Genomic DNA, 58,696 nt, shown 5'->3' with positions numbered 1-58,696 from the left:
TTTTAGATAAATTTTCAACAGCAAACTATCAAGAATTGTCCAAATAGTAAGTATTTTTTTCTTTTAATATTCTTTTTGTCTTCTTTATATTTGAATTTTATCTAAACTCTCTCTATGTATGTGTGTATGTATATGTTCCTTCATAAACATCATCACAAATATTTACATGGCCTCATAATAGCAATTTATATTCAAGAAAATAATAGAATAAAAATAATATATGAACAATAATTCCTCATTTTATTCTCAACCGCTAATTTATTAATTCTGTCATGTGTGGGAAGAATGTTGAAAATTGTTACCCTTTGTCCTTTAATCTATAAGATCATAGAGCTAGAAAAACCTCAGAAGTCATCAGACTCAGTCCTCTTAAATGTTTAGGTGAGAAAACTGAAGAACCAGAGAGGTTAAACAACTTTCCTAAGGTCGAACAGGTATTCAGTGACAAAGCCAAGATGTGAATGAAGGTCCCTTGATGCCAAATACGGCATTCTTTCCAGTATAACATGTTGCTTCCAATGATGAAGAATTTAAAAACCTTCAGAAATAATTGATTGAACACAACTGATCATTCCTCTCCTTTCCTTAGAAAGTCACGTAATGTGGACTGAGAATAAGAGAAGCTGGCCTTAAGTTTTCTCTCTGTCACTTAGCAGCCATATGATGCAGGACAAGTCACTTCCCCTCTGTAGACCTGTTCCTTAATGGTTGAAATGAGGATAATAGACAAAATAATCTCAATGTTCTGTTTCAGTTCTAAATTCTAGAATCCCTTGGCCAAATTTATAAAATGCAAATAAACTGGAAGCTAACAATTCCCATATCATTAGGAAGAAAGAGAAAGACAATTTCTGTGAGGACTTAGAAAAAGAAGCCCTCTGAAGTCATAATGAAGAATGTTATAAAACAACCTAGTGAAAAACCAATCATAAAAAATTTCATTAGAATCAGCTGGGAACTTGTCTTTCTATCAGAAGAATAATAATGGATAAAATTTTTAAAGTGGTTATTGATATCATTAACCTTAAATAGCTACTGTCCAAAATATAGAAGTGAATCACTCAACATTAACACGGTAAGTACATATCTCTATCATTTCCCCAATGATCACAAGAGCTACTTAATTATTATTTATTGAATGGAAATTGAACACTGGGGATATCATGAAAGAAAATGAAGGTAATGACAGGGAGGAATAGCCACAGAGTCTTACAGATTTCTTTGATCTTGATATTTTTTTCTGATATTTTCTAAAGTATCATAGAAGAGAGTGTTTCCAACGCAATGATAAATGAGAGGGAAAAGAATCCAACATTCAAAATAATTATCGAAGCTATAAAAGAGTCCCATAAAGTACAGTATAAACACGGCTAAGAGAATAAGAAAAAGAAGAAATGGAAGCAGTGAAGGTCCAAGAAACAGAGAGTCAGTTGATTTCATCAGAATAGGTGAGCATTCAGAATAAGGATATGATAAGTAACGATCTTTACAATTTCAGTCCTATAGATAACTAATTCAATTCCATCCTATCTTTTACTCTTATATCCCTCAAGCCTTTGCCCTACATTCCTACTTGCCTGCTGATGAGCAGGGCTAGTTAAAGTCATGAAACTGAGCTACTGATAAAACCCAGAATATGACTATCCCGGTGTGTGACCAAGGTAGACAGAACATGGGATTTAAGATGATTGAGGAACTAGTAAGTTAAGGTACATGAGGAATAGCTGTATATATGTATGTAGTGAATCATGATTACCAAAGTACTAATATCTCTGATAAAGTAGAAAGTATCATTTAATGACCTTGAAGCCCTTAAACATAAAGAATTTTCAGCTTAAATAGAGTGTGTATGATATTGATAGCTGGGTTTAGTAGGCTTCATAAAGATACATATAACATAAAGAAGGGAAAGGAATAAACTTGGATATGATATTTACTATGCGGCAGGCACTGTGCTAAGTGCTTTTTATCAGTATTTTCTCCTGTGATATGCACAACACCCTGTGAGGCAGATAATATTACTGTCACCATTTTATAATTGAGGACACTGAGGTTAATGAGTCAAACAGCAAGTAAAGATCTATGGTGAGAGAGTGAGAAAAAGGAATGTTGAGGAACTTACTCTAGGGAAAGAAATAAGCATCAGTTTCTGAAGTTGAAAGTGTAGAATAAAGGAATGCTTAGGTATATGTGCCAGAGATTGGTTGGCAGAGGGAAGGAGGGTCTTAGAAATGTTCCATTGTTATTTCCATATTATCACCATCATTAGAACATGAGCTCCTTGAGGGCAAGACCTATGTTTTTTGTTTGATTGTTTTTTTGGATTTTTTTGTTTGTATTTACTTTGTATGTGTGTGTGTGTGTGTGTGTGTGTGTGTGTGTGTGTGTGTGTGTGTGAGTGAGAGAGAGAGAGGAAGAGAGAGAGACAGAGACAGACAGAAACAGTGACAGACAGAGACAGACAGAGAGAGAGAGAGAGAGAGAGAGAGAGAGAGACAGAGTGAGAGACAGAAAGACAGAGAGAGCAGACAGATAGATTGATGATAAATCAATAAATAAACTGATTAATACCAGAATTACAGGCTGAAGAAGGAGTTTATTACAGTAGAAACAGCCCTAGATTTGGATATAAAACAAATATTTGCACTGAGATCCAATCCTTACTGTCTTGGTGACTTCAGACAAATACCTTGACCTCTCTGCTAAGTTTCCTCATTTTAAAAAGGAAAGTGAATCAGTAAGGCCCTTTCCAACTTTAAATTCTGTTATCTAACATCCCATATTGGCAAACATTTTAAGTCCTTTTATATAGCATTTAAAGAGAAACTCTTAAGAATATTTCCTTCCGTATTGCCTATCTTTCCTCAAATAGAAATGAACCTGTGGGTTCCTCACATAAATTATTGGAAAAATAAACTCCATTAATACAAATTCAGATTATGTGCATGTCACTATAGATGAAGATTACTGTACTCAAATTGATTTCCTTTTTGAAAAAAAAATAAAAAGCAAGTAAAATGGGAAAAGTGATAACAGTATTTGGACATCAAGAGGGTTGTTCCTTATATAAGCTTCTGGATATCCTGCCAAGATTCCAAGAAATAGTCTCAATTTTGCTTCCTACATAGCTTCCCTAGGCTTCCTAGAGCTTAGCCAGATCTTAGCTTTTGGTTTAGTTAGCTCTCTTTTTCAATCATTCCTGAAAATATAGGATAAGTGATGATAAGAGGAGATTAAAAGTGTGAATGACAGGAAAGTGTGTCCTTAACCTCATGGTTACAGTCTAGTAGATGTATATGGCCATACAAAACTGTAAAATTCATGATGATACATAGTAAGAGCATCAAAGATGAACAAAGGACAGTTAGGTTGGAAGCTGAGAAGTTAATTACTACCTAGAGAACTATTATTATCCTCATATTAGAGATAAGAAAAGAGGTAGCCTCAAATTAGACATTGTGGAATGGGTGGGGTGGAGGAGGGGGAGGGGAATAGGATATTTCATACCTAAGGAAGAAGGAATGTGAGCAAAGTGCAAAGTTTGAGGCATATGTTGAAGGATAGGCTAAGCTGCTTTACCTGGCTGGAGAGTACCATGTAAAAAAGATGATATAAAATAAGCCTAAAAAAGTAGGTTAGTGGACAGTTACTGATGACCATAAATGACAGGTTAAGGAGAAAAAGGAAGGCATCTGGTATTTGAAAGAAATATACCTCGTATTTTATTTGGGTACGTATCTTCCCAATTATGTTAAGCTCCTTAAAATCATCAACCATGTCTTACTTATCTTTGAAACCCCCTTCATATCTACTATAGTAATGTAATGGTGACTTTAAAAGTTTTAATGATTGAATGAATTGATTCTAATACTTCTTTGCCCCTCCATTTCAATATAGCTGATATATAAGGTTTCTGTACTTTCTGTTTTAGTTCTGATTCTTTTTGTTTTTATTGCAGATCTACTAAAGAAGAAAGAAAACAAACATGAAAAATCATACACAGATGACAGAGTTCATCCTCCTGGGATTGTCAGATGACCCAGACCTTCAAATGGTCATTTTCTCCTTTCTCTTTTTGGCCTACATCCTAAGCATTGCTGGGAATGTGACTATCATCATCCTTACCCTGATGGATTCCCACCTTAAGACCCCAATATATTTCTTCCTCCAGAATTTCTCCTTCTTAGAAATTTCATTTACAACTACCAGTGTTCCCAGATTCTTGGGCACCATTATTACTGAGGACAAGATCATTTCCTATAATGGCTGTATGACTCAGTTGTTCTTCTTCATTCTCTTGGGAGTGACTGAATATTACCTTCTAGCAGCCATGGCCTATGACCGCTATGTCGCTATTTGCAAACCCCTACATTACATAACCATCATGAGCCACAGAGTCTGCACATTGCTTGTGTTCTGCTCTTGGATGATTTCATTCATAATCATTTTCCCACTACTCATGCTGATGCAGCATCTTGACTATTGTGCTGTTAATATCATTGACCATTTCACCTGTGACTATTTTCCCCTCTTACAGCTGTCTTGTACAGATACACAATTCTTAGAGATAATGGGCATTTCCTGGGCTGTGGTGACTCTTATGTTTACACTGGCATTAATAATTCTCTCCTACACGTATATCATCCAGACAATTTTACGGATCCCCTCTGTCAGTCAGAGGAAAAAGGCTTTTTCACTTGCTCTTCTCACATGATTGTCATCTCCATTTCTTATGGCAGCTGTATCTTTGTGTACATCAAGCCCTCAGCAAAGGACAGAGTCTCTTTGAGCAAGGGAGTTGCTGTACTTACTACATCAGTAGTCCCCATGTTGAATCCCTTCATTTATAGCCTAAGGAATCAGCAAGTGAAACAAGCCTTTATTAATATGATACAGAAGATTGTATTTTCTTCAAAAAAAGGAAAAGATTTGTCGAACTAAATAAAAAGTTTCTATGAGAAGTACAGATTTCTGACAGTCTGCCCAAGGTTTTTCAGCTCCCTCTAATCTCTGTATACTTTTATTGCTGATGTCAATACTACAAAATATTTTTTAATTTACCGATCAAATTCATCCATCAAATTTTCTTCTATTTACTTTGCATACAATTACATGCACGTGTGTTGTCTAGCTCAGCATAAGCTCCTTGAGGATAGGGACTGTTTAATTTTCTGTCTTTATTTCCCCCAGATCATAGTATAGTGCCTCATGCAAAGTGGGTAGATTGCAAATTCTTTTTTTAAAAACAGATGTATTTTGTAAATTATTATTGGTTGATTGATTTTAGAATTTGATATTCCTTCTAGTAATCTATATCAGAACACATCTTTACCTAAAGAAATTATCTTTTAGTTGAAGTGTGCTCTCCCAAAAAGGAATCATAAATTTATACCTGACTCACTGCTGATAAAACTCTTCACTATGGAGGCCTTAATCAAATTCTTTCCAGTTTGATATGACCTCGAATCATAGTACACAAGATCTTCCAGAACCTAAGTTACACTAGTATAGCTTTTTAAATGTCAATGTCACCTTCCTATACAGATAAGGTTTTACAGTTGCTTGCTTAGTGGAAGGCTGCTTTTCTTACACAAATGCTCAAATGAATTTGTAATCCCATCAATGGGGGAATTTAAGTCAATGCTGCAGTTTGCAATCCATCCAGGCTTGCCCATATCGGGGGATTCTTGCCCATATTCTCCCAAAAGATTTTTAGAAGGGCTTCATGCAACATTCTGGAGTTCTTCCTAGCTTTCTCATGAAATCACCAAGGCATGATTGAAGCACATCTGACATCCCTTGATTTTGTCACAGAAGTAGTCCATCTTTTCTTCCTATCATTAAATTTCTCAATGACATCCTTTACTCTTCAATATCTTTAGAGCCCTGCTTGGTTATGTCTTGCAGCTTGCTTATATCAACCTTGTACCATTTTTCTCCTTTGTATGACTTTCATATAACAATATTCCATACAGAATCACTCAATACCTTTCCTCTTATCTAGTCCATGAGTCTCTTAGGTGACAGAAGACTCAGACCCTACCCAGCTTTCTCTGCAATAACCTTTCCAGGCTATGAGTTTTTTTTTTTTTACAATCTGCCACCAACTATTGTACCCATGACTTCTATTGTATTCTATTGTACTAAACAGAGCATGTGGATATTTAAAGCAACTTGTAGAGAAAACTGTCTGCAGTCCCTATTATATTCTTTCTTTTCATTCAAAATCTCCTCTTTGGAATATCACTGTTTCTGTCAATGGTACCACCGTTTATTGATTTATTCTCATTAATTCGAAATCTTTGACTTCTTTCTCCCTATTGTCTTTCATATGTAATGATATACTAAGAACTGGCCATTTTGTGTTTCTAGTATTTCTCTTGATAATTCCTTCCTTTTACTTCCCACTCTAGTACATAATTTCTTCTTTCTCTAATAATTACTCTTTATATTGTCAGACGAATCTTTCTGATGCATGTGTCTTTGTCAATATTTTGCTTAAAAATCTTCAGAATTGTTTCCCATTGCCTTGCAGCTTCTTGTCCTTCAAAGTGTGATATGGTAAAGTCATAAGAGGAAAAGGAAAATATCATCTAGTGCATAAGTGTAAAAGAAAGAATCAAGGAGTAGTAGTGAATGGGGATTCCCTGGTAACCAGTAGTGACACATCTATTTGTCAATTTAAAAATAAGAATAGAGAAGTTTACTAACTTCAAGGTCATGGCATGTATCCAAGACATCACAGAGAATCTATGAAAACTTATGAAAGCAGATGGCTTTTGACTCTAATGAAAATAATTAATTAAACTGCAAAAGACGTAGTGCTAAAATTATGAAGATCTAGGCCAAAAAAAAAAAAACACCTGAAAGTAAAGGGACACAAGCAGAATTTTCCTCTCTGCTGTCCATTGAAGGCAAGGAAGGCAGAAAAGGAAAATTTACCCAGAAAGAGAATATTTCACCATGAACATAGTATCTGTAAGTGCTATTTTGTTTTCTAGAGTACATTTTAAAATATAGAATGACTTATTCCTGTCCAGGGATAGATACACCTACCATAAGTTGGAAAGAAATTAATTGCCAAGCTGGAAAGACTTAAATGAATTGATGGAAAATTAATTGAGGAGAAACAGAAGGAAAGTGTACACAGAAATGCTATATGAAGATCAACTGAGGAAGACTTAGCTATTCTCAGCAATAAAATAAGCCAACACAATGTCAAAGAACTTATTTTTCACCTCCAGAGAAAGAACTAATAGAGTTTGACTGCAGGTAAAATTCTTAAAAAATAAATAATAAAAATTGTTTTTGCATGTAATGAGGAAAAATATAATATTAGAAAGTAATTGCACACAGATAAAGTGAGATCTCAATAACGGAAAAAAAAAACATTAGTTGATCAAGGTTAGGCCCAGCTAATATAATAAAAATGACATTACATAAATGAATTTACTTATTTAGTGCCATACCAATCAACCTACCAAAAATTATTTTATAGGGCTAGAAAAAATAAAAACAAAATTTATCTGGAAAAATAAAAGGTCTAGAATATCAAGGGAATTAATGAAATGCTAGGGAAGGTGGCTTAGCCATACCAGTAACAAAACTACTTGATACTGGCTAAAAATAGAGTGGTACACAAAACACAGTAGTCAATGACTATTTTAATCTTCTGTTTGATCAATCCAGCTTCTGGAATAAGATCGCACTATTTGACAAAAACTTCTGGGATAACTGGAAAACAGTGTGGCAGAACCTGGGCATAGACAAATATCTTAAGTTGTGGACCAAAATGAAGTCAAAATGAGTTCACGATTTAGATATAAAGGCTGCTACTATAAGGAATTTGGGAGAGCAAGGAAAATTTACCTGTCAGATTTATGGAGAAGGGAAGAATTTATGACCAAACAAGAGGTAGAGAGCATTATGAAATACAAAATGGATAATTTTGATTACCTTAACCTGAAAAGGTTTTGTACAAACAAAGCCAATGCAACCAAGATTAGTAGGGAAGCAGAAAATTGGGGGAAAAAAATTACAACCAGTGTCTCTGATAAACCTGTAATTTCTCAAATATACAGAGAACTGAGTCAAATTTATAAGAATTCAAGTTATTCCCCAATTGATAAATGGTCAAAGGATATGAACAGGTGGTTTTCATAGGAAGAAATTAAAGATACGTATAGCCATATGAAAAAAATGCTCTAAGTCACTATTGACTAGAGAAATGCAAATCAAAACAACTCTTAGGTACCATATCTCACCTGTCAGATTGGCTAACATGACAAAACAGGAAAATTATAAGTACTGGAGAAGATATGGGAAAATTGAAACACATTATAATGCATTGTTGGTGGAGCTGTGAACAGATTCAACCATTCTGGAGAGCAATTCTGAACTATGCCCAAAAGGCTATGTCCATACCTTTTTACTCAGTAATGCCATGTCCAAGGCTGTATCCCAAAGAGATCAGACAAATGCAAAAAGGACACACATGTGCAAAAATATTTATAGCAGCACTTTTTATGGTGGTAAAGAATTGGAGAGTGAGAGGATGCCCATGAATCGGGGAATGGTTGAACAAGTTGTGGTATATGAATGTAATGGAGTGTTATTGTGCTATAAGAAATGATAAGCAGATGGACTTCATAATAAACTGGAAAGGCTTATATGAACTGAGGCTGACTGAGGGGAGCAGAACCAGGAGAACATTGTGCACAATTATAGACACATTGTATTTATGGTGACTAACTTTGATAGACTTGGCTCCTTTCAGCAATACAAGGTTCTAAGACAACTTCAACAGACTTATGTTGGAAAAAAACAACTATCCACATTCAGACAAAGAAATAGAGTATGAATGCAGATTGAAGCAAACTATTTGGTCTCTCTCTCTTTGTGCATCTGTGTGTGTGTTTGTGTGTGTGTGTTTTGTTTTGTTTCTCCTTTCTCATGGTTCATTCCATTGGTTATAATTCTTCTTTACAACATGACTAATGTGAGAATTTGTCTAATATAAAATTATATGTAAAGCCTATATTGGATTGCGCACTATTTGGTGGGGTAGGAGGGAGGAGAGGGAGAGGAAGAAAAATTAGAAATCAAAAGCTTGTGGGATTTAATATGGTAAACTAAAAATAAATAAATTAATTAAAAAAGAAAGTAATAGCTAGAGTTTGGCAAATGTAATTAAAAGAATTTTTAACAAAAAAAGGAGTGCCAGTCCATACCTGTGAAACTAGATAAAACATGTGGTAGGTATAATGAAAGAATAACAGGCAACCTAACTATGTTCACAGGAGACAAAATTCAAGAAAGGAACCATTTGTAAATTCCCTTGATCTCAAATGTCTATACCAAAAATGTCCAAAATTTCGACAACAAAGAAGAGTAACTAGAGATCTTAATATGAGGAGGAAAACTTGGCCTCATATTGAAATTGCCACTGACATTTGGTAGGATAAAACCCATGAGTGGAATATTTCTCCAGAGGGATACATCTGAATCAAATAATAGAGGGCAGATAAAATGGAGAAGATACAGAGGGTAGAATTGTGACACACTCATGTGAAGAAATTCATGAACCAGAAGAGACTTAGGAAAATACTTTAGGCCACCTAGAAACAAAGAGGAAAGAGAAGAAGAGTTTGGGGAAAATATCAGAAGTTTTGAATAAGGAGTCATGATGTACTAATGATAAGGTATTTTAATTATCTTGATATCAGATGGGATATTTTTTTCATGTCTCTATAAAAAGCAGTGCAGCTAATGCTTATCCTTTCCTTCATAAAGCAGAGAAACCAAGGGGAAATTCTAGTCTGAACTGCTTCTCACTAATGAGGAGGAACTTGTTGCTGCAGTAAAAATTACAGGATCTCTAGGTGCAATTAATCATTTCTTCCTTGTATTTTTAAAAACCTGCAATGTGTTTGTGGTGATAATGTGATTAAAGGTCTTTCCTGCCGATTCAATAGGCCTCAAGTGTGGCCAGGTAAGAGACTTCTGATTAGAGGCAGGCCTATACCTTTGTGAAGCCAATCAGTGATCAAAGATATTTCCCACACCCTTTTGCTAAGTAGATGCTTAACCTCAGGCCCACATCCTTTTGCCGATTGGGCATGAAGCCCTTGGGCCCTAAAAAGAGTATATACACCCAGAAGGTAGCCATTGAGAACTGAGAATTCAGAATCCAGCCCAAGGAGAAGTAAGAACTACAAGAAGACAGAGTTGCAGAAAGCATGTGGAGCAGAGAGTGGAAACGAGGGAGCTGTAGAGACCAGAGAACTGATGAGGGAAAGAACACAAGAAAGCAGACAGTTAGGATTCATGCGTGTTTAAAAGGAGGCCCCAGCAGGGGAAAAGGTTACAGGATGACTTGGTTCCTTGCTATAATACTGTATTTATAATTTCCTTGTTGCTACATTGAGGTGGGTTTACTAGTTTTGGAATATAATTACTGCTACATTGAATTGGACTTCTCAGTCTTGGGATTTGATCTTCTGGCATCTAAATAAATGTTACATTCCTCTGCCTTCTACCTAGAGAGTTTTTCATACTTTGCAATTCTGAACCTTACAGGCATGTTCACAGTCATTGTCAAGGTCATGAATCTTGCCTTACTGATACAGTCTTATTTCTGAGCAATATTTCATAGACCAAGGAAAACAGGAGAGGTATCAAGTGTAACCAATGTGAAGAATTTGGATGATACCAAAAGGTATTGAGACCTTGTGTTGGCAATCAAAATGGGCTCTTAGCATTCAGTTCAACCAGGTGCCCTTGAAGTGTTTAGCCTTTGTTTCCTTGATTAGATTGGGAGTCCTTGGTGACCTCCTTGCCTCAGGGGAGAGCCTAGTTTACATGGGTTTGAGTGGCACATTTGGGACATCAGAGGCTTTTAGACCACGTGGATTTAAGTCACCTCTTTGTGACAATTTCAGGTCACGTGCGTGAGTTGCCTGTGTGACTCACTCTTGACCCTTAAAAAGATATAAAACCAGGGGTTGGCCTCCTCTTCCTTGGAGCTCATTCCCTCAGCAGTGGTGGTGTGTGTGACTCTGGGTCAGCCCTTGTTGTTAGCTCCTGGGCTGAACTTAGATGTTGGTAAATGTGAATTGTTTTGGGCCTGTCTGTTGGTGTTTATAATTTGTTTGTATTTGCTCTGAAGTTCAGGGTACTGGCTTTTTCACCTGAACTAAGTGAATGATATTTGAATCCTGAATTAAAGTAAGCTTGTTAACCCCTTAACATTGCTGTCCTTAGTAAAGCTTATCAAAAGAACCTGGGCTTTGGCAGCATTCTTGTTGTTGGGCTTGTGTTGGTCTTTTACCCCCACAGCAGCTGCTAGCCAGAATGTTGAAACAGACCTAGAATAGGGAAAAGGAAGAGCTCATGGAAAATAGCCTCTATTTTCTAAATAAATTATGAAGGAAAGAAATAACAACAATTTTTTATTGAGTTCTATTCCAACCCACATGAATCATCTCACTAAGATCATAATACCGCATTTTCAAATGCACTAAAAAAAAGTGAATATATTTTGCAACAGAGATAATTTCAAACACCAGGTTTCATGTTAGACATCAGTGTGGGCTTTTTAATCTACAGACTAATTTGAAGACAGCTCTCACCAATGGCCACTGATTCATGGCCAATTGACTAATATAGAACTCACATCTAAATTTGCAAGGCCGCAAAGATGATAGAAGAGAAGGAGCAGATAAACCAACCTCTTCCCCAAAAAATTCCCATCCAAATAACTTTTAAATAATATATCAAATAGCATTCTGGAGCTACATAGCAAACAAAAAATTAGAATGGACATTTTTTCCAGTCCAAGAAAAATTAGGAGGTTGGAAGGAGAAGTCTGTAACATTGAGGTGGGGTCAGGCCAAGAAGACAACATAATGGCAACACCAGCAGTGGCCTTGGAGGCTACGTTTTCCACAGCAGCAGCAGCAGTTCTGGGAGCTCTCACCTTGCAGACAGTTTAAGGGGATTGGAGAACTGATCAGAAAAAGTCTGCAGGGGATTATTGTTCTGCCACTAGTTGCAGGAGATGGCACTGTTTAGCCACTCCATTGCCTATTATTCAGTTCTGAGTCACAGTTCCAAGGCAGAGAGATAAAGCAGGGCCACAGTTCCAGGTTGTAGTTCTGGGGCCAAGAGGAATGTAACTGTTTTCAGATGCAAAGGAGTAGTGCCCTTACGTAGGTAAGGACCAGAGCACAGTTGTGTTTCTTGAATTTTCTGATGCATTTATGTTTAGATATTCCTTTTATCCCATTGAAATCAATGGGGGACAAAACAAATCAACTTTGCAAATTCCCTGAAAGAAAAAACTCTTAACTTGAGCACCAAATACACTAGCGACATGAGGGACGACATATGAGTGACATGCAAATGACGAATGACATGTGAGTGACATGCAAATTACATGAGTGGTGTGAAAAGTACATGTGAGTGACATGACAAATTAAACGTGAGTGATATGTGAAATGCCATGTGATGTGAGTGATAAGCAAGTGACATGCGAGTGCCACAGGATTTACATGAACATGATATGTGAATGACATGTGAGTGACATATGGGACACCATGCAAATGACACTGTGAGGTGACATAGGAATAACATATGAATTACATGGGAGTTACGTGTGAGTGGCATGGGAATGACATGGAAGTGGCATGCGAATGACATGTGAGTGATGTGCAAAATGACACATATGTGACATGCATAGTGGCAAGTGAGTGACACGTGAAATATCATTTTGACATGTGAGTGACATGTGAGTGACACATGGAGAATGGCATGTGAGAGACATGTGAAATAATATGTGAGTGACATGTGAAAATGGCATGTAACATATAAGTGACATGTGAGTGGAAAGGAATGGCATAAGTGTAACATGTGAGTGTCGTGGGGATGACACTGGAATAACATGGAAATGACATGTGACTGACATGGGATAATGGAGGACAAAACAAAATGCCTTTGTAATTTCCTGAAAGAAAAAAAAATTCTTACCTTCGCCACCAAATGCAGAAAGCTATATGAGTGAAGCATGAGCAACATGGGAGTGACATGGGTGTGAAATGGGAATTGCATATGACTTGGGAATGACAAACGAGTGATATTGGAATAATATATGAGTGACATGTGAATGACATATGAATGATGTCAATGAAATGCAAATGGAATGTGAAATGACATGTGAGTGACATGTAAATATCACTTAAGTAGCTTTTTAGTAACCTGGGAATGTCATGTGAGTTACATGTGAATGACATAAGAGTGACATGGGAATGTATATGAGTGACATATCTTCAGACATACTTTTTATCCCATTGAAGTCGATGGGAGACAAAACAAATCAACTTTGCAAAGTCCCTGAATGAAAAAACTCAACTTCACCACCAGATGCAGAAAGCTATACAAGTGACATATGAGTAACACACCAGTGACATGGGGACAACATATGTGTGACATGGAAAAGACATGTGTGACATGGAAATAACACATGTGTGACATGGGAATCACATGTGACTCTCATGCTAGTGACATGACAAGTGCCATGTAAGTGCCACGGAAATTGCATGTGAGTGACATGGGAATTGCATGTGAGTGACATGCTAATGACATGGCAAATGGCCTGAGTGACACGTGAAGTGTCCTGTGATGTGAGTGACATGCTGGTGACATAAGGGTGACATGTGAGTTACATGAAGAATGCCATGTGAAATGATATGTGATTGATATTATGAAGTGTTGTGTAGGTGACATTGTGAAGTGACATGTATGATGTGTGTAACATGTGAGTTGCATGTAAGTGACACATTAGTTACATATTAGTGGCATATGGGTGACATTGGAATAACATGAGAATGACATATGACTGGCATGGGACAATGGAGGACAAAACAAATCAACTTTGCAAATTCCCTGAAAGAAAAACTGTTAACTTCACCACCAAATGCAGAAAGCTATATGAGTGAAACATGAGTGACATATGAATGCCATGGGAATGACACGTGAGTGACATGGGAATGTCATATGATGTGGGAATGACAAACGTGTGATGTTGGAATGACATGACATGTGAGTGATGTGTGAATGACATGTCAGTGAAATGTGAGTGAGGTGTGTGATGACATATGAGTGACATGTGAAATGACATGAGTGGTGTGCGACTACATATGAGTGACATATTATCTTCAGATATACTTTTTATACCATTGAAGTCAATGGGGGACAAAACAAATCAAGTTTACAAATTCCATGAAAGAGAAAACTCTTAACTTCACCACCAAATGCAGGAAGCACCATATACTGTACACTTAGCAATGCATTCCATTCAAGTAAACCAAGCAAGTAAAGAGCAAATCCCATATCTAAGATTGTGCCTTTCCCCCAGGATAATATGGAAGGTTTAACTCAATGAAACTCAACAGTAATAAAGATTTGCTTGAAACTTCTCTGGACACAGCTTTATTCACCTATTTTATCTTCATCTAATGTATTACATTTTGTTTCCTGAGCTTTCGCTTATATTTCTCTTCAGATATACTTATCTCATTGAAGTCAATGGGGGATAAAACAAATTAACTTTGCAAATTCCTTGAAAGAGAAAACTCTTAACTTCACCACCAAATGCAGAAAGCTCCATATGTTCTACATGTAGCAATGAATTCCATCCAAGTAAACCAAGCAAGTAAAGAGCATATCCCATATCTAACATTGTGCATTATCCCATAGGATAATATAGAAGGTTTAATTCAATCAACAGTAATCATGACTAGCTTGAAGCTGCTGTGGATGCAGCTTTATTGGAATTAAGGTCTTTTGTGTTTGACACCAAAGAGCAGTTTTTGCAGGCAATGAATATTATGGGAAGTGGGAAATGGGATTCTTGTGAATTTATGGCATTCCTGGTGATAAGGACCAACAGGCATTGCCCTGAAAGCTATGTAGCTCCAGAGAATTCTGGACAAAGATGTTATCCCATAAGATTAGATAATTAAACAGTTGGGTAGTTTGGGTAATAATTACAGATTCCCATTTGCCCACCTCCCTTATCTTTCCTTAGGTATTTAGCTTGCCAAGAATTGCTTTTGGTCTCTTTGGGCACTGTCCCCTAAGCGTCTATTTCAAACTAGTGCTAAGGTGGATTCGGTTTTATATTCCTTAGTGCCTTCTTCATCTGCCTCTCCATGAGACCTTAGCCATGTTCAGTGAATTAATTCTCCTGAGCATGTATCAGTCATAGTAGAAAAGGCATCTTCTGTATTTCTAGAAAGGTTGAATCAGCATTGAGAGTTCTGAAGACCCTTAAGTTTTCTATAGAGTTGAATGAAAAATTTCTCAGATCTAAAATCAGTAGAATGTCTCCAAATCTAAAAGACAAGGCCATATTTGAATGGCTAGGTAGAAAATGGTTCCAGACGTGCCCCATTGGCTGACAACGAACAAGAGTCTCAGAGAGTGTCTGAGGAAGCACGCACTGTTGTGAGAGGTAGTGGGCAATCCTGGCTATATGGTCTGCATGAACTCATTACTTCTCAGTTTTTAGGCAAATTATGTAGGATATTTTGGCTAAATTTTCAGCAGTAACCAATCAAAGATTTTCCAAATAGTAAGTATTTTTATTTTTAATATCTTTTTTAATCTTCTTTACGTTGGTATCATAGCAAAACTCTCTCTGTGTGTATGTGTGTGTTCCTTAAACACGGTCTAATTCTGTGATCCTATGGACTAAAGGAAAAAGAATAACAATTTAAAACACTATTCCCACATATGACAGAAATAATAAATGAGCATTTGAAGTTATAATGACAAATTAGAGATCGTATTTTATTTTTATTCTGTTATTTTCATGAATATAATCACTTTCGTGAGGACATGTCAATATGTGTTTAAGTGAGAAAGCTGAAGAACAAGAGAGGTTAAGTGACTTTCCTAAGGTCCTAGGTCAGTGACAAAGCCAAGATTTGGATAAAAGTCCCTTGACCCCAAATACAGTATTCTTCCCACTGTAATGTATTGCTTACAATTATGAAGAATTAAAAACCTTTAGAAAAAGCTTATTAAACATGATTAGATCATTCCTCTCCTTTCCTTCAAAAGTGAGATTGTATAGAATGAGAATGAGAGCCTGCCCTTAAGTTCTGTTTCTGCCACTTAAGAGCCATATGATGCAGGACAGGTCACTTCACTTCTCTAGAACTGTTTCTTAGTGGTTCAAATGAGGATAATGGATAAAATGATCTCAGAGTTCTGTTTCAGTTCTAAATTCTAGAATCCCTTGATTGAATTCATAAAATGGAAATGAACTGGAAGCTAACATTTCCCATATTGATAGGAAGGAAGAGAAAGGCAATTTTTTGAGGACTTAGGAAAAGAAGCTCCCTGAAGTAATAATGAAAAATGTTATAAAACAATCTAGTAAAAACCAGTCATATAAATTTTCATTAGAATTTCTGGGGAGCTTGTCTTTCTAACAGATGAATAATGATGGGTAAAAATTTTAAAGTGGTCATTGCCATCATTAACCTGAAATAGCTACTGTCCAAAATACAGAAGTAAATCACTGTCCTCAATGTTGACACAGTAAGTATACATCTCTACAAGGTGAAGGTACACGTAGAACCTACATTGGATTACATGCCATCTTGGAGGGGGGAGGAAAGGGAGGGAGAGGAAATTTGGAACTCTAAAAATTCTGGAACTGAGTGTTGTAAACTAAAAATAAAAAAAATAAATTCATAATTTAAAAAAGTATATATCTCTATCATTCCCTCAATGATTATAATGGGCATTTAATTATTATTTATTGAATGAAAATTGAACACTGGTGATATCATAAAAGAAAAGGAAGGCCATAACTGGGAGGAGTAGCCACAGAGTCTTACAGATTTCTTTGGTATCCATTTTTTCTGATATTTTCTAAAGAAACATCACAGAAGTGAGTCTTGTTTGCACTATGATAAATGAGACAGAAGGGAATCTAATATTCAAAATAATTGAAAGATTCCTATAAATAATAGTATGAAGCATGACTAAGAGAATAAGAAAAAAAATGAAATGCAACCAGAGAAGGTCCAAAAACAGAGGAAGTTGGTTGATTTCATCAGGATAGGTGACCATTCAGAACAATGCCATGAAAAGTAACTTTCATTATAATCTCAGTCCTATACATAACTAATTCAATTCCATCCTGTTTTTACTCTCATATTCCTTCATCCTTTGCCCTACATTTCTACATGCCTCCTAATGAGCAAGGCTAGTGAAAGTCATAAATCTGAGATACTGATAAGACCCAGGCTATGACTATCACCGTGTGTGAACAAGGTAGAAGAGAAGAGTAGATCATGGGATTTAAGAAGATTGGGAAAGGAGCAAATTAAGGTATTTGAGGAATACCTGTACATATTTATGTAGTTTTAAATCATTACCAAAGTACTAGTATCTCTAATAAAGTAGAACATATCATTCAATAAAACTTGAAGCCCTTAAACATGAGGATCATTCAGGCTTAAATAGAGCATGTATGATATTTCTGGCCAGGTTTGTAGGCTTGATAAAGATACACACACAAGATAAAGAAGGGAAAGGAATAAACTAGCATATAATGTTCACTATGTGTCAGGCACTGTGCTAAGCAATTTTTACAAGTATTTTCTCATTTGGGTCTCATAGCAGTCCTGCAAGGTAGATAATACCATAGTCATCATTTTACAGTTGAGGAAACTGAGGTTAAGCATCTTCCATAGGGTCACACAGCAAAATGATGAGAGAGTAAGAAAAAAGAAAGTAGAGGCACCTACTCTAGGGAAAGAAATAAGCATCAGTTCCTGAAGTTGAAAGTGTAGAATAAGGGAATCCTTAGCTATGAGTGCCAGAGATTGGTTGGCAGTGGGAAGGAGGGTGTTCAAAATGTTCCGGTGTTTTTTTGAATGTTAGTTTCTTGAGAGCAAGACCTGTGTTTTTAATTTTTTTTTTACTTTCTTTATATCCTTAGCACTAAGCATAGAGCCTGGCACAGAGTAATCACTTAAAAATGCCTATTGATAAATCATTGATAGGAATCAAGTGTGTGTGTTTGTGTCTGTGTGTCTGTGTGTGTGTGTGAGAGAGAGACAGACAGACAGACAGACAAAGACAGAGAGTCAGACAGAGACAGAGAGAAACAGAAACAGAGGGACAGGAAGAGACAGACAGATTGATGATAGATCGATAGACAAACTGAGTGATACCAGAAGTATTGGCTACAAAAGGGGTAGGTCACAGTAGAAACAACCTTCGATTTTGATGTAAAACAGCTGTTTGTACGAAGATATGCTCATTATCCTGGTGACTCTGAACAAATCCCTTCACCTCTCTGCTCAGTTTCCTCATTCTAAAAAAGAAAGTGAATCAGGTGGTCTGTAAGGCCCTTTCCAACTTTAAGTTCTATAATCTAACATCCCATACTGGCAAACATTTTCATTCCTTTTATATAGCATTTAAATAGAAATGATCAGGAATTTTCCTTCCTTAGCACCTATCCTCCCTCAAATAGAAATGAAGTTGTGGTTTTTCAATATAAATTATTGGAAAAATAAACTCCATTAATAGAAATTCAGATTATAGTGAATTTTACTGGAGTGCATGTTATTATAGATAAAGATTCCTGTACACCAATAGTTTTGTAATTTTTATAAAAAAGCAAGTAACATTGGAAAAGTGATGACAGAATTTGGACATGAAGAAGGCTGTTCCTAAGATAAGCTTCGGAAATTCTGTCAAGATTCCAACAAATAGTCTCAAATTTGCTTGATACATAGCTTCCTTAGTCTTCCTACAGCTTAGCCACATTTTAGGTTTTGGCTTACTTACCTCTCTTTTTTCATCATGACATGGTTACAGTCTAGTAGATATATATGGCACATACACAAGTTTAAAATTCATGATGATGTATGATAAGAGCATCAAAGAGGGACAATGTAATTTTAGGTTGGACGTAGAGAAGTTTATTACTTACTAGAGGAGTATTATGATCTCCATATTAGTGATAGGCAAACTTAAGCTGACTTAAATTGGGCATCATGAAATGGGTTGGGATGGAGGAATGAGAGGGGAATATGACATTTCATACATAAGGAAGAAGGAATGTGAGCAAAGTGCAAAGTCTGAGACATATGCTGACGGATAGGCTAAGTTGGTCTATGCTGGCTGGAAGGTAGTATGTTTAAAAGATGATATAAAATAAGCCTTAAAAAGTAGATTGGTGGACAATTACAGATGACCATAAATGATAGGTTAAGCAGAAAAAGAAAATTCTTAGTTTAATTGGAGGCATATGATACTTAACTACAATCCACCTCATATTTTATTTGGGTACATATCTTTCCAATAATGTTAAGTTCCTTAAAATCCTCAACCATGTCTTATTTATCTTTGTTACTCTCCATTATACATATTATAGTAATATAACAGCAACTTTCAGAATGTTTGAATGATTGAATGAATTAATTCTAACACCTCAGCCCTGCTCCATTTCAGGTATAGCACATATGTAAGTTTTCTCTTCCTTTTTTAGTTTTCTTTCCTTTTATTTTTATTGGAGATCTACTAAAGAAGAGAAAAAATAAACATGAAAAATCACACACAGGTGAGAGAGTTCATCCTCCTGGGATTGTCAGATGACCCAGACATTCAAATGGTCATGTTCTTTCTTCTCTTACTGGCCTACATCCTCAGCATTGCTGGGAATATGACTATCATAATCCTCACTCTGATGGATTCTAACCTCCAGACCCCAATGTATTTCTTCCTCCGGAATTTCTCCTTCTTAGAAATTTCATTTACAACTGCCAGTGTTCCCAGATTCTTGGGTACCATTATTACTGAGGACAAGATCATTTCCTATAATGGCTGTATGGCTCAGTTTTTTTTCGTCATTCTCTTGGGAGTAACTGAATTTTACCTTCTAGCAGCCATGGCCTATGACCGTTATGTCGCCATCTGTAAACCCCTACATTACACAACCATCATGAGCCACAGAGTCTGCACATTGCTTGTGTTCTGCTCTTGGATGATTTCATTCATGGTGATCTTCATAATAATCATTCTGATGCAACAGCTTGACTACTGTGCTGATAATATCATTGACCATTTCATCTGTGACTATTCTCCCCTCTTACAGCTATCCTGTACAGATACACAATTCTTAGAAACAATGGGCTTTTCCTGGGCTGTGGTGACTCTTATGTTTACACTGGCATTAGTAATTCTCTCCTACACATATATTATCCAAACAATTCTGCAGATCCCCTCTGTCAGTCAGAGGAAAAAGGCCTTTTCCACCTGCTCTTCCCACATGATTGTCATCTCCATTTCTTATGGCAGCTGCATCTTCATGTACATCAAACCTTCAGCAAAGGACAGAGTCTCTTTGAGCAAGGGAGTTGCTTTACTTAATACATCAGTAGCCCCCATGTTGAATCCCTTCATTTATAGCCTAAGGAATCATCAAATGAAACAAGCCTTCATGGACATGATACGGAAGATTGTATTGTCTTCAAAGAAAGGAAAAGATTTGTTGAACTGAATAAAAAGGTGCCATGAGAAGTACAGATTTATGACAGTCTATGGAAGGTTTTCTGAGCTACATCATATTTCTGGATCTTTTTTCTTTCTGATATGTCAATACTTCAAACCATTTTTAATTTGCAGATCAAATGCATGTCTAAAATTCATTCATAATTCATTCTCTTGTACTTAATTTGCATATACTTATATATGTACGTATTGTCTTTTTCAACAGAATATAAGTTACTTGAACATAGGGATTATTTAATTTCCTGTCTTTATATTCCCTGCATATAGCACAGTACCTCCATACAAATTGGATAGATTATGGATTCTTTTAAAAAACATACACAAATTCTTATTGGTTGATTAATTTTAGAAGTGGACATTCCCTCCAATAATCTATATCACAATAGGTCTATGCCTAAAGAAATGATCTTTCCATTCCTGTATCTTCTCCTAAAAATGAATCATTACTTTATACCTTACTATTGATAAACCTCACCATTATGAAGGCCTTAATCAAAGCCTTTCTGGTTTGATAGGACCTAGAATCATAGAACATAAGATCTGCCAGAATATATGTTGTACTTGCATAGCACTTAAGATGTCAATGTCACCTCTACATGTAGATAAGGCTTTACAGTTGCTTACTTACTGAAAGATTGTTTTTCTTCCTCAAATGTTCAAGTGAATTTGTAATCTCGTCAATTTTGGAGTTTATGCCAATGCTGCAGTTTGCAATCCATCCATGTCTGCCCATATTGGGGGATTCTTGTCCATATTCTCCCAAAATATTTTTAGAGGGGGTTCACCCAACATGCTGGAGTTCTTCCTAGCTTTCTCATGAAATCACCAAGGCATGATTAGAGCACATTCACCACCCATCTGACATCCCTTGCTTTTGCCACAGAAGTAGTCTATCTTTTCTTCCTATCACAAAATTTCTTAATGGAATCTTTACTCATATATGATTAGAGTCCCTGGCTTGTTTATATCTTGCAGCTTGCTTACATCTACCATGCACCATTTTTCTCCTTTGTGTGACTTCCATATAGCAATATTCCATACAGCATCACCCAACAATATGTTTCCTTCCATCCTGTCCATTATTTACTTAGGTGGTAGAAGACTCAGACCCTAACCAACTCTCTGCAACACCACTTAGAAGATTTGAGCTTCTTTCCCCATCTTCCACCAACTATCGTCCTTATGGCTTTTGTTCTATTCTGCTGTAGTGATTATGTTGACATTTAAAACAAATGTGGGTATTTAGAAAAAAACTCTCTGTAGTCTTTCTTCCTATTCTTTTATCCCCATTCCCCTCAATCTGAGCCCATTCATTTCCTAGCCCAATTCTGGCCACCCCTTCTACTCTGTCCTCTGCAATTCCATTCCACCTGTTGCATACTCTTTCATTCAGCAATTTTTTTCCTCTCATACACTTCCACACTAACTTTCATTTAGCCAGGCTCCCCTTTGACTACACTGAATCCTTGATAATCCTCTCTAGCACTGGTTTACCTTCATTCCCCCTACTCTTTCATGCTGGTCCTAGAGGAGGAGGCAGAAAACTCCTTGCTCTTCATTTGCTTCCTTCAGTACACTTTTTAAAAAGTCTGCTCAGTTAAATTTTCTACCTAATCAAAATTATGATAACTGTTGCATACTAGCACCTAGGTCATTCTTCTTCTTTTATGAAGAAGTTTAATTGTTGGCTCACCATCTTCTTCTCCTGCCCAACTCCTTTTAATAGAGAACTTTGCTATCCATATAGATTCTCCCTTAAGCTCCCTAAATTGCCTTTGTCTGAATCTCCTTAAGCTCCATGACCTACTCCTTCACTCCTCCTCAGACACACTTAGGGATAATCATGCACTAGATTTTGCCATTGGTACACTATTTCCTTAATTAAAAACCTAACATTCCCCTACCTGACCATAACCCTCTATCCATAAACTCCTGTTTCACATTTCCTTCTGCTTCATCCCTGCTAAACACATCCATCTTCCTCATCATGAACTTAATCCAACTACCATTCAGTATTTCTCAGGCCCTTATCCCCATTTTGATTTCCCTTTATTTCCTCTAACATGTTAACCTGGAGTAGCCTTTTCCACTCTCCACTGTTCTCTGTTCTTGAATCCCCTGACCCTTTGTTCTTTTCTGTCAAACCTGAGCCCATCATAAGCCTCTTCTTCTCCTCATGAGCTGCTGAATGAAATTGACAGGAAATCTCACAAGTGTACTAACTGGATACATTACAAAATCATATTACTCAATCTGAAATTGGCCTTTACTCTAGCAATTCGGTAAATGTTTTTATTCCTCCTCAAATGATTCCCCTATCTCACTCCCCAGAGAAGCTACCACAAAACTTCTATTTCCTTTCTGTTCTTCCTCAAATGCCTCATATCTCCTCCTCCTCCATCTCTCATCTGAAGATCTTGATTCTCTTACTGGAAAAAGATGCAGCTGCTCAATGTGACCTTCTTCCATTTTTCTCTTCATCTCAAAATCTCTTTCAAGCATCTCACACTCTGTTCTTTTCATCATTGTGTTTGATGAAGAATTGGCCCTGCTCCTTGCCACAGGCTTCTACCAAGTTTTCCTCAAGATCATATCTGCAATCTTCCTCTCATTAAGAATCTGTTATCCTTATTAATTGGTTCCTTTTCTACTACACTAAAGCATAACAAGTCTCTTCCATCCTTAAAAACCATCACTAGACCCTACCATTCTCTTAAGCTCTCATTCCATATGTTTCTTCCTTTTTCATTCTACCTTACTACATGGAGAAGTTGAACAGAAAAGCATTAACCTCATGACAACCACAGAAGAGGGTAGATACAGAGTCAAAGATCTACTCTGTTACTATTATCAACTCTAAATCTCAGTCTAGGTTAATCTCTATGCCAGCCATATTAATTTAATTCCAAATATCCAGTAGGGAGCTTTCCCTGGAGCCAAGAAGACTTGGGTTCAAGTTCCTCCTTGGACATATATTGGCTGGGTGACCCCAGATATGTCACCTTACCACTAGAACTTGCTGATTCTCTTTCTTAGAGAGAATTTCCTCACCTTGGAATTTCCTGTAACAGTGAAATCACAGGTTTCGTCAAATCTGATCCCTATCCCTATTAGAGCTAACTTACTAAAATGTATACTACACCATTGATTTTTTTTTTGTTAAGAAATTCTTTTTGTTACCTTTGTCACTAAACATTGTCTCCTTGTAATTTCACTATTTCTGTCTATGGTACCATAACTCATCGATCTATTCTCACTAATTTGAAATCTTTGACTGTTTTCTTCCCATTGCTTTTCATATCTAACCAAATACTAAGAACAGGCCATTTTACTTTTCTAATATGTCTCTTAGTCATTCCTTCTTTTTCTTCCCGTTGCTACCTCCCTTGTAAAAGCCATAACTATCACCATCCGCATGATGATATTAACTCTTAAAAGAAATTATATCCCATATTTTCTTCTTTCTCTAATAATCACTTTTTATGTTGTCAGACTAATCTTCCTGATGCACGTGTCTTTGTCAATACTTTACTTAAAAGTCACCGGTATTGTTCGCCATTGCCTTGCTGCTTCTTGTCTTTCAAAGGATAATATAGTGAAGTAATAGGAGGAAAAGGAAAATATCATGTAGTAAATAAGTATAAGAGAAAGAATCAAAGAGTGGGGGGGAATAAGGATTCTCTGTTTAAGAGTACTGACACACCTATTTGTCAATTTGAAAACAAGAATAGAGAGGTCTGTTTTCTTCCCTGGTCATGTATCCAAGGCATCACAGAGAATCTACCAAAACTTAAGAAAGCAGATGACTACTACCCACTTTTATGAATGAACATTAATTAAACTAAAAATAGTGCTAAAATTAGAAACATTTAGAGAAAAAACACTGAAGACCAAAGGAAAACAAGTAGAATTTTCTTCTCTGCTGTCCACTGAAGGCAAAAAATGTAGAAAAGGAAAATTTACCCAGGAAGAGAATATATGGCTATGAACATAGTATCTGTAAATGGGATTTGGATTCCTAAACATTTTTTTAAATGTAGGGATGATTTATTCCTGACCAGGGATAGAACACCCCTACCTATAAGTGACAAGAAAGTAATTGCCAGCCTGGAAAGATTTAGAAGAACTGATGAAAAATGAAGTGAGCAGAACCAGGAGGATAGTGTACATAGCAGTACTGTATGATGATCAAATGAGAAAGACTTTGCTACTCTCAGCAATACAATGATCCAAGACAATACCAAAGGACTAATAACAAAAAATGCTATTCACCTCCAAAGAAAGAACTAATGGAGATGGAATGTAGATTGAAACATATTTTTGTTTTACTTTCTTTTTTTCTCTTTTTTAGGTCTGTGTTCTCTTTTGCCACATGGCCAACGTGGAAATATGTTTTGCATGCCTACATGAGAATAACCTATATCAAGCTGCTTGCCTTCTCAATAAGAGAGGAGAAAAGGGTGGTATTTGGAATTCAAAATGTTTAAAAATGAATATTAAAATTGTTTTACATGTAATTGGAAAAAAATCTTAGAAAAAAGTAATTCTGAGTCTTGCAAATGAAATGAAAAGAGTTTTAAATAAAAAAGAGGAGAGAGAAAGAAAACTGCTTATCCATACTTTCCATGCTAGATAACATATACAGAACACACAATGAAGCAGTAACGGGTAACCTAGCACTAAGTTCAGAGAAGACATAATTCAAAAAAAAAGAATCAGTTTTAAAAACCCTTTGATCTCAACTGTCTATCAACAAAATGCCCAAAGTTTGGGCAACAGAGAAGAGTAAATTGAGGTCTACTATGAAGAGGCAGATTTGGCCTCATATTGAAATTATCACTGACACTTGGTAGGATAAAATTCATGACTGGAATATTTCTCCAGAGGGACATAACTTAATCTAAATATAGAGGATAGATAAAATGGAGAGGGGAGAGAGAGTAGGATTGTGGTACACTCATTTGAAGAAATCCAGAGGAGACTTAGGAACATACTATAGGCCACCTAGACAGAAAGAGGAAAGAGAAGAAGAGTTTGGGGAAAATATCAGGAGCTTGGAATAAGGAGTCATGATGTACCAATAAGGAGGCATATTAATTATCTTAATATCAGCTGGAATAGTCTTTCCATCTCTGTAAAAAGAAGTATACCTAATTCTACTCTCTTCCTTCATAAGACAGAATAACCAACAAGGTGAAATTCTGTTCTGAATTTGTTCTCACTAATATCGAGGAACTAGTTGCTGGGATAGAAACTATGTGATCCTTAGGAGGAAAGGATTATTCCTTCCTTGTATTTTTAAAAACCTGGGAAATGTGATTGCTCAGCAATGTTTGATAGATCATAGAAAACAGGAGAGGTATTCAAGAGTAGAACAAATGAGAAGATTTTGGATGACACCAAAGGGTTTTGAGATTTAGAATTGGGAGAAGAAAGAACTCATGACAAATAGCCTCTCTTTTCTAGATAAACTGTGAGTTAAAGAAGGAAAAAAAAAACTTTCATTGAGTTCTGTTCCATCCTGTGTGAATTACCTTACTAAGATCAAAATGCCACATCATCAACTCCACCAGAAAAAGTGAAAATATTTTGAACCAGAGATAATTTCAAATACCAAGTACCACATTAGACATAAGTGTGGGCTCTTGAATCTACAGACTAAGTTCAAGACAACTCTCGTCACTGGCCACTGATTCTTGGCCAATTGGCTAACATAGAACTCACATCAAAATTTACTTGGCCTCAAAGATGACAGAAGAGAGGGGCCATAGGAGTTAACCTCTCCCAAAATTCCCCTACAAACAACTTTAAAATAGCACATCATATATAATTCTGGAGTAACATGGAAAACCAAAGGTCAGGATGCGAGATTTTTCTAGTGCAAGAAAATGTAGAAAGTTTGAAGCAGTCTGTGATACTGAGGTGGAATCAGGCCAGAAAGACAGCATGGTGGCAATAAAAGCAGTGGGCTTGGAGGCTATGGTTTCCACAGCAGCAGCAGCAGTTCTGAGAACTCTCATTTTGTAGAACGGGTAAGGGGATTGGATAACTGATCAGAAAAAAGATTACAGGGGATTATTGTGCTGGCACTAGGTGCAGGACATAGCACTGTTTAGCAACTCCACTGCCTAGTATCCAGTTCTAAGTCACAGTTCCAAGGCAGAGAAATAGAGCAGGATCACACTTCCTGGTTGCAGTTTTGTGTTCTAATGCTTTCAGCTACAAGGGAGTAGTGACCTTACCTAGGTAAGAACCAGAGCACAGGCTAGGAAAGCAATGACCATACCTCTCTTCTGATCACGTTGCCTTAGAAGCCCCCGGAACTAACTGTGAAAGCAGCAGGGCAAAAAGCCTGAAGCTTGGGACAGTGATAACCCACCCTCAATCTTAGCTAACCCCAATTCTAACATATAGTACAAAGTCAAGAAACAGGCAGGAAAAATGAGCAAACAGCAACAACAAAAAAGAACCTGTTCACCAAAAGGTACTATGGTGACAGAGAAGCTCAAGACACAAATTCAGAAGAAAACAACAATGTGAAAACATCCACTAATCCCAAAGAAAAATGTAGATTAGACACAGGCCCAACAAGAATTCCTGGAAGAGATAAAGATTGAGATAAAAGGGGGACAAAATTATTTTAAAAATCAAAATGTGTCTCGGAGGAAAAAAATGGAAAAGAAATAAGAACAATACAAAAATTATGAAAAGAGAATTACCAGCTTGGTTTTAAAAGGCACAAAAAGAGAAGAAAATGATGCCTTAAAAAACAGAATTGGCCAAAATGATAAAGAAGGTATAAAACTTCACTTAAGAAAAGAATTCTTTAAAAAGAAGAATTGGTCAAATGGAAAAAGAAATACCAAGCCTCACTGAAGGAAAGAATTCTTTAAAAATTAGAGTCATTGAAATGAAAACAAATGATGACATGGGACATTAAGATATAATAAACAAAGTCAAAAGAATAAAAAAAAAATAGAAGAACATGTGAAATGTTCTCATTAGAAAAACTTACCTGGAAAACAGAACAAGGAGAAATGATTTAAGAATTACTGGACTACCTCAAAAACCATGATGAGAAAAAGAACCTAGATCTTATAATTAATATTGCAAGCAGCCAGCTTAAAATAAAACAATTAAAATGTCATGGAACCAGTTAGGATCACAAAGATTTATCAGCTTCCAAAGAGTGAAGAGCTTGGAATATGATATTCTGGAAGACAAAAGAACTAGGATTATGACCATGAATAATCAAAACTGGGTGTAATCCTTTGGGTGGAAAAAGTGGATATTTAATGAAATAGAAGACTTTCAAGCACTCCTGCTAAAAATACCAGAGCTGAATAGAAAATTAGACATTTAAACATAAGACCCAAGAGAAGTATAAAAATGTAAACATGTAAGATAAATTATAAGGGACTTGATAATATTAAACTGTTTCCATTCCTATATGGAAGCATAATGCACATTAACTCCTAAGAACTTTATTATTATTAGGGTAGTTAGATGGAATCTACATAGAGAGGAGAGGTGTGAGTCAATTGTGTTTGGATGACTTTTTGAAATGGAGGAGTGAGAAAAAGGGATACACTAGAAGAAGGAGGAAGAGGAAGAATATGAAAAATTTTCTCACACAAAAGTTGCTGTGCAAGGAAGAGCTTTTACATTGAAGGGGAAGATGCTTGGGCAGGCAATGCTTGAATCTCACTCTCATCTGAACAGGTTCAAAAGGGGAGGAATATGTATTTACACTCAATTAAGTATATACTTCTATCTTATCCTAAAGGGAAGGATGATGGGAAGGGAATAAAATAAAAGAGAGAACAATAAGAGGTAGGGAAGATTAAAGGAGGCAAGAGTAAGAAGCAAAATAGACTTTTGAGGGGGGCGGAGCCAAGATGGCGACTGGAAAGCAGGGACCAGCCTGAGCTCCCTGCCGAGCCCCTCCAAAAACCTATAAAAAATGGCTCTGAACCAATTCTAGAACAGCAGAACCCACAGAACAGCAGAGGGAAGCAGGGCTCCAGCCCAGGACAGCCTGGATGGTCTCTGGGTGAGGTCTATCCCGCACAGAGCTGGGAGCTGGGAACGGAGTGGAGCAGAGCCCAGCCTGAGCAGCGTGGACCAACAAGACCAGCAACTGGGCAGAGCATGCCCTAGCGCCCTGATTCAGTGAGCTGCGGCAGTTATGAGACTTCTCAACCCACAAACACCAAAGACTGCTGAGAAGGTTAGTGGGAAAAGCTGCGGGAGTGGAAGGAGTTCGCGGTTCGGCTTCCAGCCCCAGGGGCAGCGGAGGTGGGGCAGCTACGGCTGCTGCTGCTTCTGGCTCCAGGCCCACCTGGTGGGAGGAATTAAGTGGCAGATCAGAGCAGGGGTGCACAGCCTGCTGAAGATCTGAGCCCAGTTCGGGTTGGGGGTTCTTGGGGAAGGAGCAGTGCTAGTGTGGCAGAGCTGGCACCTCCCCCCAAAACGTGGAACATAGAACTCTGTAGTCTACAAGCAGTCACACTGAAAAACTCAAAGGTCAAGTTAGTTGGCTGGGATTATGGCCAGGCAGCGAAAACGCACCGAGACTCAGTCTCAGACTCTGCATTCTTTCTTTGCTGACAAAGAAGACCAAAACATACAGACAGAAGAAATTAATAAAGTCAAAGAGCCTACAACAGAAACCTCCAAGAAAAACATGAACTGGTCCCAGGCCATGGAAGAGCTCAAAAAGGATTTGGAAAAGCAAGTTAGAGAAGTAGAGGAAAAATTGGGAAGAGAAATGAGAAGGATGAGAGAAAACTGTGAAAAACAAGTCAATGACTTGCTAAAGGAGACCCAAAAAAATACTGAAAAATATACTGAAGAAAACAACACCTTAAAAAAATAGACTAACTCAAATGGCAAAAGAGCTCCAAAAAGCCAATGAGGAGAAGAATGCCTTGAAAGGCAGAATTAGCCAAATGGAAAAGGAGGTCCAAAAGACCACTGAAGAAAATACTACTTTAAAAATTAGATTGGAGCAAGTGGAAGCTAGTGACTTTATGAGAAATCAAGATATTATAAAACAGAACCAAAGGAATGAAAAAAATGGAAGACAATGTGAAATATCTCCTTGGAAAAACCACTGACCTGGAAAATAGATCCAGGAAAGATAATTTAAAAATTATTGGACTACATGAAAGCCATGATCAAAAAAAAGAGCCTAGATACCATCTTTCAAGAAATTATCAAGGAGAACTGCCCTGATATTCTAGAGCCACAGGGCAAAATAGAAATTGAAAGAATCCATCGATCGCCTCCTCAAATAGATCCCAAAAAGAAATCTCCTAGGAATATTGTTGCCAAATTCCAGAGCTCCCAGATCAAGGAGAAAATACTGCAAGCTGCCAGAAAGAAACAATTTGAGTATTGTGGAAACCCAATCAGAATAACCCAAGATCTGGCAGCTTCTACATTAAGAGATCGAAGGGCTTGGAATGTGATATTCCGGAGGTCAATGGAGCTAGGATTAAAACCTAGAATCACCTACCCAGCAAAACTGAGTATCATGCTCCAAGGCAAAATATGGATTTTCAATAAAATAGAAGACTTTCAAGCTTTCTCAATGAAAAGACCAGAGCTGAATAGAAAATTTGACTTTCAAACATAAGAATCAAGAGAAGCATGAAAAGGTAATCAAGAAACAGAAATTACAAGGGACTTACTAAAGTTGAACTGTTTTGTTTACATTCCTACATGGAAAGAGGACATGTATGATTCATGAGACCTCAGTATTAGGGTAGCTGAAGGGAATATGCATATATATATATATATATATATATATATATATATATATATATATATATATATATATATATATATATGTTTATGTATATATATAAGTGAATGTGTATGTATGTATATATTTATGTGTATATATATATATATATATGTGTGACACAGGGTGAGTTGAAGATGAAGGGAAGATATCTAAAAGAAATAAAATCAAATTAAGGGATGAGAGAGCAACATACTGAGAGAGGGAGATAGGGAGAGATAGAATGGGGTGGATTATCTCGCATAAAGGTGGCAAGAGGAAGCAGTTCTGTGGGAGGAGGGGAGAGGGCAGGTGAGGGGGGAATGAGTGAACCTTGCGCTCATCAGATTTGGCCTGAGGAGGGAATACCATACATACTCAGTTGTGTATCTTACCCCACAGGAAAGAAGAGGGAGGAAGATAAAAAAAAATAAAAGGGGTGGATGATGGAGGGGAGGGCAGATGGGGGTGGAGGTAATCAAAAACAAACACTTTGGAAAGGGGACAGGGTCAAGGGAGAAAACTCAATAAAGCGGGATGGGTTGGGAAGGAGCAAAATGTAGTTAGTCTTTCACAACATGAGTATTGTGGAAGGGTTATACATAATGATACACATGTAGCCTAGGTTGAATTGCTCGACTTCTTAGGGAGGGTGGGTGGGAAAGGAAGAGGGGAGAGAATTTGGAACTCAAAGGTTTAAAATCAAATGTTCAAAAACAAAAAAATGTTTTTGCATGCAATTAAAAAATAAGATACACAGGCAAAAAAAAATAGACTTTTGAGGAGATACGGGTGGGGGGGGAGAGAGAGAGAGAGCAGAGACAGCAGAGAGACAGAGACAGAGACATAGAGAGACACACACACAGAGAAGAAAATAAGATGAGGGAAATACACAATAATCTTAACTGTGATTGTGAATGGAATGAACTCATCAATAACACAAAAGTGAAAAGCAGGCTGTATTACGAAGCAGAATCCAAGTATATGTTATTTACAAGAAATACGCTTGAAACAGAAAGAACATGCATTGACTTAAAATAAGGGCTTGGGGTAGAGTCTATTCTGCTTTAGCTAAGATAACAAGGACAGGGGTAGCAATTGTGATCTGAAACAAAGTAAAACAAAAAAAAAACCCTAATTAAAAGAGATAATCAGGGAAATGAGATTTGCTAAATAGCACCATAAATAATGAAGTAATATCAGTACTAAAATATATGACCAAAGTGTCATAGCATCCAAAATTTTAAAGGAAAAGTTAAATGAATTATAGGAGGAAATAGTAAAAATACACTGAGGTGGGGGAAGGCTCAATTTGCCTGTAGCAAAACTAAATAAATCTAACAATTAAAGAAATAAAAAAAATAAGAGAGAAGTTCAGGTGTAAACAGAATTTAGAAAAGCTGGATATGATAGACCTCTGTAGAAAATTGAATGGGAATAAAGAGGAGCATATCTTTTTCACAAAAATTGAACTTGTATTAGGGCATAAAATCTTCACAAATGCAGAAATGTTAAATGTACTGTTTCAAAAACATAATACAATAAAAATTACATATAATAAGGGGCCTTGGAAGCATAGATAATTTTTAACTGGGAAATTCAACAGTGCCTGTCAGAGAAAAATTATAGAAACAAGCTATAATTTCATTAAATATAATAACAATAAAATAAATACCAAAATTTATAGGATGTAGCTAACATGGTACTTAATGCTTATATCAATAAAAAAGAAAAGAGCAGATCAATGAATTAGTCATGTAAGTGGAAATAAAAACTAGAAAAAAAATTCTAAAACCCAATGAAACACAAAAATAGAAATCCTGAAAATCAAAGGAGGGATTAATAAAATTGAAAGTAAAAAATAAAAATTATTGAACTAGTTTTATTGAGGGAAGTAAGAAAAAAAAATAAACCACTGATTAATTATATTTAAAAAAAAGAAAGAAAGAAAGCAAATTACCAATATGAAAAGGGTGAAGTTTAAAGTGAAACTATTTTTAGGAGCTATTTTGTCCAATTGTAAAGCTTACAAAGTGAAATAAATATTTCAAAAATAAAAATTGCCCCAATCAACAGAAGAGAAAATATAATACTTAAATGTTATTGTTATTGTTCATCCTTGGATTTTCAAAGAGGACTAATGGCATCATAATGAATGATGGGTGATGTCTTGATTTGGTTGTGAATCAGATTTAAATGAAGGAGAGTTGCCAAAAGTCGTCAGTTTCACTCTTTCTTCCAGAGTCATTGAAGTCCAGTGTTGAGACATAAGTCGACATGATCAGCAGTGGGCCTGGTTGTAGTAGATGCCTAGCAATTTCAATTTCTGACTAAGCTCTAAGCACTCCACAGTATTTACTTCGGTTTCCTTCACAGCCGTTGGAACAAACTGGTCTAATCTGCCCATTACACCAGGGAAAGTTCTCACACCCTTGGAGTGCATATACCCTGATTCACTGATGAGTTTGAGGCTTGTCAGTTACCCTCAACCTAGTGCAGCCTGTCTGCTAATAAAGTTTTACCAGAGTGGTTTTATCAAAGTGTGCCTCTTGGAGGCACAGGTGAGAATTAGGTAACAGGTGAACATCAAAGGTGAATGAGCAGTCCTGAAAAGAGCTTGTGAAGGCAAGCTCTCCCATCAGAGGTGCTAGTCCTCCCTGAATATGAGAACACTTTAATAACCTTATTTTAGACAAAGAAATTGAACAAAATGAATTCCCTAAGAAAGACTTTCCAGGACAAGATGGTTTTAAAAGTTAATCCTAACAAATATTTATGGAATAACCAATTTCAATACCATATAAAACAGTTGAAAAATAGGTAAAGGAGTCCTACCAAATATCTTGTAAGACAAATATGATTTTGATACCTAAATTAGGGAGAGCAAAAGCAGATAAAGAAAACTATAGACCAACGGCTCTAGTGAATATTGCTGCAAAATTTTTTAGTAAAATGCTAGCAAGACTATGGCAGTATATAAAAAAGATTATACTCTATGACCAGATGGGATTTTAACAGCACTTCTTATCAACTTTAGCAAAGTTGCAGGATATAAAATGAACCCACATAAATCCTTGACATTCCTATACATTACTAAAAAACAGCCCAATAGCGAGATAGGAAGAGAAATTTCATTCAAAGTTACAATAGACAGTACAAAATATTTGGGAGTCTATCTGCCAAGACAAACCCGGGGCTTATATGATCATAATTATGAAACACTTTTCATGCGAATAAAGTCAGATCTAAATAAATGGAAAAATATTAGTTGCTCATGGTTAGGCCAAGCTAATATAATAAAAATGACAATTTTCCCTAAATTAATTTATTTATTCAGTACCATACAAATCAAACTATCAAAAAATTATTTTACAGAGGTGGAAAAAATAATAACAAAATTCATCTGGAAGAACAAGAGGTCTAGAAGATCTAGGGAATTAATGAAAAGAAATGCTAGGGAAGGTGGCCTAGCCATATCAGATTAAACTGCAATATAAAGCAGCAGTCATCAAAACTACCTAGTACTGGCTAAGAAACAGAGTCGTGGATCAGTGGAATAGGACACGTACACAAGACACAGTAGTCAACAACTATAGCAACCTATTCTTTGATAAAACCAAGGAACACAGCTTCTGGGCTAAGAATTTACTGTTTCACAGAAACTGCTGAGAAAATTGGAAAATGGTAGGGCAGAAACTGGGCATAGAACAATATCTTATACCATATACCAAAATAAAGTCAAAATGGGTTCATGATTTAGGCATAAAGGCTGATACCATAAGCAATTTGGGAGAACAAGAAATAGTTTACCTATCAGATTTATGGAAAAGAATCAATGACATGACAAGAGATAAAGTACATTACAAAATGCAAAATAGAAAATTCTAATTATGTTAAATTGAAATGTTTTTGTATAAAAAAGCCAGTCCAACAAAGATTAGGAAGAAAGCAGAAAATTGGGAGAAAATCTTTACAACTAGTGTCTCTGATAAAGGCCTCATCTCTAAAATATACAGGGAACTGAACCAAATTTATAGGAATACAAGCTGTTGTTCCCCAATTGACTAGTGGTCAAAGGATATGAACAGGCATTTTCAGAGGAAGAAATTAAAGATGTCTATAGGCATGTGAAAAAATGCTCATAATCACTACTGATTAGAGAAATGCAAATCAAAAAAACTCTTAGGTACCACATCTGTTCTGTCAGATTGGCTAAAATGAAAAGATAACAGGAAAATGATAAATGCTGGAGAGGATGTGGGGAAATTGGAACACTGTTACATTGCTGGTGGAGTTGTGAACTGATCCAGCCATTCTGGAGAGGAATTTGGAACTGTGCCCAAAGGGCTATGGAAATGTTCATACTCCTATACTCAGCAATACCACTTCTAGGGTTGTATCCCAAAGAGATCACACAAGTGGGAAAAGAATGCATATGTACAAAAATATTTATAGAGGCTCTTTTTGTAGTAGCAAAGAATTGGAAATCAAGGGGATGCCCATCAATTGGGGAATGGCTGAACAAGTTGTGGTATATGAAGGTAATGGAATACTATTGTGCTATAAGAAATGGGGAAGATATGGACTTCATAATAATATGGAAAAAACTAGACGATATAATGCTGAGTGAGCAGAGCAGAACCAGGAAAACATCATACACAACCACCAATATATGGATTCTGTGATGAGTAACCCTGATAGACTTCACTCTTCTCAACAACACAAGGTGCAAAGACAACTCCAAAGAACTCACAGTGGAGAGTGCTATCTACATCCAGAGAAAGAACTATGGAGTCTGAATTCAGATTGAGGCATATATTATGCTCACCTTTTTTTCTTGTTGTTGCTTTTTTTCTCTTTTGTTATTGTTTTTGTTTTGAGGTTTTGTTTTGTTCTGTATCTTCTTTCTCATTATTCATTCCATTGGTCATAATTCATCTTTACAACTTGACTATTGTGTAAATAAGTTGCATGCAAAGTTATATGTGTAAGATATATCAGATTCCATGCCATCTTGGGGAGGGAGACGGGGAGGGGTGGAAGAAAATCTCGAACTCAAAATTATGTAGAGCCAAGAGTTGTGAACTAAAAATAAGAAGTCTAAAAAAAAAAAAGAAATGTGTGGAAGATTGGAAGATAAATAAGAGTTGATGGCCTAGAGAGTTAGCTATGTGCTCTAAGCAAGAACTAACTTTTAAAAATGGTCTTTTTATCGAAGGTAGACTTAATATCTAATGTGATTTATTGTTTCATGATGAAGAATTAAAGAACATGTATCAAAAAATAAAATTTTTGCATCAATGTTCATTAGGGAAATTGGTCTATAGTTTTCTTTCTCTGTCTTTACTCTTCCTGGTTTGGGCATTAGTATCATATTTGTGTCATAAAAAGAATTTGGTAGGACTCCTTCTTCACCTATTTTCCCAAATACTTTATAAAGTGTCATAGTTAATTGTTCTTTAAATGTTTGATAAAATTCACATGTAAAACCATCTGGCCCTGGAGATTTTTTCCTAGGGAGTTCATTAATGGCTTCCTCAATTTCTTTTTCTGAGATGGGATGATTCAGAAATTTTACTTCCTCTTCTGTTAACCTGGGCAATTTATGTTTTTGTAGATATTCATTCATATCTCTAATATTGTCAAATTTATGGGTATACAATTGAGCAAAATAATTCCTAATTATTGTTTTAATTTCTTCTTCACTAGTGGTGAATTCACCCTTTTCATTTTTGATACTGGTGATTTGATTTTCTTCTTTTTTTTTAAATCAAATTGACAAAAGGTTTCTCAATTTTATTGTTTTTTTCAGAAAATCAGCTCTTGGTTTTATTTATTAATTCAATAGTTTTCTTGGTTTCAATTTTATTAATCTTTCCTTTGATTTTCAGTATTTCTAATTTGGTATTTAATTGGGGATTTTCAATTTGTTTCTTTTTCTAGCTTTTTCAGTTGCATGCCCAATACATTGATCTCCTTTTTCTCTACTTTATTCGTGTAAGCATTTAGAGACATAAAACTTCCCCTAAGAACTGCTTTTGCTGCCTCCCATAAATTTTGGTGTGTTGTCTTATTATTGTCATTCTCTTGAATGAAGTTATTAATTGTTTCTATGATTTGTTCTTTGGCCCACTCATTCTTTAGAATTAGATTATTTAGTTTCCAATTAATTTCTAGCTTATTTTTCCATGGTTCTTTATTACGAATAATTTTTATTGCCTCATGATCTGAAAAGTATGTTTTGACTACTTCTGCCTATCTGTACTGGATTGTGAGATTTTTATACCATAGTACATGGTCAATTTTTGAGTATGTGCCATGTACCACTGAGAAAAAAAAAGTATATTCCTTTTTATCCGCATTCAGTTTTCTCCAGAGGTCTATCCTATCTGCCTTTTCTAAAATTCTGTTCACATTCTTAACTTCTTTCTTGTTTATTTTGAAGTCAGATTTATCAAGTTCAGAGAGGAGGAGGTTGAGATCTCCCATTATCATAGTTTTGCTGTCTATTTCTTCCTGTAACTCCCTTAATCTCCCTTCTAAGAACTTGCATGCCATAATACTTGGGGCATATATGTTAAACAATGATATTGCTTCATTGTTTATGGTGCCTTTAGCAGGATGCAATGTCCTTCCTCTTATCTTTTAATTAGCTCTATCTTTGCTTTTGCTTGGTCTGAGATTAGGATTGCTACCCCTGCTTTTTCTACTTTAGCTAATACTTTTACCTTTTACCTTTACCCTGTATGTATTCCCCCTGCTTCAAATATGTTTCTTGTAAGCAGCATATTGTAGGATTATGATTTTTAATCCATTCTGCTATCTGCTTGCATTTTATGGGAAGTTTATCTCATTCACATTCACAGTTATGATTACTATCTGCGTCTTTTTCTCCATCATATTTCCCCCCTTTTATGCCTTTATTTCTTCCTTTCCTCTTCCACTCCTCAACAAAGTTTTGCTTTTGATAGCCACCTTCCTCAGTTTATCCTCTATCTTGATTCCCCTCCCTTACCTTACCATTTTCCACTTGCTACTTCTTTCCTCCCTTCTGACCACCCCTCTTCCTTTTTTCCCCTTTCCCCTTCTGTAGGACAAGTTGGATTTCTATACTTATCAGGGTATGTTATTCCCTTCTTGAACCAAATCCAATGAGAGTAAAGCTCAAATACTGCTCTTCTCCCTCCCTTCTTTCCCTCTACTACAATATGTTTTTGTGCCTCTTCATGTAATGTAATTTACCATTTTCTACTACCTCCTTACCCCATTCTCCCACAACCATCCCTTTATATCTCTTATGTTTTTTATCATTATATCAGTAATTTTGTACTGATAAGCAGTCTGTGAATATCCCTTTCAATTGTCATAAATATACTATTCTCAAGATTGACATATATATATGTATATATATATGTATATATATATACATATATATATATATAACATTTATAAAACAAAATAATCCTATATAAGGATATAATAATATATTGCCACATGGCTAATATATAAATATATTTTGTGTAATTCACATGTATAATGGGTATCATACTGCTTGCCTTCTTAATGGGTGAGGTGATGAAATAATTAATTAATTAATTGATGGGCAACAGGTGAAGGGAAAAATTTTGCAAGTCAAAAATATTTAATGGATATTTTAAAAAGGAAAACAAGAGAGGTACCACAAAATTGGAGAAGAGTAAATATCATTCCACTTTTCCAAAAAGGAACAAAATAGATTCTACAAACTATAGGCCAACAAACTTAATTTTAATTTTTGAGAAATTTCTAGAAGAGATCATAAAAGAAATGGTTAGTGGGGGGCAGGAAGGGAATAATTAGTGAATATCTAGGAAGATAAGCAAAGATTGTCAACACCTATTTTGTTTCATCAAGAACAGATCTACCAGACTAACTTTATTTGCTTTGTTGACAGGGTTACTAAACTGATAGGTGGGAAGAATGCTATAGATATAGTATTCCTACATTTTAGAAAAAACTTCTGATAAAATATGTCATGCCTTTCTTATACAGATGGAAAAGAAGTGTGGACTAAGTGACAAAATATTTGGAAGCCTTCAGAATTAGTTTGATGGCCAGACTCTAAGAGCAGCATCACTGTGGTAGGAAGTCTCCAGTGGCACTCCCCTGAATCTTTGTTTAGCCCTTTGATGTTTAAATTTTTATTAATGACTTAGGTAAATCAATAGAAGGATATTTGTTCGATATGAAGATAACAATAAGCTCATAGGGATAGATAAACACACAGGTTAATAGAGTCAGAATACAAAAAAAAGATGTTAGATGTAGGCTAGAGCACTATAATAATTCCATGAACTTCATTAGAGATTAATATAATTTTTTCTATGTGGGTACAAAATTACATTTCATTAGTCTAACATATAGGTAGTATGTTTAAGCAGATGTTTGTCTGAAAAAAGATCTGGCAGTTTGAGTTACGCACACATACACACACAATATCAGTCTGCATTGTAAGGTGGCAGCTAAAAACAAACAAAAAAACAGACTAAAGCTTCCAACTCTTGTGGAAAGAATGAAAGATTCTATGGAATGTTTCAATGAGAGGCTCTTGACAGCCAGAGAGCAAAAAGGATCCCCATATAATAATAGTTAATATTTTACATGGAACTTTAAAATCTGTACTTAAAAGAATTCTGTATGACACGTAGTATAAATATAATTATCCCGATTTTACAGAGAGAAGTTGCTGAAATCAGAAAAAATGAAACCTGAAAATCAGCAAAATCAGAAAAAAAAACAATTAGTTCAAATCCACCTTACTACATTTGTTAATTGCTATGGGCATTTCACTTAAACTCTAAATCACAATTTTCTCATATGTAAAGTAGATATCATAACACCTGTCACTCCCTCCTCATAGGGTTTGGGCGAGGATCAAATGAGCATGTAAAGTGCTTTGCGAATGTTAAAATCCTATAGGAAGCACTGGAAATCCAAGTGCAAAGAATGAATCAATACCCATGATTGTCTTACTTTCTAAGAATTGTGGTTGAGAATGTTAAACTGGTAAAAAGCATGTATAGATATTTAAACATTAATATTATGAAGAAAATGACATTCATAGAGGCAAAATGGCATTACCCACAATCATATGCAGAAAGGGGTTAGGAGATCAGGAATAAAATTAAAGTCTATAGATAGTGAGTTGAGTGCTTTTCCACTTTTCCATTGCCCTTCAATGTTTCTTGATGGATCTTTGGAAGAATGGGAAGAAGGTGTACGAAAGAGTGAAAGAAGAACGTGGTGGGCACTGAAAACAAGCATCATTCATCAAATCTCTTTGTCACAAAGCATCCTTCTTATAGCTTAATGTAAATATAATTTCTAAAGATTCTGTTTACTTTTCAGAATTAGCTCTTTCAAGCATTTCCATCTCCTAACATTCTCAAAATTCTTTGTGTTGCATCTTCAATAACCCCATACTCCTCATTGAAATAAAATTCTATCAAAGTCTCCTGGTTATGTTAAGTAGCCACAGATCATCAAATACTACAATCTAGAAGCAATAGAAATTATAGATCACCCCAATGGCAGTTTAAAAATGTACAATAGATATTGATATGGTAAGTCCCAACTAAAATCCCACCTTCCACAAAAAGACTTCCCCAAACCCTCTTAATCCTAGTACCTTTCCTCTGTTAATGATTTCCTATTTATCCGGTATATAGTTTGCTTTGTATATACTTGCTTGTATGTTTTCTCCTCCATCAGATTGTAAGCACCTTGAGAGCAGGGACTGTATTTTGCCTCTTTTTGTATCCCTAGTGCTTAGCACAGTGCTTGGTATACAGCCATTAGTACATGTTAATTGATTAATTGATTGACATTGTGCACACAAAGTAGTGTCAAACAGAACATCAAAAAGCTTCTATCAGAAACAGGAGTAGGTAAGAGTAAACAGGCCTTGGACTGTATCCAAGTATTCTTAAGAAATGCAGAAGGAAGCCCTGAGCACACTGGGTGGAGCCTCTGTGGAAGAGTTATAGGAAGATAGAGATAAGAGTTCCCATAGAATGAGAGGACATGGATAGGTTGTGATATGTACTGCTGAAAAGAGTATCTCCACCAAATATTACAGATTCATTGAATATTCAATTGTATAATGAGCCACCTTCCTCTCCCTCTCTCTCTCTCTCTCTCTCTCTCTCTCTCTCTCTCTCTCTCTCTCTCTCTCTCTCTCTCTCTCTCTCCCTCCCTCTCCACACACACACACACACACACACACACACACGCACACACACACACGCACACACAGTGACCATCATGGTACATTCTCAGTTCCTTGCTCTTCACTTAAAGTGTATTTAAATGGTTGAGCTACTTTTCAGGCAAATTCTGTAATTAGATTTTGTGGACTTGACTGCAATTAGTCTAAACTCCTTTGGGACAAGATCATGCCATTAGATTCATCTGAAATAATCTTGAATATTGTGTATATGAAATGAACATTAGAAATTTAATTCCAAACTACTTTTGCATAAAAAATTGTGAAACTGTCTACTAAAGAATATAAAAATTATACCAATGAGTAGTGAGTGGAGGAAAAGGAGAAAACATTTCCATTCATCATGGGGAAAGAATTGTAAGTTACCAAAGATGATTCATACTTCCTCACTCTTTCAAGGGATACAAACTTTCAAGGGGACTAACTTTCCCCTGGAGACCAAAAAACTATAGGCTAGAGCTTCTTATAAGAAAATTCTAGAAGCTACTATATCATTTCTCCCCATGTCTCTATCCAGACTTTCTCAGGGAATCCTGAATATCAACTTCCTTTAGTTCAAGGCAATATACATGTGGCCTACAAAAGAAATAGTATCATTTAGAAGATGTATACCTATTACTCTATCATTCAATGCTCTCCTTATTCAGTGATATCCCTTGATGCTCATTCCACATCTTCAAATATTCTCTGGGCACTATCCCCTAATCTAGGTTTTCTAGGTTTTGTGTTAATGTAGATGGTGTTGTCTACTACTTGGTGCCTAGAGAACATGGATCTCCATGGTCCCTTTTGTGCTGATCTCTTGGGTTTTGCATTTAAAATGCACAGGAAAACATCTCTCACTGTCCAAAAACTTTAAAATGCCTTACATTCTCTTCCTGTCAAGGCAATACTTTCTTGCTACTAATTATTAAGAAAATATTTTCTGGAGTTAATTGGGATGGTTCAGGATCTGAGGGCTGGAGCAGTGCCTGGAATGGGAGTGTAAAAGTGAGTTGGTAAGTGTTCCTTTAAGCTGAGGAGAGAGATATCTGCAAATGTCTTACTAAAGTTATTTAAGTATGTGAGGAATAAGACTACATAGGATATTTAAGTTATGAAATTGTGAAATTTCCATAAAATAAACATCAAGCAATCATTTCAATTTATGCAAACCAAAGGGAATATTTGAGATTACACTTGAAACTGATCAGTCAAAGATTGTCAGAAAAGAAAGTATGATCCCTGTTTGTCATGTCATTTAAGTATTTTTTCTAACTTACAGTTATATAGTAGAATACAGTAGAAAATCATGTCACGTCTTTTCCTCCTTTATGTATGTAAGGGTTATCTGATGTTTCTTAAATGTAAAATTGACCTTTTTACTATGATAATCACAAAATGGGAATTTCCTGTAGCTCCTACCTTGCCAGGTTTTTTCTGCCATGGGAACAGGGTTATAGGTGATCTTCTACGATATACTGTATTATGCTGGTATCAGCTTTCTAGTTTAAGTCCAATTAGTTCCTGCCTATTCCTAGTCCTGTGTCTATTAGTGAGTCTTCATGATACCAACATAGTTAGCTTGAAATGTCAAAAGCTTAGGCAATCAATAGAAAATTTTGTACATCTAATTGAGTAAGTGATATTTTAAACTGAGGGTTTCTATCCTTTTGTGTGTGTGTGCATTATGGACCGCTTTGGAAGTCTGATGAAGCCTATGGACCCTTCCTCAGAATAATGTTGGCTAGCTATATTTATCATTTAAGGAAAATTAACTGCAAAATTTCCTTTAGAGGTTAGTGAAAATAATGGTGTAATTTTTTTTCCTATCCATGCTTACACATTCCTCAGGAATTCATGGACCCCAGGATCAGAATCCCTGTTTTAAACTACAGCAATCACTATTTTGACTTGTAAATAGCTTGTACATTTGATTCTACAGTACAAATTCTGTACATAGGGCTAAGTGACTACCTTAATACTTAGGAAGGAAAATTTGACTGTTTTATTTGATTGCATACATTTGTTACAAGGTAGGGTTTTATGGGGGAGGAGTAATTAGGAAGTGAAAGTGATGTAAAAAAATTTTTTAAAAAGAAAGAGATAGCAAAGGGAGGAAAGAAGGCAAAAAGGAAAGAAGAAAGGCAGGAAGAGTGGGAGGGAGAAGGAAGGAAAGAAGGAGAAAGGAAGAGTAGAAGGAAGGAAGAAAAATAAAGAGAAGGAAGGAGGAAGGCAGGAAGAAAGAAAACAAGAGAGAGAGAATAAATGAAATGATAGAAGGAAGGAAAAGAAAAAAAAATGAGAGAAGCAACCTGTCTTCTTATGATTCCAGGGAAAGGTTCCCTTGGCATTTTGGTGGGGGAACTCTGTAAAACGATGACATTAAAACATTTCACATAAATAATTGTTTGGAATATCATGAAGAAAACACATTGTAAAGCCCTGAGGACTCTGAAGAATCTGGGAAACAAATTATTAATGATGGATACAGACTTAGGAAAATGACCTATGTAATATAAACTGTTGATTAGCAACAGATGTTTCTGTGACAAAAAGGACCAATAAAATACTATCCATCAGAAGAGGTTCCATAGCATGATAGAATTAGAATGATAAGGACCTTAGAGATCACCTAGTCCAAACACCTTAATGATTCAGATTTTGAAACTGATGCCTGGAGAAGGTTAAGTGACTTGTCTAAATGCATATTGATAGTAAGTAGAAGCAGAAATGAAAAATAAAATATCGTCTTGCAAAACTACATTTTATTCCCACCTGTAAAAATGTATATTCCTATTCTCAGTTCTAGAGAGGAAGACATAATGAAGTTAGAGAATGAAAAGTTTAGATAAATGAAGACTCTAATCTGGAAAGATATTCAGAATAAAATAGTATAAAATGTATAAAATAAAGGATGACAGTTGAGTCAATGTGGACTTAGCAAATTCCAGAATGTTTGGGCTGGGGAATATATCTAGATGATTTAAAAAAGATAAATTTATAGGTAAAAGTAAATTTAAAATATAAATAAACAAAAATAATATTTTACCTATAATCCAGTAAATCCAAGAAGTATTGTAGGCTAAAAATGGAAATATGTCCAAGGAGTCTGATAAATTTATGAATGATTAATCCATGAGCAATTAATTGAAAGCAGAATGCTCCAGGGAACATTCCTAACTCTTTAAGGTTGATGTAATGAAGAATATCCATTCCACTGAGAATGAGATACCATGTCAAAAAAAGGATTTTTAAGAATAGAGACTTTTTATACTAAACTTTGTTTCCCTTCATCATTTTCTAATGCTTCCCTGAATTTAAGGATATGAATTAAAAAAAAACAAGATAGATGAAGTTGACTTACAATTTGAGAGGAAAAAAAGTGATTGTGAGTTTTCCCAATATTATGGTAAAAAGTATCAAGAGGGAGGACAGTGGCACATATTGGATAGTGAGCTACTGGATTTTAGAGGACTAATGTTTAATTTAGAAATATAGTCAAGGGCAACATGTTGAAAAAGTACAGAAAACAGAGACTTGAGAAATAATACAGTGATGAATACAGAACAGCAGGGAAGACAAATGAACTAATGCAAAATGAAGGAAGTGGGGTCAGGATAACAATATACACAGTGACTGCAATAATGTAAATGAGAGAAAAAATAACCCTCACAAAATAATAGAAACTGGACGTTCTAAAACAGTAATGAACAATCTTGGCCACAAAGAAGACACATAAAGAGGCACTATGTCTCTGTTCCTTTGCAGGAGTTGGTTTCCATAGGCATGGAATATTGCATATAGCATCAGATCTGTCAGTTTTGCTAAAACTATTTTTCCCTTCTTCCTTTTTTTCTTTTTTAAAGAATTCTTTGTTATAAGAGATTGTTCTCCAGGTTGGGAATGGGGAAAGGAAAGGTATATAGGAAGAAATCTAGGTGATTAGAAACAGCATTACCAAGAAAAATCTATTTAAAAGTAATAAAAGTAGTGTGAAAGTATTCAGGGACTAGGAAAGAACCTCCGAGAAAATACTGACAAGAATATTTGCTATGACATTATCTGCCTGGGCTCTTAGGAAGTATTTTCTTTTCTGTTTTTTGAAGTCATGCAAAACATAATTCTACATTAACCATGTTGTATAATGATGATGATGATCCCGATGATGATGATGATGATGATAATGCAAGAAAAATAAAGAAAATGAAAAATCATGCTTCAATATGCTTCAATCAGAGTTAATCAGTCTTCTATCTGTAGGTAGATAGCACTTTTCATAATGAGTCCTTTGGTATTGTCTTGGGTCACTGTTGATTAGAGTAGCTAAGTCTTTCACAGTTGATTGCTGTTAACGATATTGCTGTTACTGTGTATGTTAGAGGATATTTTCTAGAGAAAATCATATTTATCAATGATAAGGTGGAATTCTCTTTCATTAACTTAATTGGTGTTTCCATCTCACATTAGCTAAAACTTTCTTTTCTTCCCCCAATTCTGCAGGTGACAAGAAGATAAATAAGGCCTAACCAAAGGAGAAAAAATTAAAATGAAAAACCATACATCAGTCACAGAGCTTGTACTGCTGGGATTGACAGATGATCCACAATGGAAGGTTGTACTTTTCATCTTCCTCCTTCTCACCTACATGCTGAGTGTGACTGGGAACCTAACCATTATCACCCTCACATTGCTGGACTCTCACCTACAGACCCCCATGTACTTCTTCCTCCGAAATTTTTCATTCTTAGAAATTTCCTTCACATCTGTATGTATTCCTAGATTCCTGGTTACTGTTGTGACAGGGGATAAGACCATTTCCTATAATGGTTGTGTGGTTCAGTTATTCTTCCTCATTTTCTTGGGGGTGACAGAATTTTACCTTCTTGCTGCCATGTCTTATGACCGCTATGTTGCCATCTGCAAGCCACTGCATTACACAACCATCATGAGCAGCAAGGTCTGTATATTGCTTGTCCTTAGTTCTTGGCTGGCGGGGTTCCTAATCATCTTTCCACCCATTATCTTGCTACTGCAGCTGGATTTCTGCGCATCTAATGTCATTAATCATTTTATCTGTGACTCTTCTCCTATCCTGCAGCTCTCATGCTCAAATACACACTTCCTGGAACTGATGGCATTTTTTTTAGCTGTGGTGACACTCATGGTCACCTTGACCCTAGTGATACTCTCTTACACGTACATCATTCAGACAATTCTGAAAATCCCTTCTGCGAATCAGAGAAAAAAGGCCTTTTCCACTTGCTCCTCCCACATGATTGTTGTTTCCCTCTCTTATGGCAGCTGCATTTTCATGTACATTAAACCATCAGCAAAGGAAAGAGTGTCTTTGAGCAAGGGAGTTGCTGTGCTCAATACCTCAGTTGCTCCCTTGTTGAATCCCTTCATTTACACCCTAAGAAATCAGCAAGTGAAGCAAGCCTTCAAGAATATGGTTCAGAAGATTATCTTTTCTTCCAAAAAGTAAAAGCTTTTTGATATAGAAACTCCAAAGGCAAACAATTCCACTAAAATCAGGATTTCAACAGCGCAACACTATCTCACTCCCTTTTATGTTTCTCCTAGTGCCAACTCTTACCCTTTCTTAAATTGAATTGTTCTTGTCTTTTGGAGCCATCTACGTAAAAAATCTTTCCGTTTGAACTAAAGGCAGAGTTTGAACTCACTCTATAAAATGTCAGTTCTGAAAAATCAAGAATGCTATGATAGCACTTAATGACCAGTTAGTTACTGTGAATGCACTAAAAGTAAACTGATGGCCTGGAGTGCTTTCTCCATAAGGGTCACAATTTTTGCTGTCATTCTTAGTCAAAAATATTTTCTTTTACTATTTTTATTATGCACACCAAAAAAATGAGCATTTCCAAATACGAAGTAGAACAGAAAAAGAAGATTGCACACGAAACCAATCCTAAGCTCCCTTAATGCTATTTCTTACCCTCTGAGACATCCAACTGATCCCATATGTCTTCTTTGCACGTAGTTGTTTGTATGTTGTTTCCTTCATTTGATTGTGAGCTCCCCCAGTTATCTAACTATGACTTACTTTCAACACGTACAAATTATAGGTGTAGGATCTTGAATTTCAAGTTCAGAGGACATAGTGACTTTCCTTTTTTCAAAAAAAAATTAATTTATGGAATAAAAAATCAATTCCATAATATAGTACAATAAAAAGATGATTGCACATGAAACTGCAAATCTACTATGCACAACTTGCTATTCCTTTCAAATATATAACAAAATTATAATGTAAATTTATTTTTTCCTTTTTTTCTTCCCTACCCCCCAACCCTAGAGATGGTTACCATTATACACAAATATGTATATATGTACATATGTATATGTATGTGTATGTGTGTGTATGTGTATATATTGAGGATTATTGAGATCAACAGAAAGCAGAACTACTGAGTTACATGGAATCTTGCCATCGAGCACCTGACCTATGTTCTATTGGCTCTCTCTTCTCCAGCAGGAGACTGTAGGGCTAATTCTCAGACTTGTGTTTGCCTCCTTTGGTAAAGAAAACTCTATAATACCCAAAGATGTTAGTAACATTAATTACATGTCAATCTATTGTTGTCTCAATTCCTTCAGTAAACAAACTGATGGGATGATCCCCATTCCTTCCTTCTTCCATGCCTTCAAAAGAATCTTTTGACTGAGAGTTGCTAGGAATCTTAGAGGCAGAGGTGTGTCAGGGTCAGCTTATACAGTCTCAACAGAGCTTATTGTTAAATTTTCAGTATGTATATTTATACCTTGAAAAATGGCAAATGCTACAAATAAGGGCTTGATTTATTTTTTAATTGTCTAGACTTAAGAAAATAGAGAAAATGTTAATAATGCAGTTTAAACTCATGTCGTGCATATATTTTTCCCCAGAGAGCTGGTTGTTTTTACCAGTACACCATTGTTTAGCAGTCATCCCGAAACCAAGAGAGATGAAGTTATTCCATGTACTAACCAAATATTGTTAATAGCAGACCTGGATTGTAGACATGGACACAAACAACTTCAAGGAGATGTTTTGGAGGCTTGAGAAAATTATAAACCCAAAGGCCAGTGGTTATTGAGTGTGTTAATAGGTTGATTATATGTAAGATCATAGATTTAACACTGGAAAGTGTTTCAGAAGACCTAGAGACCTACCCCTGCCTTTTCCAGAAAAGAAAATGGAGGCCCAAGGACACAAAGGAAGAGCTGGGTTTGAAACTACATCCCTTGACTTCAGCACCATTGTTCCCCTCCCCTCCCCCCAGGGGAACATGATGCCAAATCTAGAGACCAAAGTCTTCAGTTTAAGATTTTTTGCCTAAAAGGATATTCCAGACAAATTAAAGGTTTTTTTTTTATAAATACCATCTTCCACTTGTTCCCAGAATACATTTCCCTCCCCATAGCTAACAGAATAAAAGAAATGTGTTCCCCTCTCATGAAGGTAAAATCTGAGAAGATATTTATGTCCCTGCCCAGAAGGTATCACCTGAATTTCTTAGATAACATAATTCTGTGAGCTCTCGGCACTGCACAGTAAATTTTTTTCCCTTAAAAAGTTCAAGGAAATATTTCTTAGAGGGGAGCAAAAACCAGAATCTCGGACAAAGAGCTATGTATAATTGTTTGATATGAAACAAGGGCACATGAGAGTGTCATTTAGCACCAACGACTGATGTGTCTACCTTTCATGAACAGAAATGCACCATATAAGCCTAGAATAGCACCCTCCCCTGACAAAGCAGCATTAGCCTATTGCTTCTCAGGTTTTAACAAAGAACATTGGGAAACGTAGGCTCTAACTTTTAACTATAGCTAGATTGAAGAGAAAACCCCCTAGGAACACATGGTTGGGAAAAATTCTTTTAGCAACCAAATAAAAATCATGTAGCACCAGCAGTATTAGAAACTCTTGTGACCATGGTGGCACCTGTGAATAACCCAAATGACAAATAATTGGGAATTGTATATTTTGTTCCCCCCCCCCCCCACTCAATAGTATTTTATTTTTTCCAATTACATGTGAAGATAGTTTTTAACATTCACTTTTATAATATTTTAGGTTCTAATTTTTTTCTCCCTCCTTCCTTCCCCCCCTTCCCAAGACAGCAACCAATCTGATATAGTCTATATATGTACAGTCATATTAAACATATTTCTACATTAGTCATGTTGGGAAAGAATCAGAACAAAAGGGAAAAAAAAAACATGAGAAAGGGAAAAAAAGATGAAATAGTATTCTTCAATCTGCATTCAGACTCCATAGTTCTTTCTCTGGACATGGATAGTATTTTCCATTAAGAGTCTTGGAATTGTCTTAGATCACTGCATTGCTGAGAAGAGCTAAGGCTATCATAGTTAATTACCACACAATGTTGCTGTTACTGTGTGCAATGTTGCTGTTACAATGTTCAATGTTCTCCTGGTTCTGCTCACTTCACTCAGCATCAGGCCATGTAAGTCTTTCCAGGTTTTTCTGAAATCTGCCTGCTCATCATTTCTTATAGCACAATAGTATTCCATTACATTCATATACCACAATTTGTTCAGCCATTCCCAAATTGATGGACATCCCCTCAATTTCCAATTCTTGGCCACCACAAAAAGAGCTGTTATAGATATTTTTGTACAAATCAGTACTTTTCCCTTTTTTATGATATCTTTGGAATACAAACCTGTATTCCAGAGTGGTATTTCTAGGTCTGCACAGTTTAATGGACCTTTGGGTATAGTTATGAATTGCTCTCCAGAATGGTTGAATCAGTTCACAGCTCCACCAACAATGCATTACTGTTTTAATTTTCCACATCTTCTCCAATATTTATGATTTTCCTTTTATGTTATATTAGCCAGTCTGATTGGTGTGATGTGGTGCCTCAGAGTTGTTTTAATTTACATTTCTCTGATCAATAGTGATTTAGACTCCCAATGCTTCTTAAACCCCCATATGTGGTTTATGATCTATAGTTTAAGAAGGACTGCAGGTGTCACAAGTGGAAAAAGTTTAAGAAGCCCCGAATTTTGAAGCATTTTATATAATTACAGAGAGCTTTAATTTTTTCATCAGAAAGTTGCCTATTCATATCCTTTGACCATTTACCAATTGGTGAATGACGTGTATTCTTATAAATTTGACACAGTTCTCTATATATTTGAGAAATAAGGCCTTTATCAGAAACACTGGAAGCAAAAATTGTTTCCCAGCTTTTTGCTTTCCCTCTAATCTCATTTGCATCATTGGCTTTGTTTGTGCAAAAACATTTTAATTTAATGTAATCAAAATTATCCACTTTGCATTTCCTAGTGTTGTCTATCTCTTGTTTGGTTATAAATTCCTCTATTCTCCATAAATCTGACAAGTAAACTGTTCCTTGCTCTCCTAATTTGCTTATATGGTATTGTCCTTTATGTCTAAATCATGTACCCATTTTGACCTTATCTTGGTATGTGGTGTAAGATGTTGGTCTATACCTATTTCTGCCATACTATTTCCCAGTTTGCCCAGCAGTTTTTGTCAAATAGTGAGTTCTTATCCCAGAAGCTGGAGTCTGGGTTTATCAGACAGTAGATTATGATAGCCATTGACTACTGTGTCTTATATACCTAACCTATTCCATTGATCCACCACCCTATTTCTTAGCCAGTACTAAAGAGTTTTGATGATTGCTACTTTAAAATATATTTTTATATCTGGTATGGCTAGGCTACCTTTCTTTGTAAATTTTTTTTCACTTAGGGAATTGCATATTTTGATTGAGAAATTGCTTAAAATATGCAAATCCAGAATACTTCTCCATTTGCTTTGTAAATCACACCTAGATCAAGCATATACACATGGGTGAAATAAACTGATAATTTACTCAGAAAAGGAATCAAATAGCCTTGTGAACTTTCACTGACATAGGATAAAAGGTATTTTAGTAGACAAGGCCCACTTAAATAAATATATAAGTAAACAAACAAACAAACAAATAAATAAATAGTTTAATGAATGAATAAATAAATAAATGAAAAAAAATAAACAATGACTTTCCCTCAAATACCCTAAACATTCAGATCCTCAACCTCCTTATTTCCATTGACCTATCCCTTCTCAACCACACACACAGATGAGCATATCCTTAATCTTGTCATCACCCATAAATACAACGTCACCATGTTTAAGAATTCTGAAATCCCTCCATCTGACTACAATCTATTGTTCATCCCCCTCTGCCTCTATCTTCCCTTTCCAAACTCTACTATTTGTACATATAACACCTTCTAATTCCTCTCCCCTTCAGTTTTCTTTTAGGTCATCTCTCCTGCAGTAAACACCCTCTCCTCTTGTCCTGTCTTGACTGCTTGGTGAAGCAGTTCAATTTTACACTGTCCTCTTCTCAAGTCTCTTCCTCCCTTAGCATATGACTGATCATGCCCTGTCAATCCTTGGCCTTGAATGACTCCCAACAACCAGTGCTTTCACTCATACAAATGTGCTGTTAAACTTACTTAGAGAAAAGTACAAAACCATTCTAGTAGAGATTTATGTTATAAAACTTCAATTGGGCCCTCACTGATGCAGAGCAATCCTTCTATGCCTGCCTTATCAGCTCATTAACCCACTCTATACAGAAGCTTTTACAAACCTTTTTATCACTCATCAACCCTAGCATGGGTCTCCCTCCCCTCTCACCCTCTCAGCTTAGAATCTTACCTCATATTTTACTGAAAAAAAAATTAAGACTATTGACTAATAGTTACATTTTCTCTTCTCTTCCTTATCTCACATCACCCACATGACTTTTGCCATGATCTCTTCCTTCACATCTGTCTCCATGATGAGGTGTCTCTGCTCTTTGCCAGGGACTACCCCTTTACGTGCACAATTATTTCTATTCATCCATCTCTTCCAGCAGGTTTCCCTTGCTTGCATCTCTACTGTCTCACTTATCTTCAATCTCTCTCTGTTGACTAGCTGCTTCCCTACATAGGCTTCATGTCCATATAAACCCCGTCTTTAACAAAAAGCCCTCACTTCATCCTTTTGCCCCATTATCATTTTATTTCTCTTCTGTCCTTTGTGGCAAAAATCACTGAAAATACCATCTCCAATAAATGCTTCCATTTTCTCTCCTCTCACTCACTTCTTAGCCTCTTCTAACTCATTCCACTGAAACTTCCTTCTCTAAAGTTACAAGTTGCAGTTTAATTGCCAAATCCAAGGGCCTTTTTTAAATCCACACTTTCCTTGACCTCTCTGAGTTCTTTGACACTGGTGATCATCTCTCCTCCTTGATATTCTCTTCTCTCTAGGTTTTTGGAACAGCACACTCTCCTGGTTCTCCTTCTGCATAACTGAGCACATTACCTCTCCCCCTAAACCCTTCCCCCAACTCCCTTATTATTATGAAGAGCAACACCATTTTCCCAGTATCTCAGAAATGCAACCTAGATTTCATCCTTGACTCTTTACTATCTCTGACTCCTTTCTCACTTATCTGACTCATTGTCAAAGTCTACCAATTTCACCTTTGCAACATCTCTGGAATGTGCCTCCTTCTCTTCTTTGATACTGCCACCACCCTGGTGCAAGCACTCATAAATTCAAAATTGTACCACTGCAATAACCCGATGGTAGTTCTGTTTGCCTGAAGTCTCTCTCCACTCCAATCCACTACATCCAGTTGCCAAAGTGATTTTCCTAAAGTGGACCCTTCCACACTCCCTCCCCCAACAAACTACAGTGGTTCCCTATCACTTCTAGGATCAAGTACAAAATCCTCTCTTTTGGCATTCAAAGCCCTTCATAACCTAACCATCTCCCCACCACAAACACACCCCCACACCCACACCCAACCCCCTCCACACACATCCCTTTCTAGTCTTTACATTTCTATACTTCTTACACCTTACTCCCTGACACATTCTCTTCCATCTAGACATGCTGGCCTTCTTCATGTTCCTTGAACAAGGAACTCTAATTCTTAGTTCAGGTATTTTCTCAGGCTGTTCCCCAGCTGTAATGCTCTCTCTCATCATTTCCACCTGCTGCCTTCCCTGGCTTCTTTCAAATCCCAATTAGAATAGAATTTTCAACAGGAAGCCTTTCCCAACCCCTCTTAATTCTAGTGCCTTCCCTCTTTTAATTGTTTCCTATTTTTCATATATAGCTTATTTGTACACATTTGTTTGATTGTTGTTGCTTCAAAGAAACACTTAAAACATAAACATTTAGAATTAAAATGAAGGCCTAAACAGTTTTTACTATGTCAGAGTTGAATTGCAAAACTGCAATGGGTGACAATTATGGTCTCAATCGAGGCAGAAGTAAAAAGAAATGAGGTGAGAAATTACATTACATTTAAAGGAACCATAGTTAATAACATAGTGGTATTAAACAAAGATGCATCGAATAGCATAGCATTTACATACTTAAAGAAAACTTAATTGAATTACATTGAAAAATAAGTGCAAAACCACCCCTTTCAGACTTAAACCAATATAGTCAAAATAAATGAATAAACAAACAAATAAATAAATGAGAGAAGGTAAAAACTTGCATAGAATTTTTAGAAAAGTTACCACTGACAGCACTACAGTGATTACAAAATGGGAACCCAAAGCAGTATGTCTATTTCTTAGTTTTACTTTAAATCTTTATAAAGAATGACCATTTTCTGAGGCCTAAAAGATCTTATAAAAAAAGACAGCAAAGAAAAAAAAACCACATTAAACTCATGCTTTATTTTCCATTTGACAATAAAAATAAAATTTAAAAATGTAATTTGGCAAAAGGATTCAAACTTGAATATAGACAATATATGTATACATGTGTGTGCATGTGTATATATATATATATATGTATGTATGTATATAACCCTAAATAACATGTGGGTCAGAGAATAAATCAGAGCAAGAACATATAATTTGATCAAAGAAAACAAGAAAATTACAATGAAAAAAATATACAATAACTTTTGAGAGATATACATTAGTACTAAATGTATATTTCTCAGCATTTTTAACAATAAAAGAGATCAGGAACAGATCAATGAATTGAATATTCTACTAAAAATAGAAAAGAAAAAAATCAAAATACCCCAACTACATACAATGATTGAAACTAAAGAAAAGACACAAAAGATTTGTCTAGGCAGCGAGGCAGAACAGGGCCTCTTCCTGGAAGGAAGGCCAAGGTCAAGTCTGGTCTCAGAGACTTACCAGCTATGTGACCTTGGGCAAGTCATTTATCCTCTATCTCAGTTTCCTCAACTGTGGGTACAGTAATAGCATCTAAATCATAGGGGAAATAAAGGTTGGTGTTAGTCTTTTCAGTCATGTCCTACTGTTCATGACCTGGGGTCAGATTAGGTAACTGAGGCAAACAGGGTTAAGTGACTTGCCCAGGATCACTGAGCTATTAAGTGTCTGAGGCAAGATGTGAACTCAGAAAGATGAGTGTTTCTGATTTCAGGCCTGGCACTCTCTCCACTATGGTACCACCTAACTGTCCAAAATAAATTTGACATACTCAAAAATTTAAAAGAATTCACAAGAGATGAATACAATAAAAGCTCTTAACAAAGAATCATCCCTTTATTTAAAAAATATTAAAGAATATTAACAACAATTAAGAACAATTATTTTTTTAACGTGATAAACAGTATCTATGTAGAAGTTAATATGGCCATGATTTGTAATGTAGATTCTAGAGGCCTTTCCAATAAGAATAATGTAGAACAAGGACACCCATTGGGGCAGCTAGCTGGAGCAGTAGATAGAGTGGTGGTCCGGGAGACAGGAAGACTCATTTTCCTGAGTTCAAACTTCACCTGAGACACTTACTAGTTTAGTGACTCAGGGCAATTCACTTAACTCTGTTTGCCTCAGTTTCCTCATCTGTAAAAAGAGCTGGAGGAGAAATGGTGAATCACTCCAGTGTACTTGCCAAGAAAACTCCAAGGGGATTGTGAAGAGTCGAACACAAATAAAAAATGACTAAACAACAAAGGAGATCCATTATAGCCAAAATTATTTGACACAATGATAGAAATACAATTAAACAAGAGATCAAAATTAAGGGAATAAGCAGAGAAAAAAATAAAATTATTGCCTTTTTGCAGATGATATGCAAAGACATTCAGGCATTGAACTAAAAAAATAATTGAAACAACTTTACCAAAGTAGCAGAATGTGAAATAAGTCCTCACAACTCATTATACTTTCTATATTACAAACAAAACCCATAAAAAGCACAAAGAACAAAATAATTCTATTCAAGATAACTACAGAATATATGAATATCTCACAGTCCACATACCAACATGAACAGAAATTATATGAATATAACTACTAAATACTTTATAAAAATAGAGGGAGACAAATAATTGGAGAAATACTAATCACTCATGGTTGAGCCATGAATGGAATAAAAAAAACATTTATTAAGTAGTTACTACATGTAAAGCACTTTGTTAAACACTAGAGAAAAACAGAAAATTTTATACAGTCCTACTCTTAGGTACACACACTAATTGGGAGAGAAAACATAAAGGAAAGTTTAGCTATAGATTGGGTGGATGGAAAGACCCATCTGGTCCAAGAGTTCAGTAGCAAGTCAGATAGTAAATCCTAACAGAGCTCAAGTTACATCGGTGGGTTGGTTGATGTCACTGATTCTCAAGGATCTCAAGGACATAGAGGTAGGGAATATGGTAAGGCTTTGAGTACCTTAGGAGGAAGTTGCAGGACACATAGATGGTAAGGCCTGGTGTTCCTACATCTCACCTGAAGAAATAGAACTGATGACTCCCATCACACCCAAATGATGTAAGAAATCAAGCTGTGCAGGTAGGTTTCGGGTGGCTTGGAGCAAAAGGAAGAGGCAAGGGAAGGACAAAAAAAAACCATCCTTTGTAGTGTCTACTTTCTAGTCGTTCTAGATGGGTTCTGGGTGCCAAGAGGCCAGAGAAGGAGGCCTAAGTTAATGTATAGGTTCAGTGTCATACCAATCAAACTTGCAAATATGTATTTTATAGAAAATTACAAAATGATAAAATTAACCCAGAGAAACAAGAAGTCTTGAATCTCAAAGAAAAAAATGGAAACAAAAGGAATGAAAGGTATACATTTATAGCCACTTTTCAAAAGAAGAAATCCAAGATATCAGCATCATATGGAAAAGTGCTCCAAATCACTAATAATAAGAGAAAGAATAATTAAAATAGATTGGAAGTACCACCTCACACCCATCGAATTAGTAAGAATGACAAAAGAAGAAAATAACAATTGTTGGAGGAACTATGGGCATATAGGCACACCATTATACTATTGGTAGAACTGTTAATTGGTCCAATCATTATAGAAAGTAATTTCAAACTATAATCCCAAGGTCATTAAACTTCATCCTCTTTGAACAAATGATGTCACTAGCCACATGCCTCAAAGAGGTCATGGACAAAATTATTTATAGGTGCACTTTTTGGATGCCAGAATAGATTATGGTATATGAATTTAATGGACTATTATTGGGCCATGTGAAATTAAGAAAGGGACAGAAAATCTTAAGAAGACTTGCATGAACTGATGCAGAGTAAGGTGAGTAAAACTGGGGAAATTACGTATATATTAACTATAATAATAATGGAAAACAACTTTGAAAAATGTAAGAACTCTGATCAATAAAAAAAATAAAAATTAAATCAATACAATGACTAATCATGACTACAAAAGACTTAATTATGGATCCCATCTCTTGGTAGAAAGATGATAGATTAGAGGTACAGAATAAAACATGTACTTCCAAACACAGCCAATGTATAAATTTGCCTTCTTTGAATTTACTTGTTTATTACAATGGAACGGTTTTATTTAGAAGAATGGAAATCGTAGGGAAAGGAAGTTGATTGGTAGTCAGAGTGATGCAAACAACAGAAAAAGAAAGAAGAAAGAAAAGATCATCATGTACCATTTTTTTAAATGTATAGGAGGGAACACAAGAACATTAAGACATAAACATAGGTAAGTTGTCCAGTGCTGTGTTCATTGTGAGGTGGTTAGCATAAGTATGACATGCTTTTTACAGCATTGCTGGATATCGTTTGGTCTCACTTGGTCATTATTTTGGCTTTGATGGCTCAGAGTGAGTGTAAATAGCCACTGTTTCTTTTTTGACCAGAAACCCTGGGTATCTTCCCCTCCCAGGTTTATTTTATATTCATTTATTCATTCATTTATCTATTTATTTTTGACTAGGTAAAAGAGGCCATTCTTTACCTCACTTCTTACCTAGCCTTAATCACTGAATGGGCATTGACTCAGTCTAACTTAGACCTGGGAACAAAAAAGGCCAGTCTTTCACTACATCTTGGGTTGTCTCCAATTGTCTTGACCTATATCTTGCAACAGGGCCCAGGTGGCTCTGGAAAAGAGAGTGAGACTGGTGACTTTGCACAGCCCTCCTTCATTTAAATCCACTTCACTTGCAAGTCATCACATCACCTGCCTGATATCATGGTCCTCTTCAAGAAAAAAGGACAAACAATGGATATTGATAGTCTGGTATACCACAATCTGGGTGGCTAGGTGGCACAGTAGATAGAGTGCTTGGCCTGAAGTCAGAAAGAGTCATCTTTATGAATTCAAATCTCATCTCAGAAACTTACTGTGTGACCCTGGGCAAATCATTTAACCCTATTTGCCTCAGTTTCCTCATCAGTAAAATGCTAGAGAAGGAAATTACAAACCACTCCAGTATCTTTAACAAGAAAACGCCAAATGGGAATGTGAAGAGTCAGACATGATTGACACAACTGAACAACAGCAAATACCACAATCCAGCCATTGCATGGTCTTCAGGAAAGATCACCTTCCTCTTTCAGTATAGTACATCCTCTATTCAGATGCGCTGTTTAATTTAACTTCATCTCGAATCTATCCACATTCCCCATCCAGATACCTTCAAAGAGTTTTCTCCTCAAACAAAGATTATTGGAATGTATCAAAGTAAATAAGTCTCTAAGATACAAGCTATAAAATAATGCATTCACCTTGGTCATTGACCAGACTCCAGAGAGAACATGCATCATTGTCATCATCATCATATCATCATCATCATCATCATCATCATCGCTTATACAGCACTAAATTTTGCAGAGAAATTTGCATATGCGATAAAGGTACTATTATCATCATTTCACAGATGAAGACATTGAGGTTGAGTGACCTGCACAGGATTATACATTTAGTCAGTGTCTGATGTAGACTTTGAACCCAGGTCTTTCTAGCTGCAAGTACAGCACGCTATCCCTTATACAATCTAGCTCCTATTAGTGTGGGAGTTCTTAGAGAAGATAATGTAAAACAGAATCATTTAGACCTTAGCCTACCTTTCCAAAGACCCAATGCTATTTATTAAAGAAGAATAGTAAAGAGATGAGATGATGCTATCACTTTTGAGCCCTGAACATGATAAATATCTAGGACTGTTGTATCTCACCTTTCATATTGTACCTGATAGACCAGTTCACAGGAGTACTACGACAAGTTTCGCCAAATGTCCTCCCGAATACATTGACCAGCTACCCTAATTCTGAGGTCTTATGACTTATACATATCATCTTTCTATGTAGGAATGTAAACAAAACAGTTCAACTTTAGTAAGTCCCTTATGATTTCTCTTTCTTGTTTACCTTTTCATGCTTCTCTTGATTCTTATGTTTGAAAGTCAAATTTTCTATTCAGCTCTGGTCTTTTCACTGAGAAAGTTTGAAAGTCTTCTATTTTATTGAAAATCCATATTTTGCCTTGGAGCATGATACTCATTTCTGCCAGGCAGGTGATTCTTGGTTTTAATCCTAGCTCCATTGACCTCAGGAATATCATATTCCAAGCCCTTCAATCCCTTAATGTAGAAGCTGCTAGATCTTGTGTTATCCTGATGGTGTTTCCACAATACTCAAATTGTTTTTTTCTGGCTACATGCAATATTTTCTCCTTGATCTGGGAGCTCTGGAATTTGGCCACAATATTCCTAGGAGTTTTCTTTTTGGGAAATTTTCAGGAGG

At 36.0% G+C, this 58,696-nt stretch overlaps 2 protein-coding genes and 1 pseudogene across 2 annotated transcripts; all 3 read left to right on the top strand.

The window, feature by feature from the left end:
* The first annotated feature begins 3,982 nt into the window (after positions 1–3,982).
* LOC118851308 lies at positions 3,983–4,941 on the top strand (annotated as a pseudogene).
* Positions 4,942–19,630: 14,689 nt separating this feature from the next.
* LOC118851307 (olfactory receptor 6C1-like) lies at positions 19,631–20,587 on the top strand. The gene has a single exon (XM_036760767.1). It carries the CDS (start codon positions 19,631–19,633, stop codon positions 20,585–20,587), a length of 957 nt encoding a protein of 318 aa, XP_036616662.1.
* Positions 20,588–45,177: 24,590 nt separating this feature from the next.
* On the top strand, positions 45,178–46,116 carry LOC118850613 (olfactory receptor 6C75-like). The gene has a single exon (XM_036760162.1). It carries the CDS (start codon positions 45,178–45,180, stop codon positions 46,114–46,116), a length of 939 nt encoding a protein of 312 aa, XP_036616057.1.
* Positions 46,117–58,696: the final 12,580 nt, after the last annotated feature.

This window comes from Trichosurus vulpecula, chromosome 5 (genome assembly GCF_011100635.1).
Source record: "Trichosurus vulpecula isolate mTriVul1 chromosome 5, mTriVul1.pri, whole genome shotgun sequence".
In the NCBI taxonomy this organism is placed as follows: domain Eukaryota; kingdom Metazoa; phylum Chordata; class Mammalia; order Diprotodontia; family Phalangeridae; genus Trichosurus; species Trichosurus vulpecula.
Note: the sequence above shows the minus strand (reverse complement) of the source record. Positions and strands in the feature narration are given on the sequence as shown.

What these genes read in the sequence shown, in the direction of transcription:
- LOC118851307 (XM_036760767.1), top strand. Translation starts at nt 19,631, where the DNA reads ATGAAAAATCACACACAGGTGAGAGAGTTCATCCTCCTGGGATTGTCA.
- LOC118850613 (XM_036760162.1), top strand. Translation starts at nt 45,178, where the DNA reads ATGAAAAACCATACATCAGTCACAGAGCTTGTACTGCTGGGATTGACA.